The sequence below is a fragment of the Phragmites australis genome, chromosome 17 (assembly GCF_958298935.1).
Source record: "Phragmites australis chromosome 17, lpPhrAust1.1, whole genome shotgun sequence".
NCBI lineage: Eukaryota > Viridiplantae > Streptophyta > Magnoliopsida > Poales > Poaceae > Phragmites > Phragmites australis.
Window position 1 is genome coordinate 27,850,217 of NC_084937.1, and position 70,782 is coordinate 27,920,998.

Below are 70,782 nucleotides of genomic sequence, written 5' to 3' on the forward strand. Positions count from 1 at the left end.
ATTACAAGGTGAAGAGAATGCCTTCAAAAATCCTTTGTGAAGAAAATCCTAAAGAAAACTAAGCACCGAAGAGCGCCACGTCCACACGCGGGCCCGCGCCCCTCGCCCGCCACTGACGCCCGGGCCCCACGATCACCATCCCCCCTAGACTACTACTTCCACCGGGAGTGTCCCTTACCCACCTATTGGGCCCACCACTCGCACCCGCAACTCCGCAAGCTACCCTTAACTCGCCTCTGCCGTAGTTGATGACACGCGGGCCCATTGAAAATTGGTCCACGTGTCAGCTGCGATGTAGAGCTCGGAATGGGGTGGGGGTCCCTTAAATATCCTCGTCGTCTCCCACCACTCGCCTTCTTGCCCTCCAATTTCTATTCCGTACTATTTCATTCTGCTCTGCCGCCGTACGCCGGTGCGCCTCTCCTACCCCTCGGCCTCCACGCGATTCGCGTGGCCACCATGGAGGACTCGCCGGTGGAGCTGCCGGGCCGGCTCGCCATACTGCCGTTCCGCAACAAGGTGCTCCTCCCCGGCGCCATCGTGCGGATCCGCTGCACCAACCCCAGCAGGTGAGCTAGCGTGCGTAGCCCGCACCTGCACCAACCGTAGAGAGGTTGTAGCGACGCCCGATCAGCCGCGTGGGTTTCCAGTTTGGTTTCAGGGTGTAATTCGGTGTGCTGGCGTATTGGGCGCGGAGTTTTCAGTTGTTTAGTGGATTTGTTTTCGTTAGGTTTTCGTCCCCTTGGAGTTGCTTACTATGGGCCTGATTTTGTGTTAGGTGTTGTCTCTAGTTACCTCCGCTTGCTCCGAATTTGCGACGCGTTTTGCTTCAATTTTGGTTCATGTGCTGACACTGTAGCGGCAATCGTTTTTTCTCTGTGGTTATCTCGTTTCGTATGGGAATTTTTTGAAATTTCTTGTTGCAATTTGATGTTGTCCTTGAATTCAAGGTGGGGTTTTGAGTGGATTGATGCTTTTTAAGGCTGCCCGATTCTGCTTCCAGTTATCCACCTTTCGTTTAGTGCTCGACTTTGCTAGGTGCGGTTGAGTCACTTGTGGTTTAGCTTACCTTGGAAGTAGCGGAAAGGGCGGCTTACTTGTTGAGGGAAAAATTGCGGCTTTGTTTTGGATTTTGACTTGGGTAGTGACTTCATCGGTGTGATTGTTTCGGTCTGCAGTGTGAAGCTGGTGGAGCAGGAGCTCTGGCAGAGGGAAGAGAAGGGTCTGATCGGTGTGCTTCCTGTGCGGGACTCAGAGGCTGCAGCTGTTGGTTCATTGCTGTCTCCTGGTGAGATAAAGACTGCCGCTTCTAATTTTGCTATATGAGCAAATTGTTTGGCATTAAGGGCTTCTAGTTTCTTACTGTAGTTGTTGTTGCTCGTGTAGGCGTGGGCAGTGATTCTGGTGAGCGAGGCAGCAAGGCTGGTAGTTCTGGGGGAGAGTTGTCAAAGCAGGACACAAAGAACGGGAAGGAGCCCATTCACTGGCACAGCCGGTGCGTGACATCATTATCTTTGCCTATCTAATTCCAGTATTTTATACATGAAAAAGGCTATATAGATAAACACGTTCAGGTGAGGGGGTTGACTATTGGCAGATAATAGATATAACCATGTGCTATTATACTGCATTGTACCAACATGTGAATAATAGATGGAAGCAAATGGTTGCTTCTTTATTTATTTAACTCTGCATATGCCGTCTGTGCACACAAGTGCAACAATTCATTACCCTGCATTGGGCTTGGATAAAGTAAGTGGGTTGAGATAGGTTGATAGTGAGCAAATATTCTTCACACAGTAATCTGTCCCAGGAACTTTTTGCGCAGTTTCTATTAACAAGCTTCGCTAGAGGAGGGTCCATTGTACGTATGCCGAACTGCTCACAGGTTAACATCACGTTTGTTCGTACTCGACCTACTTCCTCCTACAAACAATTAGCTGAAGTATGAACTTTTATTATTTCCTATGACTACACAAATTGATGATGGATAATAGACAGCTTACATTATCCATTTTTTATCCATTCTGATATCGCAGGCTTAGCCTTTCCCTACGTTACGCATTTTTTATTCAACTTTGCCTTCACTTTTGTTTTCCCTCCATGTGTAGGGGAGTTGCTGCTAGAGCTTTACACCTTTCTAGAGGGGTGGAGAAGCCAAGTGGAAGGGTTACATACATTGTTGTTCTTGAAGGTCTATGTCGGTTCAGTGTTCAGGAACTCAGTGCAAGAGGATCATACCATGTTGCCCGTGTTTCACGCCTTGACATGACAAAGACTGGTAAAGTTTTTTTAGATAAGAAAAACTTGTTTTTTATTCTTGCTGTTTTCCTTCACAGTCATCATCATAAGTTTGTGGTTGCTATCACTTAGTACAACCATATCATAAGTGCAGTTTCTTCTCATGCTATACCTTTTTAGCTGCTAATGTATCTCAAAAACATTCTTTCCTTAAGAACTATGCAATTATTTATCTCCTTATCTTTTGAAAGTCACTTTTATAAAACTCTTTACATCACTAATATGTCTGCAATTTTTCTAGAATTGGAGCAAGCAGAGCAAGATCCTTATCTCATTGCTCTCTCTAGGCAATTTAAAGCTACTGCCATGGAACTAATTTCCGTTCTAGAACAGGTAAATAATTTGAGCAGAACCTTACATCTTTTGTTTACTGTAAGATTTCAAGTTTTGGTTGGCCCTTGTTTTTACTGAGCAATTAAAAAATCAATGAATAATTGATGACAAATAAAAAATCAATGAATATTTGATGACGAATAAACTTTTGTGCATCTGACATCCATATGATAAACTTCCTAAAGAAGTATTTCTCTAGTGCCTATAGCTGCAAACTGTGCTTTGTGATCCATGGTGCCTGCCTCCTATGCTAGTGAAATACTTGGAACTTACCACGTTGCTGTTGTTTCTAACTGCAGAAGCAGAAAACAGTTGGCAGGACAAAGGTGCTTCTTGAGACAGTTCCTGTTTATAGGCTAGCTGATATTTTTGTTGCTAGCTTTGAAATAAGCTTTGAGGAGCAGCTTTCCATGCTGGACTCAATTGACTTGAAAGTTAGACTTTCAAAGGCAACTGAACTTGTAGACAGACACCTACAGGTGACGATATCTTGTAGTTTGTTGTTTAATGATTAATGAGTTAATGTTTTTTTTTGCCTTCATAAGTTCATTGTTAATTTGATTTTTTTCTTTTTCTTGACAGTCTATTCTTGTAGCTGAGAAAATAACGCAAAAGGTTGAGGGACAGCTGTCAAAGTCTCAAAAGGAATTTCTACTGCGCCAGCAGGTTTGTTTGCTAATTTACATGCCTGAGGGTCTAGATTTTTTGGGCTGTCTATATGTTTCCGCACTCTTGTATCTTCTGAACAATTTATAAGATGGAAATACCCTTTTGCCTTGCAGAGGATGTTGATTAACTTTGGTTTCCATGACCTTTTATTTGCAGCATATACTTCTATTTCTGATATGATGACCCTGCTAATTTGCAGATGAGGGCTATCAAAGAGGAACTTGGCGATAATGATGAAGATGAAGATGATGTGGCTTCATTGGAAAGGAAGATGCAGAACGCAGGAATGCCTGCTAATATTTGGAAGCATGCTCAAAGGGAGTTGAGGTAACCTATCCTGTCATATCCTTCTCTGTGTGCTCACACATGTGGTACTGGAGCTTTTGTATATCTAGCTAGTCTTCCTTTACAGGCGCTTACGAAAGATGCAACCTCAGCAACCTGGATATAGTAGCTCTCGAGCCTACTTGGAACTTCTTGCTGACCTTCCTTGGCAAAAGGTCAGTGAAGAAAGGGAGCTTGACCTTAGAGCTGCAAAAGAGAGTCTTGACCAGGATCATTATGGGCTAACAAAAGTTAAGCAGCGGATTATCGAGTATCTGGCTGTTCGTAAGGTTGGTAATTTGACATGTGCATCTTATTCTTATGTGCAAATGTGCTTATCCTGGTAAATGTAGTTTAAATCTTATGGAGATCTATTAATTTCCTTGCAGCTTAAACCTGATGCTAGAGGTCCAGTGCTGTGTTTTGTGGGACCACCTGGTGTTGGAAAGACATCTTTGGCTTCATCCATAGCAAAGGCTCTAAACAGGAAGTTCATAAGAATCTCTCTTGGTGGTGTAAAGGATGAAGCTGATATTAGGGGCCACCGAAGAACGTACATTGGAAGCATGCCGGGGCGACTCATTGATGGACTAAAGGTTCAATCCTGTCCTTTTCCCCATTTCTGAAGGAGCTTATTTTTACAGACAGTACAACTGGGAGAACCAATTATATGCTGTAATCATAGTTATTAGGGCGTCGAGAAATCGCCGCCATATCGATGCTATATTGCTGTGGCGGAGAATCGTGGCTCACCAAGGGGGCGTCACGACTCGGTGTGGTGAGCTGGCTGCCCCCAATCTCGCGGCGCTGTATCTTGGCCACATATTAAGGCGAGCTGTATCTCGCGGCGTTGTATCTTGGCCACATATTAAGGCTAGCTGTATCTGCGCCACCCTCTCCTGCGCCGTCGCCGGCGTGCCGTCATGTGGAGCCGCAGCTGCAACTGCTTGGGTCCATCCACCCCCCTTCCCTCCGCCTCCGCTCAATGGATCTAGGGGGTCTCATGAGGAGGCGGTGGTGGGAGGAGTTTTTTTTTTTTTTTGGGGGGGGGGGGGGGGCAAGTGTTCTCTGGAATGACTCCATGCGAGAGAGAGAGAGAGAGAGACCAGGCTGCTGTGGGACTGTGTGTGTGTGAATAGCGCACTGGGATCCTCTGCGCTTAGCGGTTAAGTACATGTGTCTGTCTACTACCTGTGTACGAATATTTCTCATCTACGAACCCTCGAGCAAGACAGCCCTCAAACCAAGGACGAAAAAACCGGTTCCCTTATATTCCTAATATCCTAGACTATGATTTGTGTATGGCCGTCGCCGCACCACGTGCCATACGCGATATAAAGGTGTGAAGGTGGTGGGTTACCACGCCTCGCCGCACTGTTGTAATAACTATGGCTTAATACCTATTCTCTCTAAACTATCTGTTCTTATACTGTTTTTGAGAGATGTTCTTTTAACCTACTTAGTATTGGATTAATAGTTCAACAGCCATTACAAAAAGATCTTGCTGTTAGGTCCCGCTTGCTTTTTATTATACGATTTTAGGTATCACGATTTGTAAAATATAAACTAGAAGCTCTAGATATGAACCTGAATGTCTCAAGAAACTATTTGAGTGAAACATTTTCTAGACTATCCCATGCCCACATGCTATCGATTTAAATGCAGAGGGTATCTGTCAGCAACCCAGTGATGCTTCTCGACGAAATTGACAAGACTGGTTCTGATGTACGCGGGGATCCAGCATCAGCACTACTAGAAGTTCTTGACCCTGAACAAAACAAAACATTCAATGATCAGTATCCTTTCATTTATCTTAAGTGCTGCTATGATTTGTGTGTGTGTTTGTGAATGAAGTACGCATAGGTGATCTTCTCTAAATAACGTTTATTACAATTAGGCACATGTCAGCTATCAAGGTCATCACTTCTCCATGTCTCGTAGTGTGAGGGTTGCTGATTTACCTGAATAATTGTAGTTTGCAGCCTCATATTGTCTGTGAGAGACTAAGTTCCGAGCTTATCTATGACTTAGTTACTTACTATCAGATTCTTTGAGAAAGGATTTTGCTGCTTGATCTGTGATCTATATAGTAAGAATTCCTTAACACGTGTTCACCAGCTATTTGAATGTCCCATTTGACCTGTCAAAGGTCATATTTGTTGCAACTGCCAATAGGATGCAACCTATCCCCCCTCCTTTGTTAGATAGGATGGAAGTCATTGAGCTACCAGGCTACACGCCCGAAGAGAAGCTAAAAATAGCCATGAAACATCTCATACCAAGGGTATTGGAACAGCATGGCTTGAGTTCGACATATCTTCAGATTCCTGAGGTATGACAAAACTGCAGTTCTGATCAGCATGTACTATTTTATCCCGTTGATTGTGGAATATTTTACCCTTGTTGCCTTGTTCCCTTCATTTGTGCAGGCTATGGTCAAACTGATCATCGAGAGATACACACGAGAAGCTGGTGTACGTAATCTTGAGCGGAACCTAGCTGCATTGTCCCGTGCAGCTGCTGTCAAGGTTGCAGAGCAAGTTAACACTCTTAGACTTGGCAAGGAAATACAACCAATTACTACAACTCTACTGGATTCGAGGCTTGCCGATGGTGGTGAAGTTGAAATGGAAGTTATTCCTATGGGCCATGATATATCAAATACTTACGAAAATCCATCTCCTATGATTGTTGATGAGGCTATGCTAGAAAAAGTGCTCGGGGTATGCTATTATCTTTAACCATCAGAGTTTTAGTCTAACTTCATGGACAACTTCAGACTCCTATGATCCTATCATTCTTTTTGTTGTATCTGAATTGGTACTTGATATTTGTGCTACAGCCTCCTAGGTTTGATGATGGAGAAGCAGCAGATCGTGTAGCAAGCCCAGGAGTTTCAGTTGGGCTTGTTTGGACTTCCTTCGGTGGGGAAGTTCAATTTGTGGAGGCTACAGCCATGGTGGGTAAGGGTGACTTGCACTTGACAGGACAGCTTGGTGATGTTATTAAGGAGTCAGCGCAACTAGCTTTGACATGGGTATGGATCTGCCTTGATGAAACCATACTGCTATGATTGTTTGAATTCTGTGGCTGAAGCGGACATTGCCATTTGAAGTTGTTCTAAGTTACCAGTGGAGCTTCTACAGTATGGTCCTTTGCGAAATACTATTTATATTGAACATGACAAAACTTCACCATTTTGTGATTAGTTTTACGTATTAGGGCATCTCAAATCGAATAATTTCATTGTTATTTTGCAACTCGAATAATTTCATTGTTATTTTGCAACTAAGTAAACAACATTGATTTTTTACAGGTGAGAGCAAGAGCTGCTGACCTCAATTTGTCACCTACTTCTGATATTAACTTATTGGAGTGCCGTGATATTCACATACATTTTCCTGCTGGTGCTGTGCCAAAGGATGGCCCTTCTGCAGGAGTGACATTGGTAACATCACTGGTGTCACTTTTTAGTAACATAAAAGTCAGAGCAGATACTGCAATGACCGGAGAGATGACTCTTAGGGGCCTTGTATTGCCAGTTGGTGGTGTTAAGGACAAGGTACACTCCTTACCTTACACTCCTTTGTTTCTTGTTCATTTTGAAAATGTGGAAGGTTTCATCATTTTTGTGTGGTAATCTTCTGCTCTATTTAACTTCAAATTTTCCGTGGAACTCAGGTACTTGCGGCACATCGTTATGGAATCACCAGAGTAATTTTACCTGAAAGGAATTTGAAGGACTTGTCTGAGGTTCCATCACCCATTCTCTCTGGCATGGAGGTATGTGGTTGCGCTGTTGTTTTTCTTGAGATCGCTGGGGACTGCTGTTCGGTGTAGTTTGACCTTTGACGATATGCTCTGAGGCTTGGAGCTACTAACACTAACTTGAGCCAAACTGCACTTTATATCATTAACTCATGCGTATGATGTATGAAGTACTCTTAACATAAAAAACTCATGAACAAGGTAGTTGAGGAAGAAGTTTATCATAATCTGGGTTGAATCTGGCCTTTCAAATGTTTGGTGTTGACTTATTTTTATTTTGCTGCTGGCAGATTCTGCTTGTGAAGCGCATCGAGGAAGTACTCGACCATGCTTTGGAAGGTGGATGTCCACTGAGATCACGCTCCAAGTTATAGCATTAACTCGCGTTTGACATGGGTATCTTTCTTTGGAGAATCATCGTCATCACAGTACAGATATCCACGGATGAGCAATGTTGTGCGACAGTGAGAGCTGATCTCTCTTGCCTCTGGAATGTGTATATTGCAGGAGAAAAGTACGGAAGAGTAGAGACTGTATAAAAAAAACTCATAAAGAAAAGTATGGAAGAGGAGAAAAGTATGAAACTGTATAAAAAAAACTCATAAAGAAAAAGAACGTAATATAATATAAACAGGTTATTTTTTTAGGATAAAAAAAACTCGCAGTTGTCGCATACCAATTCTGTGAACATATTTTTGGAATGTAGAAGTTGATAAGGAGTTAGTGAATAAATCAGCAAGATTATCACATGACTTAGTTTGCAAGATTTTTATCTTTTCATTATGAGAATATAATAATTTAGGAGCAGTATGTTTGGTTATACTGCTCTTTATGTAACCTGTTTGTATTTGAGCAAATACGTGTAGAATTATCTTTATAGATAACTATTGATGATTCAATGGAATCAATATCACATGATAATTGTATGTGGTTTATCATTCTGCAAGGTTATACATATGTATGTGATGTTTCAGAATGATAGGTGGAAGTAGCCTCTGGAATCTATTTTGATGACTTTAATAAGAAGATTATATCACCATAAAATTAGTCTATGATCTGGCGTTATGGGGATCTGTTATATAGCCAGTGTTTGGATATCCACTATAGTCATATATTGATTTTCTGATAGAAAAATCTAGATCTTTGGTGCCATAAAGATATCTTTGAATATCATCTTTGACTTATAAGGTATGGGTTGAAAACCATTCTGATGTATATCTCTATAACTTATAAGGTATGGGTTGAATCGAGATACTATAGAGCATCAACGATTATAACTTGTGTACTCATAGGGAGAGTAATTATGGCATGACTAGAGCTAATAATCACTACATCGCGTTCAGTGATTGTCAAAATATTTTCTTATCTCTTAGTAAGAGTTTGAAAATATTTTTATTTCTCTAAGTATAGAATTTGTGGTGTAACTATCCACAAGGCACATTTCCTTCCTCGGATTAACTCCCGTAGAATTCTATACATAGAATTGAAGAATTTAATATGAAATTCTTATCAGATATATAAAATACATATATATTTTATTGTAGTATCATAGTGCTGATACAATATCGTATTACAATATTTAATGGGATATAGATAACATGGTATCTAAGAAATTGGGAGACTAGATAGGGTTTCTAAACATGTTGTGCGAAGCAAATTCGACAAACATGTTTTTCATGCTCGTGGGATCTTCTGGTTGCAGAAGAGTCTGGTTGTTACTTGATTCTCGTAGAACTTGTTGTAAACAACTAGCCTCCTTGGTGGAGTCAGTTTGAAGATTGAAGTGTGCTTTAAATCTTTTCCCTTGAGCATGTCAGTTTTGTTCCACAGATTTTAAATACAAATCAATTAAATATCTTGAGGTGTGACATTTCTTAGTGGAATGCTTGTAGGAGGAGCGCTGATTTGACGCTAATGATGATTCCTTACAAGGAGTTCATCATGTTTTTCGGCCTGAAATAATACATGTTTAAATCATAACAAACATGGTATTATCGCTGTAAGATCCTATCAGCGGAAAACATAATGGCTCTATCTTTTCCGCATATGAAGGTTCTTTTTCGCAAAAATATAATTTTGAGCAGATTTTATGAACAACATGATTGTAATTTCCGACTGACTTAAAGTCTTAGAGTCGGACATGTATTCATTCATGACTTGTATCGGGAAAAATGACTGTCTTTTTGCTGTTTATATCTGCTTTTAAGAGCTAGCCACAAAGTGCTCGGATTTTTCATCAGATACTCAAACTTGAGATCCAGATGGATATGATGCTGTCGGTGACATGAGAACCAGGGATCCCTGAGTTCCAAGGCCAGGACAGCAGAATGCCACGTGGCATCATCCCTTGGGGACCATCCCCCCGAGGGCTGAGAAGAGCCAGTTCCGGGAGGGGTGCTCGGGGCCATGAACAGTGGTCCCTGAGCACCCGTAGTTCCCCGACGACCCGAGAAGAGGCAGTTCCGGAAGGGGTGCTCGGGGTCATGAATAGTGGTCCCCGAGTACCCGTAGTTCCTTGACGACCCGAGAAGAGGCAGTTCCGGGAGGGGTGCTCGGGGCCATGAACAGTGGTCCCCGAGTAACCGTAGTTCCCCGAGGACCCGAGAAGAGCCAGTTTTGAAGGGGTGCTCGGGGCCATGAACAGTGGTTCCCGAGTACCTAGAGTTCCCCGAGGATCCGAGAAGAGATTTATCCGGGAGAGGACGCTCGGGGCCATGAACAGTGGTCCCTGAGAACCCAAGAGTTCCCCGAGGACCTGAGAAGCCCTTTGCCGGTGGACCCCACAAGGGCTCAACGGTGAGGTGTCAATTGGTGAGAGGCCCAATTCTGCATTTAAGAGGGAGCGTGGCCTGTCACTTCCAACCACTCCCCCTCACGCCTGTCGTACTGAGTACATCAGTCCCTGCCACCGCCTGACAGGAAGGCGTAGGGACATTTAATGCGACGGGTCCCATCACACGTCACCCTACGGGGCCCATAAGGGAAACGACTTGAAGATATCATCGCTGGGCTCGAGGCATATCGCCTGTCCCCCTGCTGTGTCAGATCTACTCTGACCGAGAGGGCATGTGGGGCAGTTCAGCGGCTGCCCGGTGGGCCCCCCTGCATCTGCTAAAGTTAGGCGTAATGGGCGACAGGACCGGCCGAAGGCGCATTTTCAACCCTATGTAATGTCAAACTGCAGCTCCATGACGGTTGCTTTCCATTTATGGCTCATGGGAACTCGTGCCCCCGTTCTGGGCACGCCGAGCCTCCCCGACAGGATAAAAGGGGGGTGCACTCCGGAGAAGAACAAGCTGAGCTGACTTTGAAGAGAAAGACGATTGATAGAGGTCAGACAGGGCAGCTCAAAGCAAGACCGAAGCTCTAGACTTAGACAAAAACCCTTGAAACACAGAGACCCAGAGAAAGGCAATCCAAGAGCATTAATAGCATATCATACACACAGGAGTAGGGTATTACGCTCTGTGCGGTCTAAACCTGTCTAAAATTCCTTGAGCATTTACTCTCACTAGCCGACGATCATCCGTCCCGCCTAGATATCATACATTCGTATTAAATCCACGTACGAGGTAGATCCAGAATCAGCTCCCAGGCCGAATCTCAAAGGGGGTCCCTCAAGATCCCCGCTCGCGGTGTTCACCCACCAGCGGATGCCTTATGTATAATGCACCGTATATAACATGATCTTGTAGCGATGGTTCTTCCTCTTGGGGAGGTAGTAGTGCCGCTATTATTCCACGGGATACCAGAGTAATCTTGACGTCCATTGTCCATATTGGATAATTGTGACCGTCGAGTGTGAGTTCATTGAACTCTTTGCCGGTCTTTGTATTGTACATGAATTTTGACCATAGATTTGATTAATTTACAGTAGGTAAATTAAAAATTATTATGATAATATTGTAATAATAATGTAAAATTTGTAAAGTCAAGTTAAGACTTGAATTACATAGTGTAGATCTCAAATTATGTAGCTAACACATTGAAGATAATCATCAGATGTGGTGTATATCTCACAGTAGTATGAGGCATAATTTGATATTTGTCAGTAGATGTCTAGATTCCTATTGCCTCGTGTAACACTTTAAAGGTAATCACCCAAATGATGTAGACTTTTATTAATTCATATTCAAATTGGTACGCACGTTGAGGATAGTCACTATGTGCTAAATATAGTGTAGATCCCACAGTATTACTTATGTACTACCTTGTGTATGGCTAATATGAGATATGAATTAAGGTAAGCACCTGAAAAGTGTAGACCTTTGTTTCAAATTTGACATTGGGTATGCACTTTAAGAATAATCACTATGTGTTAGACATAGTGTAGATTCCATAATAGTATTAGAGTACTACCTAGTGTATGACCAATATGCAAAGGTTTGAAACATTGTGTTATATCAAGTGGAAGAGGTAATCACTTAATTTGCATTAATAATTTTGCAAGAAAATGAATATTAATTGCATAATTATAAAATTAATTGCATGTTATAGGGATTGCATGAAGCAAACACATTAAACAGGAAACAAATTCCAGAAAAACAGGTCTGGAATGCATATTTACATGATGTAAATATAATACAGTGCGATATATTTAAAACCAGAGGGTTTAAATGTCAAAATATAATGCACAGTATATTTTATGACGCAATTTCACAGAAATGCGGGGCCTTTTATGTAAAATGGCCATTGGCCTCTTGATTGTCGGCCAAATGGGCCAAAGCAATCTGGGCTGAGGCCCATCAGGCCTTTTGACGCATTCAGCCCATTCGGGCTCCCCCTTCCCCGCACACGTATAAGAGAGGAGGAAGCCGCCGGCGGTTAGGGTTAACCCTAACCACCTTGGTGCCGCCACCTCAGCCAGAGCTGGGCCGGAGCTGAGTCGACCGGGATGAAAGCAGGGCCGTCGAGAGCCGATGCTGTCATCGGGCAGGCTGGTGCGTCGAGCATCAGTGGCCTTTGCTCGTCGTCGATTGGCGGCCGCTGTTGGGAGGGCGCCCTCTTGGTAACAGTGTGGGGCCACCGCCACCAGAGAGCCGGTGAGCCGAAAGAGATGCAAGACTGGGCGCCGCATGAGGCTGTCGATGGAGCGACCTGTCTCCACTGCGGAGTAGGCGCCATCGTCACCGCTAGGGGGGGTCCTCGTCGCCGTTTGACTTGTCAGAGCCATGCGGGAGCACCGCCGTCCCTCTCTTGGTGGAGATGGAGCAGTTGCTGAAGACCGTCGTGAAGCCGACCCAGATCCGATGCTCTGAGCACCCGAATTCAACGTAGTTGCTGGTGGCGAAGGCGAATGGGGACAACCCGAGGTGGAGGTCTCGTCGGAGGAGCGCTCGTGGTGGCTGCGGAAGTGTCCTCGGAGGTCCCTGTTTTGCCGGTGGGGTCGCCGGTCTTAGGGGGTGCTCTAGCCCCACCCTCTCTCTCGTGAGCACGAAGAAGCTCGAAGGACCTCTGCCCCATTCATGCGCGTGCACGGGCGCTCTTAGGTGCCAACTGAGGGGATGCCTTTAGCCGCCGCTGGATCTAGGAGGAGACGGGGCGGGGCGGCCCATCTGAGGAATGCACGATGACATTCGTGGTGAAGGCGTTGGTGTGGTCATGAAGTACCATGTCTTGGTCGGTGAGGACCAGATAGAGGAAGAATGAGACGCCATTCTTCTCTAACACCATTATCAAGGTATGCACATCTTGGATCAGAAGATGCCTTGGTGCTTACCATGTGTTGATGCCTGTGATCGGAGGTCTTCGTGCCTCTTGAATTCTGTGCAGAGGCCGTCGAGTCACTGGAGATCTTCGTAGTGTGTCCGTGTGTCAAGGCCATAGAGCCTCTGTTCATGATTGCTTATGGCCGATCTGTGGTCGTCCTCGCGCGCGTCCGTCTGTGCTGAGGCCTTAGTGCTTCTGTATTGATGTTTGTTTTGGTGATGGAGAACAATGTGCATCGTGTGCTTCCATGGCCGTGAAGATGAAGGTGTGTGTCGATGAGTCTCCCATGGTGTACATCCTTCTGGGAGAGGTCTTTGTGCCACTCTGTTAGCTAAATTGTTAGGCCGATTAGCGTAGTCGTGATGTTGGGTACTGTTTATCCCTCCATGCTTCTTGCTGTGCTCTTCGGAGGTGAGAATGATTAGCGATTTTGGAGAGCAACGTGACTGATAACGTATTGTAGTAGAAAAATATCGAACAGTAGACAAAGATATTAAGATAGTAGGAAGAATAGAACTCTTGTATTCATTGATCATTGTGTTTATATATTTATATATAGTAAAAGAACATAATGAGAGGACATGTCTATTTAGAAGATATCTCTTCTCAATAGACACAACTCTTGTTAATTGATCACTGATTATATTTAAAAATATCTATTCATAACAGTGTATACTGATCAGAATTTAGCGAGCAGTAGGAGGATCTGCTCATACCTCCGCTGTGATCCCCTGCATATTTTATAGAGCGATACCAGCTATTGATCTATATGGACAAATCAGTATACTAGCTGGGAGTTCCACATGTTGGTTCCTCTGTTGTTAATTTGGGTGTACATGTAATCTACTCCAGGGGAAATATAGCCAATACGAGGTTGTGAAAAGGACTCCGTCGAAGTATGTTATAGAGATACGAATCATGTAGGATTTTTAAAAGGCTCGTTACTTTGTCTAGGGCTTCACGGGAAACTAACAGTACCATGCTTTTATATTTGCCATAAAAAGTTCCATCCCTTCGTAAATAGATGTATGTTTAAAAATGTATACCATCAAATTTTTACCACTAATATATGTAATAGTAATAAGAACTGTCATAAGAATGACACCATTAGATTTTTATAGAAAATATTTTCAAATCATTTTGTATAAATTTAAGTGATAAATATATAAAAAATAATTAAGATATGTATCGGAGACTACATCAATATTAAAATGATATTAGTTGAGTGTCAGTGACAGTAATAAAAATATAAATATTAGATATGATAATATTAATTATAAATTTAAATATGAAGATATGTATATATCATACGAGCGAATATGTTAGGAGCAATAATGTAGTTTGATTTTAGATGAAATCTGAAAAAAGATAAAAAAAAATTATCCATTAATTTTCTTTCTAATCTATTAGTAAAACAAATTATATAGATGAGAGGCTGAATGGCCAAAGTTGATAAATTGTTTAAATTTTAGTGCTTTTATTAAAGGAGATGAGATTAAAAAAAATTGTTACGCGAGAACCAACTAACGTTTTATATAGTTAAAAAAAATAAAAAAGTTGATAGAGTACATCGTTTGCGGATGTGTTCGTTGAAACGAGCGGTCAAAAGACGCTGCCCGTTCTGCTGATTTCCTCGCACCTGATTGGCCGGACTATCCCTCCCGCGGATCGCCCTTAAGAAACCCCATCCCAGCCGTCCATATCTCACACGATCCGACCGTTCACTGGCCTCGCCCGCGGATCGACGGGCCCACCACCGCTCCCCGTCCGCGCCATTTAAAAACCCCACCACACCTGGCATTTGGCATCAGACCACGCAACCTCTCGTCCACAGCCGCAGTCTTCTCCCTCCAAGCTCTCTCGAAGCGCAGAAGCAGCAGCCATGGACGTCGCCGGCGCCGGAGCGGGTGGGAAGGTGAAGAAGGGGGCGGCCGGGCGCAAGGCGGGCGGCCCCAGGAAGAAGTCGGTGTCGCGGTCCGTGAAGGCCGGGCTCCAGTTCCCCGTCGGCCGCATCGGGCGCTACCTCAAGAAGGGCCGCTACGCCCAGCGCGTCGGCACCGGCGCCCCCGTGTACCTCGCCGCCGTCCTCGAGTACCTCGCCGCCGAGGTGCTGGAGCTGGCCGGGAACGCGGCGAGGGACAACAAGAAGACGCGGATCATCCCGCGCCACGTGCTCCTAGCGATCCGCAACGACGAGGAGCTCGGGAAGCTGCTGGCCGGCGTCACCATCGCGCACGGCGGCGTCCTGCCCAACATCAACCCGGTGCTGCTGCCCAAGAAGGTGGCGGAGAAGGCGGCCAGCGGCGCCAAGGAGGCCAAGTCGCCCAAGAAGGGCGCCAAGTCCCCCAAGAAGGCCTAGAGACACCATTAGCGCTGTGCTGTGCTACATGTTCATGTTTAGATCTGTAGGTGGGATATGTGCTGATCTAGTGTCGTCGTTCTAGCTTGTGTGTCTATGCAATTTCAATGCAATAGTATTGCCAGTAATCGGAGTTGCTTATGAAGTGCTTGATATTTCGATTCATCTCCAGATTTCTAATCTGGGTGCAGAAATTTGATGCGCCTTTTTAGTGTATAATTGAATGTGCAATCTTTCTCCTGATTAAGATAGTGGAGGCCACACGAGACATTGCAGGGCAAATTTCTTGTTTGAATTTAGTGAAATTTCTATCTCAGAAATGATTTCGGTGTGGATCTGCATCTGCATTTGGAAGGGAAGAAGCTCCAGATTTGAGGAATTGCTTTTCGGCTGAGATTGGTGTTGCCCTCTGCTTGGATGCCCCGCATTGATGTGGGCATTTACGGTTCGGAGCCAAAATTTCCACCTTTTGAATTTGGTTCCTGGCGCTTCTTTGCGAATTGATTAGTTTCTTGTGACTCAGTGCTTTAGGTGAGGGAACGGATCCTCTGACTTCACATGAGTTGAAGTCACGGTGACCTCCGACTTTTCGTGATCCGTTGGACCTCGGTGGATGATCCGATGGTACAGTATATTCGTGAACAGTGTTTGTTACGGTTCCTCGTGAGCAGAAGCGCATGTGCATCAGAAATCACTGTAGCGCATATAAAAAATATTATCCTCGATTCACATCACCTTTTGAAGTGAGAGAATTTGGATCCGTAAGGAAAGAGACACTAAATTGAACTATATTTTATCTTACTTACAATGATTGATAGTACTGAATTGATAGATACTGAATTATAATTACTCTATAATTTGTTGTTTTCTAAACAGAAAAAAATAGAACCGCAAAAACTTGCTTATACATGTAGACAAACCCTTTCTTTGTGTTCGTGAATTGGTTTGGTGTATATAATCTTCTTTTTTCCCATCTACACACTTATGGATGTTGCAACTCTACGGTAAATTGGTCATTTAACAATGCACACTGATGCACAGAGATCCCATACGTCTCACCATTTGCTGTTCACGTCATGACTCCTGACTCCTGAGTTAACTACCACCAGCATTCTTCTAGCGTCTCCCTGTCAATTGGGAATTCCTAGATTAGTCGTAGATTCGAAAAGATAGGTTTGTGCCAACAAAAAATAAATTATACATCAAACATCATATCTTAAAATATGTTTTGTCTTGTGTCTTTGTAGCTACTCTGAAGAATAGAAGTGAGGGGATATAAATATCCAATCCTCAAAAAACTGTTATAATACTTTTTTTTTTACTGACTCAAAGTCTCCAGATAAACTAAAAAGATCCAAACCGACACCTAATTTTGGAACCTCACCCGAAGTATCTGGAATCCGGAGTATTCAGGTAAACCTGTAGTATCCGAGTAAACCAAAAAGGCCATAACAGAAACCTCGGCTCGAAACCTCACCTGAACCGGAGTATCTGACATTAGCACACTTGGCCCTCTAAAAACGGCGATAATTTTTGACCCTAAAGTTCAATTTCGACGATTTTGGACTCTATAGAAAGCTTATTCAGAGGGCTACACATCCCAACTTAATTCATGACCTCAAACATATTTGATCAAATTAGAAACACTCCGAAACCAAATTCATGCACTTCCACACTTTCCGCAACGGGATTTCTAAAAAGAAATTTGAGTATTGAGACATGATAATTAGCTCTACGTTGCATCACTCTTAATAATGCGGCATACCTATACTCAAATTCAAATGAAAAAGTCGTTTGAACTAATTTAAGCCTTTGAATACCTTAAAGTACCGTTTCTTTCTTTCAAACATTGAGAGTTGTCAACTTCCATATAATCTTTATTCTATATCTTATTGGTTCTTAATATAATTGATGCAAATCCTTCATAGCTTCCCATGTCCTCACACGGTCTATTGGCGCAAAGTCTTCACTCGCTCTTCACCACCGTCTTGGTCCTTCGACGCTAAGTCATTTGCTTGCACTTCACCATGGATGATTCATCACAGCTGAGTCTTGCTTGCCCTTCACCATCTTGCCATAGTAAACCATTTTGTATCTGACATCTTCAAAGAATTCGCTTTATCAAATATGGAGTACACTCTTGGCATATAGAATATCTCAATTCAACTTATGCCTTCTTATGTAATCTAACCTTAACTCACTCTAAAGTACAAAGCACATGTGTTAGTCTATAAAAACTCAATTGATAATATCATACCTTTAGTTACTTGATCTCTACAAGTAACTTAGTATTTACACTTATCTTCAATCTTCTTACGCTTCTACTTCTCCTCATGAGCATCACTACGCATCCCCGAGCATCATCTACAGCTCATTCATCTTGATGCGCTTTCAATTTCTCCATTCACCTAGAGCTCTTACATATCTTTCCTACATGTATCACCTATAGAACAACCTACTAATAATTCTCAATAACGTTGTTAGTCCATAGGTATTATAATTAATTACCAAACCACATATAAGGGCTAGATGTACTTTCAGCGGGCGACAGCGATCGGGCAGCATGCACAAGCTCGAGGTGGACCACAACACCAGTGAGCTACGACGACCTCCCTCTCCAGTAACTCTCTCTCCCATAGATTCGACTAACTCGAGCACCTACGACCTCAAATCGACCCGACAAGAGGAAGATGAAATGCACCTGCAGTGGTGGGAAGGTCCGACTTTCTAGCGGTCGTTGGTCGATGGCAAGAGGGAGACCTTCGCAAGATGTGGCACAAGGCAGAGGCGAGATGGCGAGCCGGCAGAAGTGGCAATACAAGTAGCGAATCGGTTGAAAGCGATTTTTATATCTCTTCGCTAAATAATAGGGTATGGAGGCAAATAGCAACTCAATTAGAGTTGCTCATAGATCTTGTCCATCCCACCCTATGCACGGTAGGAGTACGGCGGTCAATATAGAGCAGATGAATGGAACATAAGTCGTGACCATTAAGTTTAAGCAATTTAAATTTTGTAAAGTTTGTTGAGAAAAAAAATAATTTGTTATATATATTCACAATAATTATAGGTAGTAAATTATACTTAACGACATATAATACTAAAATGTGTAAGAAAAAGAATACAATACTTAAAACATGCATAATAGATAAAATAAATTTGTTTGACGTTGAGTTCTTAAGTTGTTTAACTTTTAAGATATAGATAATGTGGTGTGAGGAGGAATCTGAGGACAAACTGAGGGCGGTCGTTCGTTAGTTCCTTGGTTTATAGCCTAATATCTTTATAGCGGCTTTGGCGGGCAGATGATTCGGTTTCTTTAAGGAAACGAGGTCCACGTTAGTCCACCCTATGCGTGGTAGGAGTATGGCCGTGTTTGGGGGGAGGTCCAGCTCCCCAGCTCTACGTTACTTAGGATTCTAGCTCTATATCACTAAAATAAGATGATTTAAATTTTTATTTTTAAATTAAAATAGAAATACAATAATTTATTCAAACACGGATGGTGTATTCATATATTTAGCTTCATAAATTTCTAAAGTGTGAATACCTAGCTTCAAGGATTCTCGGATCCGAGGCCCTATAATACATGAATATGAGATACCGAAATACGACTTGGTAGGTGGAGTGATCGCTGATCAGTACAGAATACTAGAAAAATATTACTAGCGTAGCATTACGCCAGCCACCAAGAAAGAATACCTGTGGGCCGTGGCATACTGGGCTGTCCCGTCGTCTCGATTCGTTTCTCTCGGACGCTTCCGCAGTCAAATCACTACCGGATGTGCCCGCCGCCTCAGCCGGTCAGCCCCTTGGGCCGCACTGCACTGCCTGCGCTTGACCGTGAAGTTCCAGCAGGCGCCGACGAAACGCGCGCAGAGCGGCCGGCGGTCACAGCAGCCGGCGTCGTCCTGCCCGACCCGGCCTTGGCATCGACCTCGTGGTGGGCGTGCCCAACGAGAACCTGACCTTCCTCTCCGCATCCGGGCCCGAGGGCGCGCTCCAGTGGCTGCGGTCCTCGCGCGCGCCCCCGCCGAGCGCGTCCGGTACCTCGCCGTCGGCAACGAGGTGCTGTACAACAACCAGTTCTACGCGCCCCACCTCGTGCCCGCCATGCAGAACCTGCACGCGGCGCTCGTCGCGCTCGGCCTTGACGGCGAGGTGAAGATCTCCTCCGCGCACGCATCGTCGGTGCTCGCCTCGTCGTACCCGCCCACCGCCGGCGCGTTCGACGCGGCCTCCCTTCCGGTCCTCCGCCCCATGTTGCGGTTCCTAGCAGACACCGGCGCACCCTGTGACGTGGACGTTGGGCTTGGGCCAGAAGATGGGCTGGGCTTGTGGACCGAAGGCCCATTCGGCTGCACATAAGAAGGGCTTCGGCCAGGAGGACGATTCATCGAAGAATACGAAGACAGAATTCCCCTTCTTCCTCTTCAGGTCATCTTCCTCCCAAGCTCCTCTGCTCTCTGATTCCCAATCCCTGCTGCTCTCTCTTCCCATTCTCCCTTCTCCCTCTTGCACCCAGTCTAGTTGCTAATCCCCATTCTATGCTTCTATTTCCTCCCAAAACATGTATCCCCTTCTGTGCTGATTCAGATTGACAGTAAGGAATCCTTGAAACTTGAGGTGAATTGTGTTCTTGTGTTGATTTGTGTGTGTGATCGAGAGAGGAACGTGACACCCTTCATGGTGAACACCTATCCCTTCATCAGCTACGTCAACGACCCGGCCAACGTGCAGCTCGGCTACGCGCTGTTCGGCGCGGGCGGTGCAGGGCGGCGCGCTGTTGTATACGAACCTGTTCGCCGCCACGGTGGACGAGCTGGTGGCCGCGCTGGAGAAGGAGGGGCGCAATGCCGGTCGCGGTGACCGAGACCGGCTGGCCGACCGCGGGGCACCCGGTCGCGACGCCGCAGAACCCCGAGGCGTACGACGCCAAGATGGTGGAGAGGGCGGCGCGCGGCGTGCCCGTGGAGACGTTCCTGTTGGACCTTTACGACGAGGACGTCAAGCCCGGGGCCGAGTTCGAGCGGCACTGTGGGATCTTCAGGTCGGACGGGAGCAAGGCGTATGACATCACCTTCGCCTAGAGTTGAACAACTGATGTGGACGAGTTGTTGATTCCTGAATCAACTGCTGTGTTGATAACATCTTATGGCTGATTTGCTAACCTCTGCATGTAAGGCATTGTTCACCTTACTGATTGGTAGTTGTGACTCTATTGCTCTACAGTGTCTACTCTGTTTTTTTAGATGTGCCTACTCTGTTTTACTAACCTTGTGATATGTTGTAATGCCTATCTTGTCAAGCTCTCTGATAACACTATAATGATCTTTAAAAAGTTAACATTTACTCTCTGACACCAGGATCTTGATCTTAGAAAATGTGTTCAAGATAACCCTATAGTCCCAAATAACAGCACTTCTTTTAGACTCTTTAAGCATTTAATCATTCTGCGATATGTTTGGGCTTTTTATCTAGATCATGCGCCGACGCCGACGCCGATGCGGTCGCTCACTGAGTACTACCCCGCCAGACGAACGTCACCATTAATACCAAGCTTTATCAATGTCACATATGATACAGTGAAACAGTGACCTTACCATGCTGCCATGCTATATAGTATACCAAATCCTCCGCAGTCATTCCCACGTTGTTAAGAAACAGGTTCGAATTTACAGATGCAGTCGTATATATTTCCATTGAAAAGCTTTTCTGCTAACCTCTGATTCTTCACCATAGCAAGCTGCACATACAACTCAATTTGGTAAGTTTGTAAAACACATACATGATTAGGTGCAAATATGTCATAGGACACAGATAGGTAAGAACGTTTCAGCCAAGCCGAAGCCACAGATGCAAGAACCCCACTACTTGCAACCATGCTCTAATGTTTGATCAATTCAATAATTATAATGGAGTCAAGTTACACAGGCATCTAGTCAAACATATGGAATTGCCTGGACAATGGTGGGTAGATACGAAAATGCAGCTGTATTTGCCATACCACTCTAATGCCCATGATTATGATTGTATTTGTCATCTAATGCCTATGGTTGAAAATATAGTTGTATTTGTTATGCGACGTGATCTGATTATGGTACACCGTCTTAATCTAATCCCATCAAACTGATGCCGATCCTTCTCTTTTTCTCTTGAATAAGAATCTCTACGGTTTCTCCTTTTACAGATGGCAGCAGAAAATTCTAGCCTCGGAAGGTAGTAATTTGCAGCGACAAATGAGGTAGGTATGTAGAAACAAATACCTTTAGAGTATCACATTTAAAACAGGCATTGAGGTTGGTATGCAGTGCTCGTCCCATGCCCTCTAAGATTAACTGCATGACATTAAGAACCAAAACCAATATAACAACTCAGAGAACATTCCATATGATTATGCATGAGGAAACGCATTCAGTTCAAAATGCTACAGCCATCTTACCAAATCTGCATCCTTTGCAGCAGCAGCAAGCTCTGAGCTAACCTGACGGAAATCAATACATGGGCTGCCGCATCCATTCTCAACAACCATTAGTGGCACTGACATTGGTTCATCCTTGATATCATCTTGGATGCCAGCCATTGCATCAACTATCAATCCACCAGCTTCTGCAGCTTTCCGAAGGATACCACAATGCTGTGATACATAATAAGTTACATGAACTTAGAGATAATGACAGATGTATTAGTAGATAATACAGCTAAGACTGCCAAGGTGCACAGATTTTCTATTTACTTTGTACCTTTGAGGCTTCAGCAATAATTCCTGGAAGTTCATTAGCGGTAACATCATTCAAAGCTGGCAATGAATTTGCAACCAGAACAACCTGTAGAATCAATATTTCATTACCAGCTCACTTTTAAGTACCCAAAATTCAGTAATAATTAAATGAGATACAATTAAAGGTCTGCTTCTGTTATGTGCAGGGTTACTCTATCTCTAATCTTATCTCTAACTGAATCTGATTCAAACTAACAAACCAACTAGATAAATCCTAATTTAAAGTCCGGCTGCTGCTGCTGCGGTCACTGTTCACGCGCGCGAACAGTAATCCTAAGCGTGAACAGTAGCCCTGCGCATAACAGCTTCGTTGCAATGTTATTTCAAAAGGTTAGTCAGACTGCTCAAGACATCCTGTCTGCTCTTTTTATTTAATATATGATGCGGGGCAGACATAACAAAAAGGCAACTTGTTTGAGCATTTTAGCCTTTCAATTTATACCTCAGTTCCTTGGCGTAAAAGTTGCCGTGCTAATGGAAGCATTCCAAGGACAACATCCGCGCCAGAGTTGTCAACAAAAAGCAGTGCTCTTTTGTATGGTTGGTCCTTCTTATCGGTAAGCATTCTCTTTTTGAACACATCAAAGTCATCGATCTGAAAGAAAAATAAATACAATAATTGATCATCTAGTCATGTGCTAGCACAGCTCATAAAAAAATAGTTTGAATAGCTCTTGCAAGTCATAATGCAACTGTAACATTTAAAGTTCAGATTTGGAATACTTGCCCGCCAAGGACGTTGCATCTTCTTGCGGCTCATGCGATAGATTTCTATTATAGTTCCCTTGTGATAAAGGTCCACACAAGCTCGAGATCCCCAGTCAAATATGTTTGCAGCAAGGACACCTTCAATTAGTACAAGTAGCCTAGCTTCCTGGACATCAGGCACGGAATCTTAACTCAGATGAATTCAGATTCTAGAGTTGAACCTTGGTTACATCAAGAAAAGAGGAACAAAAACAACAATAATGACAAAATACCATTTACTATGGCAGTCAGATGGGGTCACACATTTGCCAGTAACACAATTAGTGGTATTTTGTGAAATATGAACTTTGGGCTGCAGTATGAACCAAAATTTCCCATGTTGTCTCTATCTACATAGGAATTAAGCCTAGCTCAGTTGGTTGAAGGTGTAGATGTACGCCTAGACCACCCAGGTTCGAGTCCTCTTCGACACGAATTTGGGTGCCTATTTCTTATTATTTATAATGCCACCTAGTTCCTCCTAGGTCGGACGAGTTTTTTTTTTTTTTTTTTTTTTTGTCTCTAATCTACATGCCAATACAAAAAAAAGTGCACTGCTGCAAGTATTAAACCACACATAAAACCAAATGTTCAGAAGAGTTCTGTTAAGTGCAGAATTAAGCAGGAATAAGCCCTGCTGTCACTTACCTCATTCATACTATCAAGTTCCATGAGAAGATCCGGCAAAACAGCTAGTGATGCTTCATTTTCCCTTCATGCAGAAAATACCAAAATATTAGTCAGATAGGCGCTTGTGCGACAGAGAGGGAAGGAGCGGGAGAGAGTAACCTTTGCTTGATGCTAATATATGCATCAACAAACTGGAATTCTCTTAGACATTCTTCTCTCAACTCCAACAGGTTAGCTAAACCAAACTTCCCGTAAGCGGCAGGCTCCTCCATCAACCTAAACTTAGACAGAAGTTAGGCAACAAAGAGATTGTGAGCAATGCAGGTGATAGCTGTATAATATTAGCTGATTAAGATATTAGCATTCTAGCCATGCCCAGTAGACAAGGAAACCAAAAAAACTATGAACTAATGCCATGCAATAGCAATTCTGTACCTTGCCAAATGAGCAGAAAAGGCATGTGCAAACGCATCTCCCCGCCTTTTTGCATCATCAGTCCCACCTTCACTAGCAACCGCCTACAAATGATACTATGCATAAATTAGTCAAAAATATAAGATTCAAGTTTTCATTTTCTCCTAAAAGGACAGGAAATGGATATTCTAGAAAAGTAATTTGTTTTAAATTAATATATTGTTACTATAAAATGCAAAGTCCTCCAAATTGCCTCCAGATTTTTGCCGATGTCTTTTGCAAGAAGTAGATCATACCTTGTCCACAAGGTCCGGCAAATGGTCTGACAAAACCATGAACCAGTACCTAGCATGGCAATCTCAGATATCATCACAGTACTCAATTCCTATAAATATCTATAAATAAGAGAAATAGAAGAGTACTTGAACTCATCCTGGTTGAGATCAATTGTGTTTGGTTCATACCTGCAATACAGATCATTTATCACAATTTAGAAGGTTTGGATGTATGCTGAAACTTCTCTATTACTTTTGGCCTCATAGTTACAAGGAAATGCAACGAAGTGGTCATTTAGATGTGGGAAAATCAACCAACCCTAACTTCTGGGGCTATTAGGGGAATGGAAGTTGAGCTCCAATTTCTATACTGAATTTACTGCAACAACTCAACATTATTTGGTCTTTTTGGGTTCAAAAATTGGATTCCACTATCTAGGAGGAGTACCCTTTTATATACAAAATTTCATCAACTTGTATACACATAATAGAGACAAGAGCTAAATATATATGTCTTACATCTTTGGGTCTTCTAACAATGGAAACACATCCAATGTGGGCACAAGATGGAGAACACCAACATTTAGAGCTGCACTTGCATCTGACCGCAAAATGTCACCCTTGGAAGTGGGCCTTTCAAAGCCTCCCATGCCTGTTGTAGCAGGAGCTCCCATTGGTACAGGGGCTGTAATCTGAGTACCCTTCTGCACAAACTTCTCCATCCATGATATCTGTAAAATTTTAAAACGAAAATAACTTTAAATGATCTTGCAATTCAAAGAGAACAAAAATTCAAAACCGAATGTTGAATAGGATAAGATACAAAGGCTGCTGCTGTTGTTGTTGAATAGGTTAAGATGAGGATGTTAACTTGTTCCAGCAGAAAATGGTGGAAAAAAAAAATTCAACTCATTCCAGCAGTCTTTTCAATAGTGAAAAAAAAATTGTGTGTGATCCTTTGGTGCTTGTGCATGCATGTCTTTTAGTTGTATTGGAGTAATTTCCGTTTCAAGTTTTCAACGGTGTAAATTTATCAAGCAACAAATTTGTCTCAATAGAGGATGTCATACTCTGCAAAATAATGATCAAAAGAATATGGCCTTGCCTTCTCATTGAGATCTCCAAGAGGAGGCCCGTGAATCTTTCCACCAACACATGGAGCACCCATTGGGAAGCGTTCAACCAAATGATGTATCCTTAAGTCATCAAGACCATGCTTCTCATAACTCATAAATGCACCAAGTGCTCCTAGAAAGCCCTCGTGACGCAAAAACATAGCTTGAGTCTCGCCTTTTGACCTTTCCAAACACAAAGCATATATTGATTTCAAGAACATGGGGAGAAAAATATTTTCAAATTAATGTAACTAATGTATCACATATAGATGTTTTTGGATCTTTTACCAAAAATTTACTGCAAAAGAAATTGTGTCCATGGTGTAGGCATGACCACGAATAAAGAATCCGCCAAAGAATATCCTCTTGAGTCCATAACGAAGTGCATTAAGATAGGAAATCTACATAGAGAGCGCATAGCTTCAATAAAGAAACAGAGTTCATAACTTCAATAAAGATAGAGAGTTGAAAATGGGTCACAATCAAACTAGATAACTTAGGTATGTTTCAAAAAAGGTGCAATGTGCTTGTACTAGTATAAATCATAAATTCAAAATCCAGAACATGGAAGATGAACTAGCACTACCATTTGTGTGTTAACATAATAACAGCTAGCACAAAAAGTGAAAAACTACCCGAGTTTGTTATGACTTATGATATAAGCACCGTGAAAAGTGATACTAGAGTATCAGACCTTTGACCACAAAAGAACTAATACACGGTTTAAAACTGACAACTAATATCATCTTTGGCAGTGTTAGTTATTGGTATCATTATTTTTCAAATCCTCTCACACCTATAGTTTCTGAGAAAGACCACTGGAAAACAGAAAACAAGTTTGAAAATTCGCTCATTTAATATCTCTTCTTCAGAAAAGAATGTGGTCGTTCAATTTTGGGATAATTTCCTGGGTCAATCAAGCAGAAAAGCTCTACTGGTTCACTTGTTTAAACTTTCAAAGTCTTATAAAAGCATTGTCAAGTGCACATATCTTTAGAAAAATTCTGATGAAGAACAATAATCCATTTGTTTTGAACAGTTATCTCATTATTTACTCACCATTTCTCTTAACCACAGAAATATTGACAAGATTGTCATACCTGGCCAATGTTATATGAAATCATCCGTAACAGAGAGAGTGAAATATCCTCAGGCCTATAATCTGATAGCTCCTTATTTTCTGAAATTGTCTTGCCAAAACTAGAGGCAATTGTTGATGCTGAAAGGCCAATCTGCCATAGAGCAGAAGCACAAAATTAATACAAAAGAAATAAGAATTAGGCCCTTTAAGAACCTTTGGTCTAAAATGCTACACGCAGTGAACGTTATCCAAATTACATGCCAGACTAGAAGCTTTAAGCAGTGCATACAGAGGTCAACATCAACAATAACATAAGGGAAACATCAAAATGATAATAAAGATTATTTTCACATTCTAAATTGATAGTAACCTTGGAGTAGTCCAGACCACCGTATATGTCTCCTACAAGCATGTCAATGGTGCTGTTGTCGCCACGCTGACTCAACTCTAGCAACTCATCAAAACTGAAACAAAATTACGATTATAGGAGTAAAAAAAAATTGTATACAGAAATTTTTTATGCCCATGAGCAGAAAAAGAGCACCTCTTGCACTTTGTCATTAACCTCCCCAATCCCCAGTATGTACCACCACCAACGTTTGTCCCACTTACTCGCTGAAACTTCCCATGCCCATCAACCTTTGAAAAAGAGAAATCGACAAGATCCAGTGAATTTCAAAAGAATCTTTTTAAACAAAAAAAACTAACCCCAAAGTTACCTTGATTATGCTGACACCAGATCCAACATTCACAAGAAGGAAGGGGAACAAATCATTCTGATCAATTTGCACATATTCCTTTTGTCCATCCATGTGTGTAAAGGCTTCGTGACGTATAGCCTGCCACGTGTTGAAACAAAATGTAATTAGCTGCCTGTAATGTGTAGTTTAGATTTATGAATGTTACCGCTTTTTTAATGATGCTTAACAACATTTAGTGGCTTAATACATCTCCAAGGATCTATTATAAACATCACATACAAGATAAAACTGTACAGCAGTATATCTTCTAAATAGTGATAATGCAACTCTGAATTGGAACCTTAAGCAAAAAGTTTGCTCCAGCAACAAGACAGTCCATTTCGTCTTCCTTTTCAAGGCTGACTCCCAATCTTTCCTTGAAAAGATCAGCATACTTGTATGCTCCACCACCTGTTGCCTTTCCATAAATATTACAATCAGTAAAAAATAATTATAATGCTACAAACCAAAATAAGGATGACTAATTTGTTCGTGCAAAATCAAGTACACAGTACGATCCTGACAAGTTAGAATTATTCATGCAGAAATAATCAGATAATTGTCACAAAAAGATTTTCCTTCTGTCAAGTACATCTGCTTGGTTGTATTTTTATTTGGGGGGTAATGTTGTGTGCAGAAGCAAATTATCATGGTTTACTACAGATCCTTTTGTAGCATAATGCACTAGAACAAATATGAGTGTTGACCAAAACCATACTAGCAGCTATTTCCATTAACAAGGCAGCATTAGGAAGAATGGATTGCAGGCCAAGATGTTCGAGCATTCTGATAACAAATAATAGAAAACTTTTCCAGGTATGTTTAACAAACTAGCCAAAATGCCCGCACAATTGAGCAGTCGCATTTGAAAAACACACTTGTATTCACTATTCAACTCTAATGCCTATGAACGAATATACATAGTTGCGTTTGTTATACAATTGTAACAGCTCTAATTTTCACCATTATAGTCTGGCTGGCCCCACCAAAAATCAGGGGTGCAGATCTTTCTCTTTTTCTCTTGATCAATGAGAGAATTCCTAGGTCTTTCCCCTTTTTTCTCTGTTGTCTTTTTCTGATTTAAGGGCTATTGAGGTTCCTTGAATCACAGCAGTTGTTTATATTTATACAGATTCTCATAAATAGTAGTGATGTTGTCTCTTTAGTTGTTACCTTGATTACAATATCATCAGGCTGAGCTCCTGAACACCAAGAAGGTGAATCAACTCCTGCAGCATAAAATTCTACTCAATGCTAAGAAAATACATGTCAACCATGATTAATAGGTGCACATAAGCATGCAAAGAAAAATTAGAAATTATGTGGACAACAAGGTGCTGGAAAACAACTAGGATGCTGATACAGGATTCCAATTGTTTAGGATTCAAATTAGTGTTTGCATACCACCGCGATGTAGCTGTTTGGAAGAAATGAAGTCCAAACATTCATTTAGCTTCACAGTCTCGAACTTGACAAAGTGAAGCCTCCCTCCAAGAATCGGGTAACTTCTCCTACCACCATTGAACATCTCAAGTCTTCTTTTTGTGGATATCTTACGCTTATCCTCGGCGGAGTGCTCAGCATGTCGTGAGAAGTATACCAGCTTTATAAGAGAACCTGGAAGAAAACATGCAGTTCAATGTACAAGATGTTAGCAGACTTGACAGTGAAGAAAACAATGCAGCTCCAATTACAGACTGGTGACCAAAACGAAACTTCCGAACCAAAGAAACAACAACATCGTATTTTAACTCGTCAATTACATACATTAAAACTACCAGTTCAGAAACCACAAAAATAATTTAACAACAAACAAAAAGAACTGCAAGATACATCCATAGTCCCACCTACAACAGCTTGCTGCTACATATAACAGGTCATCACTATGAACAATTTGCAGGAACACACATAAGGTGGTTTACAATGGTGATCAGCACTGACTGACTGATATCCCGAGATGCAGTAGCAATTCACAACCATCAGCATTGAGTGACTCAGTAATCCCGAGATGCAGTAACGACCTAGAAAGGCTGACTGAGGGACTAGTAAGCAAAAGTGCTAGCTTCTGAGCATTCATCCACCGATCAGGTTTCCTCGTTCAGTACTAACTGTCTCGCATCTCTCATCTACTTCACTAACTCACTCGACACAGAATCTCACACAGCTACCAAACGACAAACACTTTGCGGATGACGTTAGGTGGTGAATTCAACAGGGAGGTGGAGTCTGTCGAGATAGGCAAGCTGCGCACGTACCGCCGATGTCGAGCGCGAGGTGTGAAATGTCGTCGGACTGGTTGGGCAGCAGAATGGTGGGGTTGCGGTCCTCCAGTGTCCCGTGGATGGCCGCGCCGCTGAGGTCCAGCTGCGGTCGCGAGCTCGACCGGGGCAGCATCGTCGTCGCGGTTGCCTGCGCCGCGGAGGAGGACGCCCCCTCCCCCTCTTCCTCCGCCTCGTGCTTCACGCCCGCTCCTCCTCCCTCCCCCAGCTCCTCCTGGTGCTGGATCGGGTCGCTGCTATTATTGGCCGCCATTTAGATTGGACCAGTGCAGTAGAGGGAGTGGAGCCGCCACCAACTATCCAACAACCAACCTCCACCGGCGCGCTCGGCGCTGCTGGCTGCCACCTTGGGGAGATCGAAAGCACCAAACAGGAGGGCCGGAAACGGAATCCTCTCCGCCCCCGCAGAACGGAGAATCGGCGATGGGCTCGGGTCGTTGGCCTCCTCGCGCACTGGGTGGAGAGGGAGGGAGGGAGCTGGATGGGTGGCTTGTGGCTTCGGGAGTTTGGGAGACTGGGGAGATGCTGCGGAAAAGTCAAAATCTGACGTTTGGACTTTGGATTCACGGGGCCCACACTGCAGTCTCTGGTGTGGGGTCCCTCTGACTTTGAAACACACAAACTGCTAGTGAATCTGGTTGCAATTTGAGCATAATTCATTGTATTGCTTCTTACCGCTAGGCAACTTGTTTTAAAAAAACGTTTTTTGGAATGAGTTTTACAATGTACACAAGATAAGCTGCTTTTGAGAGCTAAGCTACGGGATCAAATCACATGTTTGCTACGTATGTATCTTATCAAGATGAAATTTTCTTTCAATTGTTATCGATTTGTCGATAGCGAGATGTATGTTTTGTCAATCTACAAGCTTCGTATCTCCAATCTTCAATGTATTGTGCGAGTGCGTGTGTGATGGTGCGAGTATACGTGTTTTATTATATTTTTTTTAAAAGAATAAGTTCAAATCACTCCCATAAATTATACACGTTGTCTGAATAACCCCTGAACTTTTAAACCGTTTATTTAACCCCTCACGATTTTTATTTTGGATCAATATTGACCTCAGGTCGTTTTGAGCAATGGTTTTGCTAACGTGGAAAGTGGTTTTCGCCCTACTGTCCAAATCAGCGCACCGACGTGGTCAACGAGTTGTGGGGCCCGCTTATCGGCCGCATAGAGCACGAGCACAGCCCTCACCTTCTTCCTCTGATCCAGCTGAAAGCGTCGCTGCCACGCGTGCTCGCCCTAATAGCTTGGTGAGCAACTCGGTGCCTCCTTTCGCCATGAGCTCCTCCTCTACCTTCCTCATGTTTTGCCTCACTCAATCACAAGGGCAACACCCCTTCTTCCTCTGCACCGACGCGCTGCTTCCACCATTGGCCCTCACTGGTGCCCAGTTGACCTGAGGCATCACTGGTCAATCTGTCATGCATGCACGATCTCCAGCACCGCATGAAGCTTCCAGAAGTCCCGATGGTGATCGCAAGTCACTAAGGTGAGCCCTCGCCATGTACCTGCTTCGGTCACCAAAGGGGAAGAGGAGGTCAGGGATCCTCAGGCCGATTGGCTTCGATTGGGGCATCTACGCGCTATTGCGGGGCTATCCCGGAGGTTCGATGAGCGCAAGTTGTCTCCTACAAGTCCGGCAACAACGAGCAAAGGCATGGCAAGGGACGGCTCGGTGCGGACGAGAAGGGAGGGGCTAGAAGATAAATATGGGCTTTTGGCTAGCTATCCTAGCTGCTCCAGAAGGTAGAGGAAGAAGGAATTTGAGGGAGAGAGTATCGACGGCGAGGAATTGGCAGTGGCCGCTGCGATGGCCCAATTTGGGTGTTTTCGCCTTGGTCAGAATCGAGCTTGGGGAAAGGCAAAAATGGAACCACAGGGATGCAGGGAGCGTGTTGGTGTTCTCGCCTTACAAAATGGTGAAGGGAGTCGGGTAGGCGGCGTTGGCTAGAGGGGAAGAAGAAGGCGGCGGCTATTCTGTTTTGGGGCTGAAGATTCGCTGTTGCCAATGATGGCCAGGCTTGCTTGCAGCTGCAGTAGTTGTCGCTGACGATGATGACCAGAGAGCCATGTTGCTCCAAGTCCTGCAGTCACTGCCCACAGAGCTACTTAGCCGTGTGCGCCCCTAGAGCTGATGGCCACCGCTCATGGAAGATCAGCTAGGTGCAGATGCCACCTGTCATCCCTAATGTCAATCACCGGTTTGCCGCCGACGAGCGCGGCCAGAGCCACTGTGGCTGTGCTTCTGCTCTATGCGACCAATAAGCGTGCCCCACGACTCATTGACCACGTCGGTGTGTTGATCTAAACGGTAGGGCAAAAACCACCTTCCACGTTAGTAAACCAGAGTTCAAAACTATCTAGGGTTAAAAGTGATCCAAAATAAAAATCACGAGGGTTAAATAAACGGTTTTGAAGTTCAGTGGGTTATCCGGACAACATGTATAGTTCAGGAGAGTAATTTGAACTTATTTCTTTGTTTTAAAAAAAAGCTTTTTTTAATCCTAGCTGTAGCACTGATGAAGTCAATATCGAACCTAAATTTCAACAACGTATAAATTTTGGGGAAATTGTTTCTACCAACACACTATCGAGACCGTCGAGTTTTGTCGACCAGACGATTTAAAATGTCGCAATACTATCCTAGATTCCTAGTGCCACTGGCCACGAGCCTACGAGTACCCTATACCCATGCCCGCACTCGCCACAGCATCGGCGCCACCCATCTCCCTGCTCACTGTCCTCTCATCTACGCCGTTTTCTGGTGACGAGCCTTGGTCTCACACTCGCCGTTTTCTGGTGCGTGTCTAACCGCGTGGCTAAGGCAATGCCATGTGTGCTCCTTTCTCCACCAGATCCAATGCACCAACGCGCCGCCTAACCTCCATGTCGCGCAGCGTGCCTAAGCGGCATCGACATGAGAGAGCCACAAGGGCGGATGATTAGCGTTGTCTCCATGGTTGGTCTCCCTCCTCCCCATTCTCCTCCCCGCGCTCCACGGCTGGTGACTGCAGCGGCAGAAAAGTGAAGACTCCAGGAGACAACGCACCAGGAGCAGCAGGTTACTCGCAAAACCCTCTCCCCCACTTGCAGTGCCGCCTTCTCCCTTGCAATCCAGCAAGCTAAAAATATGATGCTCTTCATTTGGCATTTTCATTGGAAATAGGAGGGGACCAAGCCCCAATGTGACGCAATTTGCACATCATTATTCCCAATTCGCGATCGCCATGAAATGCGGGCGACATTGAGTTTGTTGTTGCGTCTGTTTCCATATCACTCCTTTTAGGGGCAACCGCGGTTGAAGGTGGCCACGTAATCCGTGGTTGCGAGGTCTTCTTCGTGGCCATCTCCGCTGGTCCTCCTGACCCAGCTATGGCATGCTCTCGGTTCTTGCTCCTTAACGATAATCATCTTCCCTAGTGGGTCTCTCATGTAATATCAATGTCTTGCTCTCTTCACTGGAATTTGGCTAACGCGTAGCTGTCTCACAATAAAATTTGAATTTCTCCCCACAAAGATGGTCAACTGGGCCTGGTGGGCCGGGCTATCACGGGCACAAAAACAGCTTGGCCCACCGGGCACGATCCTGTTAGGGGGTATGTCATGTTGGCCCATAAGCCTAAGCGGTGGCCCATGACACAGGCACCCATCCTCGTGGGCTAGGCACGATTGGTACGGTGAAAAATCAGAAGAAAAAAAAAATCAAAAAATATGGAAAAATAAAAAAAATAACGGAATAAAAATGGAAATGCCTTATTCACCTAATTAATGTACTTTATTGTTATGTTGGCTGCCTCATTAAAAACCTTCATAGGAAGGAAAAACGAGTACAACGTAGCTCCGAAATTCACAACATTCTAGAAAAATAGATAAAATCAAATTGGAATTAAATATTGAGCTTTATTGATATTTTGGTTGTCTCATTAAAAACCTTTCTAGGCAAAAAAAACTCAATATGAGAAAACCCTAAAAATGAAAAAAAGAGTATAACCTAGCTCCGAAAGTTATATGTTTTTATCAACATCTAGAACCGTCGGGGTTGTACTGCAACATCGTCTGCCTCATGCTCACTCTATGCTTTGTTTGAAAGTTTCACCATGACTATTCAAGTGTCGTGTTACACCTGTAGACTTTGCAGATAATTCATGTTTGAATATATTACATTTAGCATATCTTACTTTGACACCATCTTCTTCTCTATATGCCTTTTCAAAATCTTGCCACACTAAGGACATAATATGTCTTGATCTTTTTGCACTGGTACTTGATGACACGTGTGCACTTGTAGAGCCAGATGTATCATGTTCCATGAATGAAACTATGATTATTATTTTTGAAATATTAAGACTACTAGAGCAATAAAGAAATATTAAGACTAGACAAATTAGAAAGATTAAGACTAGAGAAATAAAAATATTTAAGATAACAAACTTAGATGCAAAATATGTACCTTGATTTCTTCAAACAAGCTAGAAGTCAGGTATTAAATTTTCATATTTTTGGCAATAATTACAATGAATATTGCCAAATTATTGCAAATTCGCAAGAACATGAGAGAAGAATGAGAGGATCACACAAGAGAGCTAGGAAGATTTTCTGGTGTGGAATGAGGTTTGTTGCCTTATTTGGTGATGTTTTTTGAATTTTTTCATATTTTTCAAAATAAACGGGCTATATTTTCAAAAAAAGGGCTAATGGGCCATACCAACCAGTTAGGCACAATCTTAGCCGAGCCGATCGTGCTGCTTATTGACCAATGGCCCAATCATGCCTCATGAGCCGATCGTGCCTACTGGGCAAATCATATCTGGCTCATCGTTTCATTCCGGATCGTACCATGCCGGCCCACCATTCCCTAGTGGCTGCTCTGGCACAGCACAAATCTTCGTGCCCGGCTGGGCCAGCTTGTTCCTAGACATGTCTACAGTGACAGGCCACGGCCGGCCTAATTGGCCTTCTTTACACCAAAACTTCAAGCAGCAATTGATTAGGGCATTGTTATAATGTAATCCTCCCACAAGCTTGATGCGAACATTTGATTCTTCTTCTAATAAACTACTCCCGGCAGTTCTCCTGCTGAGTTTTTTTATATATAAAAGATATACCTCAAATCCTATTTGAACTAGGTGGAGGGTACAACACAAGCTTGCTCTTGCCAGCCATACTAATAATTTCTTCATATATAATTTAGCTTGCGTAGTGTTGAGACCGAGAACTATAGTGTGATCCTTCTGCAGTCTCACATTCTCTGTGATCTATGTTGTGCCACTCATGTCAACTTCCAGAACAAAGCCAATGAAGGTGTGTGAGGAACGCAGCACCTTGAGTTTTGTTTTTGGTGTTGTTGTTATTATAGATTCGTCATGAACAATTTAATCGAGACAGCTAGATTGAATTATTGAACTGTTCTGCCTGTCTATCTGTCTGTCAATATATTGAACGATCAACATTTTCTATCAGTCTAGTCAAGTATTGTGATTAAGTTTGTGGGGATGTCTTACTGACGAAGATGCAAATAAGCTAAGGGAATCAAGACTAAATACTTTTACTTTTACTGTGTAGTCAAATATTCTCTCATCATCAAATCGACATTGGGCTACACGGTTTCTAGCTGGAAGGTTGGTAATCCAGGCTGTTCTTCTTTGAATTTAGCTGACCGGATTTGATGACGAATAAACTGGACAATTACTTCCGTCCAAAATTTCTAATCTGGCAGTATTTTCGAAAGGTAGTCATTTCCACGGGATGGGCTAGATACTAGGTCTGATGTTAACTTGAAACTTTAGAAAATTTCTGCATAGCTGTAAGACATCTCACTGTCTGTAATCTTGTTGCACTTGTCGGTAAGAGGCTAAGAGCAGAAACAATACATAGTAATTGGTGTTATGAGATGTTTCTATATCATTGTCTGGCCCAACCATTTACAGATCAAGTCCCTGAAACTTGCTAGTAGGTAGCTAATATGACTTGAAAGGTAATATAGTGTAGCATTGGTTACATGACGACACATGTGATGTAGTACAGTTCTTCTTATCAAATGACCATTGAAATAAGATAATATTATTGGTTGCTTATTGTCTTTCTTATGTACAATCAACTTAGATGTGGGGTTGCAGGGAATCAAACAGTGAACACGCATTTCTTGTCATTGTCTTCGATCTTGTATTACAAGTCTTGAAAGACAGGATGGAATCGACTTGCCACCTAGAGAAATCTCGTTGTTATAGTGCCATCATTTCAAAAAAATAAAGTTTCCTTTTTGGTCATCTTTTTCAAGGAAAAATTGAAACACTTCGTAAGTTTGATGAGTTCTGTCAACCAAAAACATCTCAAGATGGCAGTCTATGCAAATAGAATTCAAGGCTTTTCATGAACGAAATTCAGGTCTTTCAAGATTCAATCTGACCCTCCTGTTATATAGCTGTCTTCTACAATGATCTTGAAGATGGTTACTCCATTTTGTACAGAAGGGCAATGGCCATCGAGCTTATTCATCGAGTGTTCTGGAAGTCGTCATGTTTTGTACAAATTCCTCTGATTTATTTTTTGAGATAATGGAAATAAACGTGAATTAGCAACATAAACTTGGTTAGGCTTTGACTCCTAATTTATCTATTGGCAGATCTGTCTTCACTCCAAAAGCATCTCAATTGCATTAGTTAATAAGAGCGTTGGTAAGGATGGGAAGGAGCCACAATACAATGTATAATACTCGTTCAATCAATTACTCTGGTTTTATTTATAAATTTTGGTGCAAAACTATTTAGCTATTTCCAGGAATTTTGATTTGATCTGTTTATTCTTTTCAGCAGTGGATAGGCACATAACAGAGAAGGTTGCTGCCATTCCTTTAGCTGTGATGCTCCGAGATAAACCTTTAGGCTTTCGCTGCAGATCGGTCGAGAACTTGAATCACATCAATCGACATGTTTCGTGCCAAGGATGTCTTGAGGGTGCCTTCTCGTCTAAATTTTCCAAAGCACATAACACTGAACTGACATTATTATTTTTCGTTACAGAGCACGGTCGTTTCATCCCCCTCGTCAGCAGAATATATTGTTTGCTGACCATGTTTCTGATCAGAAGTGAGTTTTTCCCCGCCTTCCCTCCGAAAAAGTTGTTAAATTATTGAGTTAGGAGTTCGTCGCGGTGGGGAAAATTGTTGTATAACTGCGTTTGTTCTAGTTCATGTAGCTGCATACTGCACCTTGTATGCGAACAAATTGTGAATTGTGTTATAATGAATTAGCATGATGGCTCATATTAATAGTATAGTTAGTCTTATTGCAATATTTTGTTATAATAGTCTTTGATAAAAATTAGTCGCTTTTGTTTTTTTTAGTTAGTTTCATTTAGTTACAAAACATATAAAATTAGAAGAAGAAGAAAAATTATATTAGTGAAAAAGAAAATTATTTGTGCTCCAAACTTGTAGCCGAATTGTATACACATATTGATTCAATTCGTATACATTTTGATCAACTGTCAAAATCGTATGTCAGTTGTAGCTAATCTAACTAAAATTAAAATAGGTTTATCTTATCTGCATGTTGTGCATTTTCTATTGCCTGCTTGATGTGGGTCTTAGTTATACGGTGCTTCTTAATATATTAATTTGATAAGAATTTTGAATTTTTTATTATAAATTTTAGCTATTGATTAATTATATTTTACATTGCATATTTATTTAGGTATTTGATTTTTATAATAATTTTCAATAACACTATATTTGATATGGATCCTTATTTTTCTATTCTAACCTTAATTTAAATATATTTATTTTATTTTATTTGAAATCTTTATTTAGATATCTTGTTTCTCAAACTCTATATTTTTTAATTCCGAATGTATGTATTTATTATTCGGATTGATATAGACTTTTGATCTATTATTTAAGTTTGGTTGCCTTTCGTTGGCTCTTCCATTATGGGTGCCAATTACTAACTACAGGTCCGAGAAAGGTAATCGACAGTGTGGCTACTGTGTGACCCTGTTCCTTCATGGTTCCCAGCCGCCATCGTGTGTATATATATAGAAGCTTCTAAAAGATAGACACAAAGTAGAATTGCTGACCTACCACTATTTTAGCAACATCACACCCATCTCAGCCCATGCTGAGAAGACATGGACGCTGAAAGTACACTGAATCTGTCCAGGACCAGGAGTGAGTTCTAGCCTCCTCTCTGTTTCCATGTCCTTGCTGGGGATTTGCCTGCGTCCTACATTGAGACAAGGAGTCTATTTGGATCTGTACCCAAACGTACAAAGCCAGTGTTTAGCTCGGTCCGGTTGATTTGGCATCCGTTTGCATTAGAAGAGCCCAACGTACGTTGGCCGGCTAAAATGAATTTGGCCTTCCCTAGTTGCCCTGCAAGCTAAATTGTTGGCCGAGCTTTGACGTGCGGTTTGCTCGCCCACGAATTGGCGGGTCAAAATGCACAGCAGCTAGGATGACGTATCAGCGCGTGAGTGGTGGCATTAAATGAATTTATTTGGAATTAGCAAGTTTAAAATTGTATTATTTGTTAAACCGTGTATCTAATTTTTAATCCATTTGAACTATTGGGTTCTTTGCAATTAAATATATAAATCAAGACTCATATTAACTATATTTTGATGTTAAAAAATTAGTTTTTTTAAGATAAAGGAACGAATTCCAGCTTTTTCATCTTACGATGCATACAACCTACAATCCTTATTATATCAATGATTAAGCATAACGTAAACATGGTTTCTAAACAAATAATATCAACCATATAGTCTATGATTATGTGACCACCTATTCTTGATAAAGACTTGTATGGTCACCACCTTCAAACAATAGCATGCCTTCAAAATATCTTTTCTTTGAGTTTCCTTCTGTAGTAACCTCCAGAAACATCTAAATGTCATACTCACAGCTTTCAAATTTAATTATATGTAGATCTCACATGTCATACTTATAGCTTTCAAATTTTTCGACATGACTGCAATCCAAACACCCTCTTCTAGTCTTAATTTTGCTACTATCTTAACTTTAGTTTAATCACGAACCAAATAATATTTTTTCTACCAAATTTTAGCACTACCTCGATTTTAACCATGGCCAAAATTTGGCTTAGCGTGTTGGGGGCCGAAAGCCAAACAGGCCCAAGGAGATCCACTCCTCATTGAGCATGAATACAAATTACAGGCTGGATTATCCTTGTACATTAGCAACTGAATAGCAGTAGCTGGTGGCCTTGTTAATTAGTTTTCACAGTCTCAGACGAGTTCTGGACTTCTGGTGCAGTGAGCCATCTTGTTCGTCTCTCGATAGAACAGCATAGCTGACAATGAAAACTACAGTTTCCCATATCAGATCATCTAAGTTCTAACCACTGTTATGCCGACTCTTACGTCGTTTCTGGACATATACTACACAGAGCAAGGAGCTGTCCAAGTTTGGTTGGCTGGCTTGCCAGGTCGTCCAGGAGTCAGGAGGTCAATCGGTAACTACAGATCCGAGGAAGGCGACGGACGGTATGGCTGACATGAGACCCTGTCCGACTCATGTTTCGTCCCCTCTTCCTTGGTCACCGTCGCGCAAAGGCACGCCCAGTGGATGATGAAGAAGCCAGATGGCGGAGCTCGTGCCGACGTCGGGCCACAGATTCACCTGTGGTCGGCAGCGGAAGGTGAGCCGGCCGGCCCCCGCCGTGCACTGACGGGGTCGCTGCCGTGCTCTAGTTCCTCCCTACGGTTGAAGGTGGATGGTAAGTGAGGCCAGGTGGGGGCGGGGTGAAACGACTTGTGCGCGAAGGCACGGCGGTGCCTGGGGCCGCGGTTGCCGGTTGTGCACACCTGCGCGCACCACGTCGCGACCGCAGCGCGAGCTGGTTTTGCGGACGGCTGACGGAATGGTTGATGGAATCTTTGCGTAAGGATGCAACTGAGGCGGACATGGCATGCCCCGCCGCCTTCAGCTTCAGACACACCGAACTGTAGCTTCTGATCGTGCATGGTGGGCCGCGCATGGTGATGCTGCGACACCCCTGCACAATCTTGTGTCACAACTTTAGTTTAGTTGCCCTGCAAAACAGGTCGAAAAAGTTGAAGGGCCTGTTTGTAACGTGTGACGTTAGCTTTCATATAGAAATAGTCCATTCTTATTCCTGCGTTCCAAACAAGTCATAAGAGTAGTTCCACTCAGAGATTCAAATCTGAGGCCCTAAAATTAACGGGGTTTTTTTCCTTATCAATTCCTGCTGCGAATTGGACTGTTTCCTGTGAATTTATTGGGTTCGAAAAGACCCTATAAACGGTGTGCTTAGGGATTGCCCATATATAGACATAAGGATTTAAAAGTGTCAAAACAATTCATGACGTGTTTGGAAAATGTTAGTAGCGTCTTTCAGTGCTTGATCTAAAGGCTACGTTATTATCCGACGGCTAAGTTTGTTAGTTGTCTAGTGCAAGGGTAGGGCAGGTAGGAGCTAGTAGAGGCCAAGTACTAACCCACCCTGGGGCCGGGTCCCTGTGGGGCACAGCCTGTTCCCCCTCTCCTTGTGGCTTGTGCGCCATCGCCTTCGCCACAGAGAAAAAAAGCTTCAGGAACTATATAAACGCCCGCGCGCGCACGCTCTGATCTCTCCCGCTGCGGTTGCCAGGCACTTGTCACGGCCTTTAGCTAGCCCGTCTACCTGCGTGCTGCCCCGGCCAAGCCGCGCGCGACCGCGAGGTTGGTAGCCGGCCTCGCTTTGCTCGCCCGTCCGCGCGCCGCGTCCTTTTAACTGGAGCTCGCTCGCCGTGGGCACGCGGGCTAGCTGCTGCTCGCTGCAGGCTCGTGGCCTCTCTCGTACGGGTAGCCGGCCGGCCGACACACGGCCATCAACCGGGCTCCGGATGGGGCGGCAGCCGTGCTGCGACAAACTGGGGGTGAAGCGGGGGCCGTGGACGGCGGAGGAGGACAGGAAGCTCATCAACTTCATCCTGACCAACGGCCATTGCTGCTGGCGCGCCGTGCCCAAGCTGGCCGGGCTTCTGCGGTGCGGCAAGAGCTGCCGCCTGCGCTGGACAAACTACCTCCGCCCCGACCTCAAGCGCGGGCTCCTCACCGACGCCGAGGAGCAGGTCGTCATTGACCTCCATGCCAAGCTCGGCAACAGGTGATTCATCCATCCATCGCGCCATGCGGTATGCATTAATGCTAAAGTTTGGACATATTTGTGCGCTAGCATATATACATCGCTACGGCAGAACAACTAATTTCCGTACAAAAATTGGCAAGTGCACAGTATGATAGATAGGCTAGGTACAAGAAACGACACGTACAATATCTGTTTAGGTAGTATTTCATTTCAGTTCATATATATATCGATACGTTCGTACGTAGTAGCTTGTTGTTGTCTTTGTTAATGTGATCGGTTGCAAAGCACGGCAAATAATAACTTGACAACGAACTGATAACTAATGTTGGCACAATGAGCAATTACATGTGCATGACATGATCATATGTAAGGCATACGTAGGTAGGTAAAGATCAGCTTGATGATCACTACAACTGCTGCTGTCGTACGCAAGCAAGCTTAAACTTGTCGTCGTTCGTCGATCAACAAAGTAAACTAGATCGATTGACCAGAGTGACGAGCACAGTATACATGTCACCTAACATTGCAAAGAATTAACTAAACTCTCGTGGACTCTTGCACGTAGGTTGCTTGTCAGCACACACGATTAGCAGACGAACTACTGTCCACACTGATTGCTGATTGGTAAAACCATGAATGCCAGAATTTTTCCCAAACGTATCCATCACAAGGCGACCAAATTCAGAGGAGTAGATAGCCCATGCATGCATGCGGGTGATATCGTTGTGAAAGCGTGAGACACCGATCTGTTTGATTGCTCTTGAAGGGGACAAAACTAACATAGCTAGGAATAATCCGTTAAGAGTTTTACTCCTATACACCCCCCTTCTTTTTCTTTACCTACCTAGCTTCTAGAGAATACTAGAAAAGTTATAATTACATGCATGACCATAATATTGTTACTGCTAGGGGCCTAGGGCCATGCATGCATACATTGAACTTTCTCTAGGAAACAGTATAACTCACGCGCGCGCGCACACACACGCGCGAGTTATTTTCTTGGTCTGCTGGAATTAGTGGTTCAACACATCATATTTTCATCTTTTTTCTAAAAAATTAGCCTCATTCTCTACATTTCGTTAAATTGGGATACAGAGTGCGCATAATTTATTTCCCCAAAATGTGATATATATGTATTTAACTATTCCCTTATTTTTTTCAATCAACACAATAGCCACTTCATAGAAATAATACATGCGAGTGTTTAATCTATGCATGCTCTCAACGATAAAATTATGGTCAAGTTCATTTTCTTCTAGCAGTTCATAAATAATTGATAGCTTGATCTCAGTACTACTTTTGGGCAATTATATATGGTACTCTAAAAGGTTCCATAACTTTATCCTGAAAATATAAAAACTGTTGTAAGAAGCGTGACATATTGGTGACCTATTGCCTTCGTACGAGGAAACATGAGACATCACATGTGATTAGTTCCTTACACTAGAGGATTAGCGAAGTATGGAAGTGTTTCTTTGTGGTCAGTGGTATGGTCATGTATGTTAGCTACTGCAAGTTTTACTTTTTGCACAAGATAGTCAATCACCATCGTACCAACTGATGTAGATATATCTTGAAAAGTTGTAGACGAAGAAATAGATGGGTGGTGGATGCATGTGGTACATTAATGCACTGAAAGAACTTCGTATTCAAAACCTAGACTAATGCCCCCATGAAGTTGGTTCTAGGCTAAGATATAAAAGTGAGTTGGACGTTCTAACTATAAAAATAAATTTTGACATCAATTTGTACCACGGAATTCTGAAAAATATAGTTTTATATATCTACAAACTGATGTAGATACCATCAGGGTCTAGGTCTCTACATGGCTGCAACATATAGGTTGGTAATTTTCAATTAGCTGCTTATCGCTCTAGGCCTACAATGTCATAGCCACAGAAAATTTCACCGATGACCATTATAAATTTCTTGTATCACTTTCTTGATGTGTAACCTAGTGCACTGGCCACTATCTTGACTTGTGTGGCTAAGAAACCTTAAACGTTAGATTCAGAAATGGAAAGCATCGCGCTTAGGTCCACTTGCCTCATTGGAAAATGGAAGGAGCAAAGTCACACTCTACCAACCACTTTGTATTTTTGTCACTCTTTAAAGGCTACACTCCTCACATAGCTTAAAGAAATATATGAGACCGAAAGATCGATTGTGATCTTTCTGTTTCACTTCAAATCAGCAAAGCATTTTTTGAAAATCTAATCATCAAAATAATCTGTTGATATAAGTGACAGCTGTAGTTTCCACATCAATGTAAAAACATCCATAAGCATTGTTGGGTAAAAAAAAGTATGGGAAGGCAGGTAAATCTCACTTTTACGTCTCCCTCAGTTCCCAGGATTCAGTAATTCTATGTTGCCCGTGAAAATGATTGCCAGATGGTTAATTGCTTCCATTTTAATTCTTCTTACAATATATAATCAAAATCGAAAGTATACTCAGCTAAAACCGTCGACACTAGCTCGATATTCTTTTGAGCCCGCATAATTTCCTTTTCATTTTAGCAACGCATAAAAGTACCCGGTCAATTTTCATTCTTACTTAGCTTACAGCCGTACACTCATGCGTGATGCACATGATCCAATCATACAATCTAACGATTTTTTGGTCCATGCAGATGGTCGAAGATTGCTGCCAAACTACCGGGCAGGACTGACAACGAGATCAAGAACCACTGGAACACGCACATCAAGAAGAAGCTGATCAAGATGGGCATCGACCCGGTCACGCACGAGCCTCTCGACAGGAAGACCAGCAGCCCGGCCACAACGTGGCAGTCCGACGTCACGGCCGAGTCCAAGACCGACGAGGCAACCAAGCAGCAGAGCCTGCAGAACGACGTCGTCAGGGACGTGTCTGCCGGCGGTTCCAGCCCGACGGAATCGAGCACGATCACTGTCAGCACCGGCAGAAGCAGTAGTAGCCATGACCAGGACCCATTGGTAAAGTGGCTGTTGGAAGAGGACCCGCCCACCGGCAACGAGCCGTGGCTCAGCTTCGCTGGCAGTGTCGACGTCGACGACTTCAGCAGCATCGCCGCCGGCCCGGCGCCGTTGCCGTGGGACGGCGCGACTGACTGGCTGCTAGACTACCAAGATTTTGGATTGGGGGACTCGAGTTTGGTCGATGGCTACATGGTCAATAGCTCAAATGGAGCAAAGTTCTAGCTAGCTATAGCAGCTGAAGATGTCAGAGCTTGTGTTGCTATAAATGTAGATGAGTAATAATAAAAAGCATGCATCGAGATTGTGAACGGTGAATGGCCCTGTCCCGGATCGATCCAACCAGTGGTTGGGATGCATTTGAGGGGGGAGAGAGGTGTAGAGATTTAGAGCCATGTTGTTGTTATTCCCTTTGAGGTTAAGGGGTTCGTGTGATCGTGTCGCTGGAAAGGTGTGTTTCTTCTCAAAGAACTAGAGAGGTGGTGTACATTTGGTTATACGTAGATGTATGTATTGTTAACTTCTTGCATCTTGTGGAATAACATTCTTATGTGCAAATTGCATACACACATGCGGTGCTTCACTTAATTCGTGATCAAAGACTTTCAAGATATTCCTATGTGCAATGTTGGCGGGGTTCATGGTAGTTATATAGTAATCACATATGTTAGTTATATCTATATATTTTCTTTGAGATAGTGTTAACGATTGAGTAGGTAGGTATTCACAAATTCAACGGGGCAGTTGAGCCATGCTTATATATATGGCACTAGTTGATGAAGACACCGTTTTTTACTCAAAAGTTTTGACAATTTAATGGACGCCAAAGAACGAAAAGGGTAAACGAAAAGGAATGAAAAGGAAGCAAAACACAGAAAGTGAAAATAGTTTTTGCTCAAAAATAAAGAGAAAGCAAAAAGATTCGGTTGGACGATAAATGTAAAAAGTCTCAGAGATGCAATGGATTTTTACTGGGAATGTAAAAGAACCGAAAAAATTGGATCCGAGACGCGCATGACAGTGAGATCGATGGACGTTTCTAGAGTCTAGAGAGAAGCTAGACAATAGCTCCTGATCATCTTGATTTCCAAGTTGTTCATGAACTACCTAACTATCTATACGTTGCAACAAAAATATAAATATTAGACACGATAACATTAAATACAAAATCTAGTTATGGAGATATGGATGTGTTATAGGAGCGTTATTAAACGAATACGTCAGAAGCAATATTGTAGTTTGATTTCAGATGAGATCTGAAAAAAAAGATGATGATATTATCTCATAATTTCTCTCCTAATTTATTTATTATTTTTATTTGTAAGACAGATCATATTTCTATAACTGGTAACGAGATAGTGAGATTGGAAGATGAGAGTGGATAGAAAAAATGGACAAAATATTCAAATGTTAGGGATTTTTATTAGATGGGATAAGAGTAGGGAAGAGAGGACATGAGAAACAACTCATGTTGCCAATACGTCCATATGCGGCAAATCGACGTGGTATCTGAAACTAAGTTAGCTGTCCAACTGAAGTTTTGGCAAGCCTTAGTTTGCATGCAAGAAAAATGCACGGTGCATGTTCAGTGGTTAGCTACACAGCTTTCTCTGATCTTGTCCTTCCTAGCTTTCATGGTTGCCGCTAGCTATTTTTTAAGATGATACGTGGATTTCCGTTCGTAGCAAGTACCAGACGTGTGCAGACGTCTGTAGCAAGCTAGGATGATACGTGGATTTCTGTTATCTGAAACTAAAGTTAGCTGTCCAACTGGAGTTTTGGCAAGCCTTTGCATGCGAGAAAAATGCACGGTGCATGTTCAGTGGTTAGCTAATTTTCTCTGATCTTGTTCCTCCTAGCTTTCATGGTTGCCGCTAGCTATGTTTTAAGATGATACGTGGATTTCCGTTCGTAGCAAGAAACAGACGTGTGTCATGCTACTCCTAATCCTAGCTTGGTCCAATGAAAAAGGATGGATTTTTTTTAAACACAACAGGCCATGTGGGGTACAGATTGATTTAAGTAAATAGTTTAAGTAATTACTTGTTCCATAGATGGTTGTAAGAGGGTTCTCGAGAAAGAAACGTATCATTGTTCCATAGATGATTAAGTAATTTATTCTAACAGAGAACTAGGCACTAAAGAAACTTGTGAGCTCTGCCATACCATTGCGATAGTTACAATGATATTGCAAATGAGCTATCTGGTGTAAAAATGCAAACATTAAACTCCCATCATCACATCCTAATTCGATGAGTAATATTCATCCTACCATCCCACTTAGGCGTAGATGTCTAGATTTTGCCACCACGTGAGGGGTTTTATATAAAAATGCTTCATTGGATCAGTGAATCTTGCTCACCTGAACACACGCCGCTAGTTCAGAATCCCACGGTTGTCATCTATTGTGCACATTTGCACATGATAGCCCATATGCACCCAATATTTCTCCAAAAACTTCACCATATCTAAGATTTTTTTAAAATTAAGCTTCAATTGCTAATGCGGGAAAGAGGAAGGCACATGCATACGCCCATACAGTAGTATCTTATATTTACTAATTGAAAGTTCTTTTTTGTCTCCACGTTAATCCTATGAAAATCTTAGAAATTTTCATAAAAAAACAAAACATCCGACCGTCGAATTAATTGATTGATTAACTATAATCATAAATCAACAACCAGACGAAACAACATAGAAAATTAAAAAATAAATCATAAAGTCCAACCTCAAGACTACTTCTTGTCTTGTCTTTCCTTCTTTTTTGTTGTAGGTATCATTTGTCCAACAAATTTACATTAGCAAACTCCAACTTAGTTACGTTAGCAATCAACACACTTTTCCAAATCAATTATAATCAAACATTACAAAATTAAAATAACAAAACGCAAACATATTACGAATTATCACACAAAAATAATATCAAAGAATTTATAATGCATTTCCAAAAAATAATATGAGATACGGTGACGACATTAAAAATAATAATAATTTCAAAAAATCAAGAAACAAATAAAAATCAATTTGCATAACACATAAAATGAAAATTATAAATTAGATTTATTCACAAATAATAAACATGATTCCAATATTATGAACAAAAATTGTATTTATATTTTACATTCAAATATTTAAATATAAATAATTGATATATCTTAACATACAACCATTATTAACACAAATATCTACAATTCAGCCGTAAGCTAAATCTCTAGCTTGTGCAGTCACACGGGTTAATGCGCTAGTAGAATAAATTAAGTGAATTAAAATTGATCTTTTCTGCATATTAATAGATGATAAGAGGAATAACAAGCACCTTGACACCCAGTTGTACACGTCAAGTTAATTTTCTAACCAAATGCCGATTTCAACTTCTGAACAGTCAGTGGTCATATGGTCTACTACGCTTTCGTGCATTTCCCTACCGTGACAAAGATATCAAAGGCAACAGTCGCTCGTGTACCAACTTCGCAAGCGACACTCTTTTTAACCTCTTCCAAGAAACACCAATTAAAACACAACATGCCTATAGAATCTTAATCTTCTTACCTACCCGCTTACCTGTATCTTGTGCACAGCAAGCCAACAAACATATGCGTAGTAGCGTACTCGTACCAAAACTCTAAACGCCCTATTTGGAACACAATAATTTTTCTCAGATTTCACATGCATGAAATAGTTCAATTCCTGTGAAATCTGAGAAAAAATATTGTATTCCAAATAGGGCGTTTAGAGTCCGGCAAAGTTCCTGCCTAAATGGAACATCAGCTTCCGTAAAAAATAGGAGAAACCAATAACCATGTCCTACTAAATTTGCTGGAAAACTCCAGAAGTTTCACCATCCGGCAGCACATTTGCTCGGATGCTGTCTTCGGATCCGCGCAACCACACGTCCAAACGCTAGACGCTAGCGTAAGAACTCTCCAAGAAATCCAACAAAAGGAGCACGAGGGTGCACTAGGAAGAAACAGACAAGGATGCAGAAAAAGCAGCAGAAGCTAGTGGCCCATGAGCAATAGCTTGTAACATCCTAAGTGATCGATTGGACCAACAGGACACGGGCGAAAGCAACTAAATCATTAACAATTCCGAAGGCTTGTAGAGAGAGGCAACAGTACTAGCTACAAGTAGTGGCCATGGACAAATGCCAGCCTTGGTGCAAATGATCCTTGGGCCTATCATTAGGGGGGAGGAAGAAGAGGTCAGTAGCTTGTCAAGATGAATTGGTCACCTGCACCTTGACATCTTTTGGAGGCCATGGACTGGCTGTGTCCCTATCAAATTTGAAGCCAGGACAAGGCCCTGGTGAAAGCTTGTGAATAGATAAGGTGGGTTGGTTGGGTGATCCTAATCAAAGCTTTGTTTTATGGCCTCACTGACGATGGGAACTCTGCTCAAAGATTTTTTTCAGATGACACCAACTAAAGTATACAAAATGAGGCAGGGTGCCGAGGGCTGATGACTGGTGGAAGTACTGCTGATATGTTATTGAAAGCACTGAAGACTGTGCATCAAATGATCAAAGCAAAAGGGGGGCAAAATAATGACAACATGTGTGATGGATGGCTGCCATGACGTGATATCACTCTGGAGAAGAGGGGACCGGTTCGTGTTCCGGGGCGCTAATGCTCAACTTCTTTTTTGAGGGACCAAAGTGACAAGGCCGTTTCATGACCATACAAAAGATGTAAGCACCGGTGATTGGTAGATTGCATTGAATGGAACTGAACTAAAAATGCAGAACTGATGTAATGCATAGTCAGGATGATGAAACCATGCTCCAGTGCCTAGAAAGATGCCTCTATACAAAACAAGTATTGTTCAGTGCGGAAGACTGAGACCAGGACAGAGTAAAACACCTTAAGCTCTTCGAGGCTTCAGTCATAAAAGAACCCCTGCGAAACATCATGGACCTAGATCCAAAAGGAAACACCAAAATAGAACACAAGTTGTTAGTCCCACAAGGTATAAAAATGAACCTATAATTCAAAAGTGCAACCTAAAATGGGTAGCGTCATCAAACTTCTGCATTGAACTTGGTTCTGTTCCATGCAATTTGAACCTTTTGATTAGCACAGTCAACTTGGATAGTGAGAACTGAATAGCTCAAAAATATTGCAAAGAATTCATAATATCTCAAATTTCATATGATTTATCGGGGTGGTCAATTTTGCATCAAACAGATGATATGTGCTGACGCACACACTCCGCTCTGAGTTTTGATGTCGATCCAGACCATGTTTGATCCAAGATTTGAACCCAGATCAAACACCATTTTTTTTGTGGGGGGGGGGGGGGGGGCAACCCAGAATATTTGTGACATCCAACTTATTCCTTACAATAACGAAAGTTTAATGAGGTGATTACAGTTGGTTTCACCGAGAACCTTGTACATAAAGGGCAAAATAATGCTGCCAATTGGAATGAGACATCATTTATTGCGTACTTCTATGTTGTGCTAAAAGAAAAACAAGTGAGTATAAACAAGTACAGATGTAGCATGATTAGACGCTACTTGCACAGTGGGGTCAACGGCAAACTCCATGATATTATTAGAGATCAATTGTACAGTAGGGTTCGAGGTTTATTTAGGGCCAGATCCATTCCACCCTATACACAAAAGTACAATCGATTAATACGCATAGCAAGTTCTATTCAAGTGCAAATGGAATCTAGCATCTGCCAACTTGCCCACAAACCAGTTCAAATGCTACTTTTTCTTTCAATATCATATATGCTTCATCTCAATCTCAGCTGCCAGAAAATGGTATGAACTTTAAAGGTTAAAATTGGTATGCATAGATAGTTTTTTACAGGGTTAACAACTCAGATCGCTTTCCGCATATACAATTTAAGCCATATGTTTAAAAAAAAATGGAAAGAATTGTTGGTGTGTACACTTGGATCAAGGTGTCACCATAATGCATCTGAAGATCATGTTATACAATCAGTCAATGGGCGCCCTAAATTCTACTAATTCTGATTGCAAATGTAGATCGTTTTACCCTCCTCAACTATTCTCTAAATATAAGTCATTCTCAAACTTCTATGCACTTTTTTCTCTTTTGTTCCCTTCTTGCCCTTGTAATAAATGTTATCACTCTCACAAATGAATGAGTTATCTTTTCCAATGCAGAATAAATAAGGGGCAACAAGGTCATTCAATCTACTTTCTTAATCCTTATGCATAAGCCTAAAACGATCTACATTTGCAATCGGAGGGAGTATATGTTACCTAAATTGCCTTTGACTTCTCCAAGGCCGGCTTAACTTCAATCTCTTTCATCCATTCACACAGTATGGAATTTACATCATCTGGAACTTCATCGTGTGGAGCATGACCTGATACAGTCATCACGAGAAGATAAAGCCAACCACAAACCACAAAATTCCTTGAAGGGCAAAAGGTATAAATATTAAGATCTATTGAAAGGGATAAAGCATCGCAGCAAGCAAACAAGAACAATGCGCCAGAGGGGCCGAGGGGGAGGGAGTTACCTGCATCTAACTCTCAAATACAGACCCCGCTGCAATGCTCTTGGAGCATGGTAACAGATGCTTTGGATTTTGTAAGGGGGTCTTTCATTCCCTTGTTTCGAAAAAAGAAGCAAATAAAGATTAAATTAGCCTCCCACACTCAACAGTCAATTAGGTAATAGCGAGATAGATATATCATTAGCAGAAGATTTTTTATGAGAATGAGGAGCTTAATCTTTATTTGCGGATGATATTAGGAACATACCTGGATAACCAAGATTCTTCCTCCAAAAGAATCAAATAAAAAATTAAGAGGAATCGAAAGATTGAATTTGAATATGCTCTCAATAACTGTTGCTGCCCCAGGATCATATGACTTTTTTTTTTGGGGTCAAGGACAATTTTTTTTTGTAGGCCATGATGCAAACTGAAAGGTAAGTGCATGCCAAATATACGGTGCAATGTGAGGATACAGCTCTTATAATCTGGTCCACAAGTGACTTATCAACCCGTTCGGTTCTCTGACAATAAAAAGATTGGTATTGCTTAGTAACATAAGGTACTAAAAAAATACAGAAGTAATTTAAAATACACATACTGTAGGATAGTATTCCTTAAGAAAGCCTTCTGCCCTTGACCTCAAGAAGAACAAAAGAAGCTGTGCCGACAACCTGGAAAGCCATGATGTTCATCTTTCCTGCACGTATTTGAATTTACCAGAATTAATTTAATATGCACCAGTAATATACTTCAGAGATTAAATTGAATGTCAAAGATTTTGAGTTTTTGACTACTTCCAGGCGATCGTTTTTGAGAATACAAGCACCAAGTATATGTATCTAGCAATTAAACATTATTCTCGCCTATACTTCACTTAACAGTTACAAATGCTTTTAAACTCCAATTTCCGACAAACTAGCAACTTACACAACACATTGCCCATGGAAGTTTTCACTGACTTTTACAATAAAGCTTTAACAGCTATCTAAGGTTCATATACTACATCAAGGCACATCAATACAGACCAAACAATATTACCAAGTTCATTTTGTAGTGCATGTTTTCTCAATCTTATTTTAATCAAGCAGAACGTGATAATATATGATACACCCACATATCCACAATCATTACCTCAGCAAATCAATATAATAAAATGTCACTTCTTGTTTTCTCTAATAAAAGCATGGTACCCAATGCCAATTTTACTCATGCAGCAGCACTTTAGCTGTGACCTATCAATATCAGACAGCAGAAAAGATATAAATCACCAAACATAATTATAATAATTCTACTGAATTCTGGTTGCCTTACTTCATTCAATGGGATGAACGGGTAATTTGGAACAATTGAACCAGCTGAGTTTAAAAGAACCAGAGACTTTGCAAGAGAAGGACATAAGCCAGCAGTAATAGCACCAATATAACCTGAGAATATTAGAGCAAGAGATCAAGAGAATGATTTCATTTAAATAATCTATATAAAGGATCTATGTCCTATCATCTTCATATCAATGTTAGTTACTATGTTAAATGTACCTCCAATAGAGTTGCCAACAAGATGAACAGGTTCCCTCATGACATCGCTAATGAAGTTCCTCAGTAATTCTGACCAGAAAAGTTCTGAATAATTGGCATTTGGTTTCCCTGATTCCCCAAAGCCAACAAGGGTGATTGCCCAAACTCGGTGGCCCGCATCAGCAATGTTGCATATATTGTCACGAAAGTGCTCCAGGAAAGCTCCAAAGCCATGCACAAGAAGGACATCAAGACCTTCATGACCAAATATATATATATATACACACACACACACACTGCGAAGAATGCTTGAAATGAGGAAATTGTAGTAGCTGATTTTAAGCACACAAAATTGAGCAGAAAACAGTATACCATATTAGTTGCATAAGCACAGAAAATTGTGCAAAGTGTGATCCAGAGGGTCTTTCATAAAATATTAGTGGATTCTAGTGGTTGATCTGAGTCATTTATATAAATTGCTAGTTCTCACTATCCTATTTTATAAGCTATTCTCGTTTGATATTTCCCACCTACATAGATAGGATAATATATCCCATGTTTTTTTAGAGCGGATATATCCTCTGATTTTAATTTAGTAATGGGTGCTGACGCATTGGAAACAAAACACATCATCTTATGCACTACAATAAAATACCGTACTTCAGATTAAACCACAACTGTACAAGATAACCCTTCCATCTCCAGATTCTTATCGGATAATTTCCCTCGATGCATACTTGGGATTTCAATGACAAAAGCCATACCACTTCAATGTAAATAAATAGATTGTTAGAGGCAAAATAAAATAATATCTGGTATTCCTAACAAGTCAGCTCAAAAGAGGAGGGAACGGTATGCCATTGAAAACAAGAAAGGAAAGAAATAAAATAAAAGCACCTCCATGGAACAGATTGCATCTACTGCTGCTGTAACTGTAGGCGTTGAGTACCCAAATGGTGATAAAAAACCGGCGTTTAGATCTTTCTCGTATTGAATAGCTTCATGGTAAAGTATCCTCCTGGATATGACTCCAAGCTGAATTGCACTACCAAACAAGGTGTAGAACGAGGCACCATCCCTGGTTTCAGCTAAGCGCATTTTATCATGCAACCTGGTACAGAAGTTAAATCAGACTTGCTATTAAAACTCACTAAGGATTTGTATAACATCAAAGACTGCATTACATGAATAACATAAAAAAAGTGATATCTATTCCATCAGGTGCTAGGAAGCACCACAGCATTGTCAATAGAAGCACACCAATGATGTGGATAGTGTACTCTTTGTAGTTTTGGATTTGACTGAACAAGATCCCACAAGAATTTAATTGAAGGACAGCATCAGTTGGTGACACATACACTTGCCAACTAGCTTTTCCTGTGCCTTCCAGGTATTTTAGGTAAGCAGCTAAAGCATACAAAGTAACTTCAGTTCCACCTCTAACTTCAAGTAAGCTTTCTGATGCAAACATTGAATTCATAATCTTCCTCCCTGATGTACCAGAATTCATGGTGGTATCCTCTATGCTTCCTCCATTGCTGATGCTTGATGAAGCACTACTTTTGATCTTTCCTTGATCAAAGGTCCTTTTTAGAATAGATTCCGCAGACATGCTTCTGAGAGGAACCCAATTATCCTCTGGTGTTCTACTGTCTTTCAGGAACCCTTTTAGTTCTTCCAGTGTGGGTAGAGAACCTGAACAGGAAATTGCTGTAGTAGCTAAACAAACACACCAAAATGTTCAAAGATATGGATAACATCAACGTATTCTCCAGAAATAATATAATTGAAATGCACCTGCATCTAAATCCACATTTAGAGCAGGCAAAGTTGGGGCAGGAAGAGGTGTGGTCATTAGTAATTTTTCCTTCAAAAATTGGTTGTGTGATATCGGTACTTATGTCAAACTCTGATATAATGATTACTTCAGCATGCCATACATATTTAAGTTATTAAAGGATAATAGGAGAGGTTGAAAGAACTTGAGAAAAACTACCTTAGGTCCTGTTTATTTCCTGCTCTTGGTTCTGCTTCTGCTGCTGCCAGAAGTCAGAAACCAGAACAAACAAGGTTCTGGAGAAGTGGCTTCTGGCTCTGAGGAAAATGAACTAAAACTGAGAAGCTCGCTGAGAGACACTTTTCTGAGAAGCTATGTGCTGAGAAACCAAAATTTTGTTGTAGAAGCCAATAACCTATTTCCAAAAATAGTTTTTCAGACAAGCCAAAAACACAGCTTTTCAAAAAAACCCCAAAAGCAAAAGCTCAAACAAACAGACCCTTATAGTCATACAACGGAGTACTACAAGACACTATCTCGGGAGGGTTTCCCCATGTGAATGATCCAGTGGACAAAGATGATTCAACATTGGCCAGAACACTGCAAACTCTGTATTCAACCTCCTCTTCTGTAAAAATAAGACCCGCTTGTACCTGTTGTTCCACCAATGCATGCAACCAGGAGATCTGGGTGTGTTAGTTGGCAAGAGGTGAACGCATATGTAAACTCTTAAGCTCAATTACCAGCATAAACCTTGCATAGTGACCTCATTCACAAGCTTCAGAACGACATCTTCAGCATTTCCCAAGCCTATGAGCAGATCAAACTCTTGAGACTTCAAAACCATCTTAAGATCTTTCAAAGCAAAAATCAGCAGTTCCAGCTTTTTGTCTGAATAGTCTGCATTCTGCAAGAGATGAACAAGAGCTTATATGAATGTAACTGTCATTATGATCTACTAATTTCCTATAAACAGTCTATAATTCTAGTATTGCAGAAACAGGATTGCCGTATTAACTTGACAGCACATAGCTTAGTAAGAGCAAGTTAGTAACAACCGCATCCTCATTCTTCCACCGGTCCAACCATACTGGCCTGACAAGCAACAAAAGGATGAGCTTCAGGGGCCCTATACAAGTTGAGCACAGCGCATAGTTACTTGCGTGTATCCGGATTTTGGTGGGGACAGATTTCTACATTTGTTAGCCTTTGATGCAAAGCAGCCGATGTTTTATGCTGGTAAACTTCACAATTAGGCAGCTACCAGTGTTGGCAAACAACCGAGGCTCAATATCCAATGTAACAACAGACACCGTGCCCAGTGTTCAACTTCAGTTTGCTCTGCATTTCTACGAAACCATGTGCGTCAATGTGGCAAAAGCACGACGATCAAGAGGCGGTACAGTGTTAGCACCAACGCGCAATCGTCCGATCAAACCACCGCACGAACACACCAGGCGCACTATCCCCATTCCTCTATCCGGCCACGCGCGTAATTCGAAGATGCAACACCTTAAAGCCAGCAACTTACCGGCGAGGCTGCGGCGATCGAAGACGTAGAGCGGCACGACGGGGCGGCGGCGGCGACGAGGCCCGGGCGGTCGTCGACGCGGAGGTCGTGCTTGAACCACACCACCGCGGCCGCGCCCCCGTCCCGCCCGACCGTCACAGGGGCGGCATTGGAGGCGATGACCCGGCTCCGCAACCGCCTCCAGCGGCGGCGCGGCGCGGGGCGGGGAAGAGGGGCCCGAGGCGGAGCGCGAGGAGCGCCATGGGAGGAGGAGTGCTGTGGCGCCAGCGGCAGCAGTCATAGGCGGGCCGGGGATAAAGAAGGGCGGGGCTAGGGCGCGCCCAGGGCAAAGTTGTGGCGGAGGGCGGCTGCTCGGAGTCGCGTGCGAAATTTCTGTTTCGACGGTGCGCGGTGGCCAGTGGGCAGTGACCAGTGACGCTCTCCGCAGCAGAGCGCAGGGGAAACGCGCAACAGAACAGCGTCGTCGTCCTGGAATGGCGACGCGGGGTAGGATCGCGGCAAAAAAGTGTTCATGTTACGGTCACTGAACTTGCTGATAAATTCATTTATTAAGGGCCTGTTTGGAACCCTTAATTTCAAAAGAGATTGACAAAGAAACAGTTGAATTCACGCATATTTCGGGGAAAACTCCAACGTTCCAAACATGAGCCAAAGTTTTAGCTCGTAAAGTGATTTGCTGTGTTTACAGCTTAGCTCAAAGTCATAAGTTACATATTTGCATTTCGCGCTCCACAAATTATCATTGTGCTCCCTACAAACATGGACTACATCCGTGGTGTTTCACCATCTAGTTTAGCATAGTTAAAATTTATGGATTTTTTCTGAAAACTGCTTATGCCTTTTAGCTTTTGGTTGCTGGCTTCTAAGAATAATTAGGTTCTCAATACATTAAAAATCAGAAAAATCATTCTCTACTTAGTTTATCAGTTTTTAGTTTATTTTATTATAAATCAGCTTTTTAACTTTTCAAAAATCAATAATAAATTAGACTATTTATTTCAACTTATTTATTACTGATTCCTTCTCATAAACCAAAAATTAAAACAAACAATGACCCACGTACATGCTTCAGTTCCAGTGAGAAGGGGTAAAAGAAAAGGAAGCATCCATAGTAGCTTGTCCTGACTCCTAGTCGTCTTGTCGAAGCAGCTTGCTAGAAGTTCCTCCGCGCTGAGCACATCCTGGTTCCCTCAAGCCTGAACTCCATGGTAGCTGATTTTTCAAAAAAAAAAAAAAGATAAGCATCCGGCTTTTGCATCACGAGAAACATACAACCAACATTTTATTATTATAAAGTTATGGCATATACAGTCAATATCGTATGAAGAGGAAAAACAAATTAAAAAGATAAAGAGCCATAAAGCTTACAATCTGTAACTATATGACTACTCATACTTAATGAAGAGTTTTATTGTCACTACTCCAATATATGATAAACTGTTAGAAATTCTTCCCTTTGATCTTCCCTATGTAGAAAACTTCATAACTTTAGCCAGTAAGTGCCTCTGCAAAACGTCTGCGTGAATGATATTTTTGTTTTTTTATAAAATATTATATCATTACGACAGAGCTAAATAGCCTAAAACATTGCCGATATCCTAACTAAGATTCTTCTCCTGTTCTTAGCTCCTATCTTCTGTAACCAATTACCGACCATATGTGACACGTTCCTCGATTTCTTAATCCCTAAGGTTATTATAATAATATTCCGTATATCTTCGCTAATGAACCATCAAAGAAAAGATATTAGATGGTTTCATTGTGATTTAAAAAAAGCACTTGAGGCTGCTCTTCTGGTTTCTTTTGACTAGGTTATTTTTATCAAAATCACCCCACATCCTATATACAATAAGAAAACTTTTATTTTTAACAAGAGCTTGAGTTGCCAAAACCACTTGTTTAGGATGCTGATGGGTTGATTTAGCATTAGTTTGTACATCGTCTGGACAGTAAATTGTCTTTTTCTCATTCAGATCTCATTCGTAAATATCTCTATCATTAGAGAGCTAGGATGAACAAGTTACAACATCAATGGTTGCCATTCAATTAGTTTATTCTCAATGATCGATCGGCGAAATGATAAATTAAGAGGTATGCTTCTTATTACCTCCGCTACTGTAGCTTGTTTTTATCTTATCACTAGCATAGCAAGGGATAAAGTTAACTTAGTAGGCATTTATTCAACCAAATATTATTCCAGAACTGAGTTTGCTTCCCATTCTATACTTGAAAAAAAACTATTTGAGGAATCCATTTTTAATTTTTATAAGACCAGTCTAGAAGTGTGAATCTACTGACTGTCCTTATACTTGTGTGAGCTTTTTAGTCAAGATAATTATTTCTGAGCAGCTGTTGCCAAACCTCGTACTCATTAAGCAGCTTAAAAAGCTATTTATTTAGAAGGTAGATATTTTTATCTGAAAAGTTAGTAATTCTCAAACCTCCTTAATCCTTGGAGAGGCCAAGAATGTCCCAAGGTGCCAGTCTGATAATAAGTGTAGGTTTTACTCCATTCCGGTAATAAGATGATATTTAACTTCAGCAAATTAGCAACAGTTGGAGTTCCACCAAAGATGTCTTATTGCATCAAAAGGAATATGGAATATATCCATGACGCGGCGTGATGTCCCTGCATGGCTGACCCTTCTCACTTATGAGTTCCCGATGCCAAAACTGTCTAGTTGCCATAAAGTCGTCGAGGATTAATACTAACAAGTTCAGATGTCTTGAACTCTGATGTACCAAATGCTTAAAGCTTTACCTAGGTGTAAAGTCTAAGAAGATTGGACACAGATATATTCGGCAACATATGAATGCTGCTGCTCTTGTTGCTAAAGAGCACAACTATTGTGGTACAATGAATAATTAAATGATAAGTTAGGTCAAAAAAATATTTTTGCAAATAACTGTCTGGATTGATCCAACCAAAAGTTTCTAACTACCACACAAATGACAGTGCCTAACTGAACAAGTTTGAGACATAGACCTTCCCTTATAATAGTGTAAGACTATGCTAGAACTCAAGGACACTATATAGTATAACTAAGTTTTATCTGTGCTATTATGATTCACATTAAGGTTCACTGGGAGATTACATACCTTATTTGAAGCTAAACAAGTATCCCCAAACCAGCAAGACAAAGCACACAATGATCTTAATCCTCCACTAAGCATGTTAGTAGGAAAAATAGTCATGTGCTCCTGTGTTTGCACTATCTCCTGCTGTTTTCTTGCAATAGTGTTTCCTCATATCCACATTCTTCACACCCGCCAGAAAATAAAGCTCAATTGTTTACTTTTTGCACCTCTGTCATGTGACATCATGCTAAGTACTGCTAGATATTATGTTAAAACCATGCCGCCTCCCTAATATCTTATGGCTGATTTTTTCAGAACTTGTCAGAACCTATGAATATGTTTGTGTAATATGTTCTCTATTTCACCAAAGACATGGTTTCGACCCAATATCCACCTTTTTTTTTAGAAAAGAGCATTTTAGTAAACCCTGACTTATGAAGAAGCCTCCCCTCCTGTTTCTCCTGCGGCCTCTCATCTTCAAACCTTCATAAGTTGGCACCGACCATCAAAAACCATTCCAACATATAGCAAGTCTAAAAAAAAAATACTATAATACACAAGAATTCCAGTCACCCATACTAAAATATGATTTCTAAACCTATAATTCTGCAACATCCAAACCACCAAAAATAGTTGATTTAAGTAATCATTACAAAAATTGTTCTTAGTATACCCAAAGTCATCACAATATTTGGAGCCAAAAGCCTAGCCACCTTACATATGACAACATATATTCACTCTTCATTAATTGATGTTAAAAACCGCTTGGCATAGAAGAACCAAAGCTTCATAACAGATATTAACTTCTTTCAATCTTGTTGTGTAGGTCATCTAGTTCCGAATTTCGACAGCCAGGTGGAATAACATTATGTTTATTGATACATCAGGCTTCAGAAAAGACTGCGTCTGCTAATTGGTGGGACTAGGTACCTGGTAGCATGCCGACAATGCAACAATGCTGTAAGAAATGAAGCAATGAAGAAGGGAGCAGAAAGAGGTGCAGGAGAGGAGCAAGATGTTTGATAGTTAATTGTTTGTCTTGTATATGAACTGGTGATCCAGTCGCTTCTCACATCCGCTTGGGTTCTCTCGTTACCGCCCTATAGTTCCCTGTCGTTGCCACCTTAGGTCCCCTCCCTCTTCACCTCTGGCATCCCTACCAGCGACGAGAGGGAGTGAGGAGGCCCTTCTCCTATAGATCTAGTAGTTTAGTAGTAGTTAGTTCCAATAAAGTACCGTTTGGGTTTGTCTAGAGGTGTTGATGGTATTTTGCTAGCTTTTGTTCTCCAAGTTGATCTCCGGTGAGGTCGTCAGCTTCTTTGATCTTCCCTGCGATGGGTTTGGGGGTACGTGGTAGTAGTTGCCTGGTTGAAGGTGGGCTGTCGAATCTTGGTTCGACGGTGTCGAAGAAGCTTATTGGGTCTTCGGCTTTGGCGAGTCAATAGTCGGTGATGCCAGTTTGAGTCTTCCCGTGGAGTTCCACGTCGAGGCTGCTGATTCCCGTTCAATGCTCTAGATGTGGCCGTGCAGAGCTTGGTCGTTGGCTCATGCGGCTTCAAAATGTGTCACATGTATTCCACCGAGGGAAACGAAAGCTTTCTCATCCTCCTATGCCCCTAATTTTGGGTTGGCGACGGTGAAAGGTCTTCCATAACCTGTTTTGTAATTTTCAGTTGTTTGTTAATACAAACATAATACAGAGATGTACTTCCTTAATATATGAATGAAATCTTCCTAAAAAAAATGGAAGCGATGACCACTGATTAAGTAACCATGTTTGGTTAGCCACGCTTAACCCAGATGCTGATGTACGTAGGGCAATCCTCTGTCGGATATCTAGGAAACTGGTCACATGCGAAGATATTTCTTCTTCTTCTATAGCTACTTGTCAACAGGAAGCACAGAGAAGACATTTTCTGCCTCGTTGCGTTGCGTACCTCCACATATAGATGTAACTAAGCATATGCGGACACGTAAAAAGCGTAGTGGCAAAGCAACACGATGCTACCGAATCTACCCGAGTTCGATCCCGGTGTCGCACACTTCGTATGGTCTTCATTGAAGACCCTGGGTAAAGTGATCCCGGCCCCTCCACGTTTCCACCCATGGGAAGATGGGTTGCGTGTGAGCTAGTGGCTTGTGGATATAGTTCTCTGATGTGAACTGTCCTATGACATGGGCTTACACTTACATGTCAGTGACCACATCGGAGGATAGCCTCGTCCGGCCGTCGCACCTCCACTCTCGTTCTGCTCTCCTTTTCGCCGATCTGCTCTGGGATCTCCGGCCTTTTCTCCCGCGGCCTGCGGCCTCCGCTCCACTGAGAACGTTCGATGTTCGCACGGCACGACACAGCAACCAAGCGCGCTGAAGAGTAAAGATGGCCGCAGCTTCTACTTGACAAGCTGTTGACCGAGGCGAGACGGCGACGCCCGGTGCGAGCCCGGCCACACAAACCGAGCCAGCTAAGCACTCCACCGATCCATCTAGAAGCGTAGGGCTGTGCCGCCTAACGCGTTGGTCGGGAAAAGATCTTGCATCCGCCGGACGAAAATATCTATGATGGTGTGCTCGTTGTCGTGGCAACTGGTCCGTTCTCATCCACAGTATTCCACGCACCGAAGCCACGCTGCAAGCTGTGCTGCATATTATAAGCTCGCAAAAGTTGGTCTTAGACTTGCTGCACAGGAGAATCTTCTGTTTGCCCGGACACGATGCCATCTGATTTCTGAAGGACGGTCTCAGGGCCCCAACGTACCGCAGGTAAAAGAAACGATGGCGCAAAGGGGTTGGAAATTATATAGGATCGAGTCTTATTCTTTTTTTAATATGATATGTCTTTTAATTTTTTATACCTATCAAATGTTTAATAAAGAGAATAGCAATATATATCAGAGTGTCGTATAGATCTTTCTCTTAAGAGTTCTATAGAATTTTCTAAATTTTCTTCGCACAAAGATGGCCATGTTCAGAGAATGCACGTGTAGCGCAGTAGTAGTGGTGCAGTTGTGCACGCTACTTGCCCAGGTTTAAGTTTTGATCGAACCTATCTGCGTGTTATCTGCGTGTTTTGTACACTAAGGTTTTAAGAAATCTATTTTTTTTTCTCAGCATGTGTATGGATGTATACATGTGACATACTACCTCTATTTTTATTTACTTATCACCATTTTTTTACTATAGTATTTTTGACCTTGTATTTTTTTTTAAGTTTATAGATATTTAAAACTTTCGTATCATTAGCGTCGTGAAATATAGTTCATAATTATTATATACTTTTAGGTATTTATAATTTTTTTTAAAACGTGAAGTTAAAATTGCTATAATAAAAAAACTGACATTTGCAATATTGAATAAAAACAAAAGTAGTACGTGGATACTGCAGGTCCTCTTTCACCCTCTTTAAAAAAAACGGCCATTGCAGATGAGAACGAACGACAGGTTCATGCCGAGTACGTGAAGGCATAGCGCCCCCCCCCCCCCCTCCTTTCTGACAAGTGACGATCAATCATCATACACGGAAGGATTATCATTCCTGCCACATGACAACATCCCAACTCGAGTTCTCGACCCGTTCGTTGGCCTTGATTTGCGGCAACTTGCAGCCCAAGAGAATGGAGGCGATGCTAGTGCGCCACGCAGGCCCCGTGATACCTTGGAGACCCAGAAACAGAGAGGGGGCGACGGTGACCAGAACCAAACGATCTCTAGTGGCTTGTCTCCTCGCAGCTTCTGAATAATTGCGCCTCTCTCGTCCACTGGCTGGCTGACTGGCCGTGGATGATCCACCGCCTCTTTGTTTCCACTCCTGCCATTTGTTTATCTCCAGTTGTAAGTGTGCATGCGAGCTGCAAGAGCAAAATATCTTTGCCTTTTGAGAGCAAAATATCTAGGGCCTGTTTGGTTCCTAACACCAGAAAGTTAGGCTAAATTTTGGTTACGTCACATGATTTAGCTGGCATTTGGTTCAAAGCTAAAATCTAATCGTGTCTAAAACTTTTTAACCGTGCTCGTTTATAATCAACTAGCAGCAGAGACGAGTTTTAGACGGCCGATTTAACTGCTCGTGTTTTGGCGGGCTGTAACCAAACAGCCCCCTAGCTTGTATGTCCTTCCCATGGAGATCAAGTGATCAGGAGTAAGTGGATTACAGCCATCGTGGTGCAGACTTCAGTCCATGCTTGAGATAGACGAGTTCTTTATGTAGATGCAGTGGTCTAGAAGAGTTTCAGTGTTTCTTTTCTTTTTTCCCGTGTCGATGCACCGGGAACAAGGAAAGTTGGTGTAGGGCATGACCGGGCAAATCTCCTCCATTCTTTTTATGCAGGCGTCTGTTCACTACTGGTCTGTTTTGTTTGCTACATACGAATCCCTCTCTCTCTATATATGTATATATATGTACGAGAAAATTATATCCACTCATGTATTTCTGTATATAAATATGTTTGATTGTCTACGTAACGGATACAGGCTGTATGAGTCATACTGTCTATACAATACGTTCAAATTAAACTTCACTTATATTTAGACGGGACAGATACAGGCTGTATCATCAGACTTATATAACAGGGTTACAAACAATCAAACACCTTCAACGATTCACTGTATCCACTATTACATCCGCTCATACAACTAATCAAACACTATTTTCAAAAATTATACTACCCCTTTAATCTACTTCAACATAGCCAAGCTATACAATACAACCACTCTTTTAAAAAACAAACTCACCCTACGTGAACTATACCTTTGCAGTTTGCTTGCTAGGCGTTGACATTTTATTGAGAAAAAAGTGTCGACATTTGGCGTATGTCATTTCGCTTGATCAAAGAATGGTGGTTGTTTCTTTATTTAACAAGGATTTACCGCATGCAAATCTCATGCTAAAGCACACCGTTCACCTTCAGTAAACTAAACCACGACAATACGGATAACGGATATATGTTTTCCTACCGAATGTAGACCCATAACACCATCACCCCAATGATAATAGATCATAGATGCCTTGGTGTACGCTAAGCCGGCAAATGTCAAGCTCACCTGGCTGCTGCTGGAGGGAAGATCACTTCCCTTGAGTAAACGTTCAGCGATCATATCCAACGGACGCAAGCAAAACAACACGAAATCTGTGAAAAAGGAACGGTCCCTCGCTACATCCGTCCCAAGCCACTCAAACGAGCCAAACAGTTATTCGCGGTCCACTATCTAAAGCCATTCTATTACTGACCTAAATCATAGTTAAGCGGGCAAATCAACACCAACCACAAGTTTCCAAGCTCCAAAGTGCAAGCACGTACGCGTTCTGAGGATTGCTCAGATGGCTAGGATAGTTAGGGTAGAAACTACCAGTACATGTATACGTGGTGCGTTCAGTGATTAAAATAGTGCTTGCGTAGTTGTTTCCGGTTCACTAACTAAAGCCATTCTATTACCGACCTAAACCATGGTTAAGCGAGCAAATCAACACCAGCCACAAGTATCCAAGCTCCAAAGTGCAAGCACGACACGCGATCTGAGGATTGCTCCGTTGGTTAGGGTAATTAGGGTGAAATCTGCTAGTACATGTATATATGGTGTGGTTAGTGGTTAAACTAGTGTCCGCGTCAAGTGAGGTTATAAAAAAGTATAAGCCCGTACAGGCGCAAGATATTATCGTAGCCGACCACTAGTGTACCTGGCGCTGCGAAATAAGAATTCCCACCAAGTCCCCGGGGCCCGCCCTCCCCGGCTCCACCACCACCACCACCACCACAACCGCACGATCCAATAGAGCGAGGGGCCCGCAGAGCCGCACCCCACCCCCACCCCACCCGCGGCCACACGATCCCGCTTCCCCGCCTCCCGACCACCACGGGTCGCTGTGGCAGCCGTAGATCTGATCTTTAGCTGCGGGCCGACCACGTGTCCCTCCCGCGCTGGAAAATATCTGCCTCGCCGCGCGCACTCGGGAAATATCACAACCACTGACCAGGCTCCCGCCACGTCACCGCGGGGCCCTCTAGCCTGGGGCTCTGGTCCTCCGCGCGCTGGATATCGCCTGACGTGGCGGCCGCGCCCACCGGTCGAGTGGCCGCAGATATTTCACGGCCCCGAGGCTGCTCACGTCGCCCACCCGCACCGCTTCCCGCATTCACTGGCCATCCAGGCCCGCGGGTTCATGCCCCACCTGTCTGCAGCAGGGGTTGGGGCTATGTATATAGGCCGCGACGCTTCGGCTTTGTCGTGCTTCTCTCTCACACTGGCATTTGATTTCCCAGCTCACCAATTCCGGTTTCTTCCAAGTCGCGAGCGCGAGAAGAGAGGGAGAGAAGTGGTTGGCGGACTACACTTCGGCGAGGAGGAGGAGAAATGGGCGGAGGGGTGCAAGAGGAGATGAAGGTGGTGGATCTGGAGGACGGGGAAGGGGAGGCGGCGGCGGCGGAGGGGTCGAGCAGGGAGACGCGGATGCTACCGATGATGCCCGTCCGGGTGCTGCTCGCCGAGGGCGACGACTCCACGCGCCACGTCATCTCCGCGCTGCTCCGCAACTGCGGGTACCGAGGTGCGCACCGCCGCCGCGCACGACAGTTTGCTGGATCGAATTGGTTAATTGCTTGTTCGGTTGTAGTTGTTTTAGTTTGCATAGGGTTAGGGGTTAAAAGCTGTCAATCAGTAACCAGACGAGTATAAGCGTGAGCTGAGTCGTCTGTGGAATGGAGTTGGTGGTGCTAGTTTGTTGGGGCGGAATGGTTGCGCTGTTTGGCCTGCTGCGGAAAACTTGCCAATTTTGGGAAGTGCCAATGTTTCTGAGCGGTAAAATTGGAAGGCGGCTGCTGATTTTACTGTGTTTAAGCAAGGCATGGTGGTACGGCAGAGTGCTTACTGCGGTGTCTGGTGTGATGACGCCTTGATCTGCTTTACAAGAAACAAGTTTTTTGTCAGAGATGCTAATTATGGTTTCTAGTCGACAGTAGCTCTGTGGATACTGGATAGTTACCTCCCTGCCTGAATCTATTAGTGTTCCAGTTGATGATTGTTAGAAGAGCATTGCTCTGTTGCCACCATGCTGATGGAATTTGGTGTAGTGCTGCCTGCTTTTAGGACTACCACCGATTAAGACTTGCATCAGCCAAGTATCAACTAGAACAATAATTTATCACTAACTCCATGACATTGAGAGGCATCTGCTGTTAAATATACTGAGTAACTAAGAGTACAGATGTTAAATTCTGCACTGTCACAATTTCTTGGCATAGTTAAGAATGTGGTTAAAGCGGTGTTCATTTATAGACATTAACTTTCCTTTTTTAGGTATTTTACCTTAATGTTTGGCCTCTTGAGTTTGTTCTGGTACCTTTTTTTAAATGACTATTTTCATCAGCTTTATGAATCATATTTTGTTTATGCAGTTTCTGTGGCCTCTGACGGTGTGAAGGCATGGGACATTCTAAAGGAAAAATCTTTCAACATAGACCTTGTCTTAACTGAAGTTGAACTTCCTTTGATGTCTGGGTTCCTCCTGCTCTCCACGATCATGGAACATGATGCGTCCAAGAACATCCCTGTTATAAGTATGTGTTAAATTTACGTCACTCTTCTTCTCATGTTTCTTTTTTATTTATTTCTATTGCCACTATTAAGCCTAATGCTGTTTTTTTTTTCTGGCATCCAGTGATGTCTTCACACGATTCAGTAAGCATGGTTTTCAAATGCATGCTAAAGGGTGCAGCAGATTTCCTTGTTAAGCCGATAAGAAAGAATGAGTTAAGGAACTTGTGGCAGCATGTTTGGAGAAAACAACTGGTATGATGACATATTCGCATCATTTTAGTATGACTACATTTCTTTTGCTTTTATTCATTTAAACTTAGATTTTGCGCTCTTCACAAGACATAAGTATCGCTAAATTTCTCTTACCCTATTGGCAGGCAAATGGTGGGCCTGATCTGCAGCATATACAACAAGAAGAAAATCTTACCGAAAGAATTGAGCAGAAGACCAGCATGACAAAAGCTGATCATTTGATGGAACATGTAGCACGCAAAAATAGGGAATGCAGTGAACAAGAAAGTGATGCTCAAGTAAGTTTTAGAATCAGTAAACATAATGTTGTTTAGCTGCTGTTTCGTCCTACTAATGTTGGCCCAGACTTTTACGATTTGACTTGTAAAATGCTATCATAGATGTGGCATTTGTGCTCTATCATTTTACTTTACCCAATCAGGATCGAACGGTAACACTTCCATCACCTGATGTTTGGTCATAAGGCAGTTTCATTACCCACACAATAAAGCTGATACTAGGTCATGTCAGAGGCGTTTTTTAACCATTTGGATCTTTATTAATTTTAGTCAACTAATTAATCAATTCTCCGAGCCAGGTGGGTAATGGAACTGTTTGTTGAATGAGAGTAATGTTTCTCGTTGGCGAAGTGTCACAGTTCGGTCCTCTTGGGCATGGTAAAATGAAGTGCATCTGCCAATAAATAAGGTAAGTAGGTTTTTGGGCTGCTTGCAGGATCAGAATGTGGTGCATATGAACAGTTGATGTAGCATATGAGTTAATTTGTTTTAAAGTACTGGATTGTTGATGCAACATGAAATCAGTTTTGTGATGTTTCCTTCACGACATCATACTGCATAGTTTTGAAATTGTCGGTACTTTCTAGTAGACTAGACTCATATGGCTCAGCGCTCTTGCTGTTTGCCGAATTTGGATATATTCACTCTGTTCTTCATGGATTGAATTTGATTCCCTCATGCAGAGTTCTTGTACAAGGTCAGAGCTGGAGGCTGATAGTAAGCACACTAGCAACCTTTTGGAGTATAAGCAGCCGACAGAAAGGCATTTCTCTATTCTTAACCACAAGAGCGCTGAGCCATATGGACAGGCGACAATTCAAAGTAATATTTTTTTTCATTTTTTTTTACTTGTAACGTATAATTTGTTTGCAGGCATTTTAATAATTTTACCTGCTTGTGATGTGGCAGCATCTAAAGATAATAACTTGATTCCAACAAGAGAAGATGATTTATCACCAAAGAGAAGGACATGTTCGAATGATCATAGTTCTGAGAAAGCTTCCAGAGATATCGAGCTAGTCCATATTACTGACAATCAACAGAAGCATAATATACAGAGGGGGGTAAATATTGTGAGAACATCTCAGGGAGATGATGAGAAATGCTCCATCCCGGCACACCTAGAACTATCTCTCAGAAGATCTGACTACAGTAAATTAGAAAACCAGGAGAAAAATGATAGAAGAACGCTGAACCATTCAACTTCATCCGCATTTTCCTTGTAAGTGTTCCTTTCCTTCACTTGTTATATTAATGATGCTTTTGTCATTCCAAAGACCACTGTATATAGTAGCTCGAGTCTAGTTGCAGTTCAGAACACAAGTCTAGATGTTAACTTTTTGTCATAAAGTTTTTGGTCCTAATGTAGGTACAGCCTAAACGAAAATTTCTGGTCATTTTAACTTTTCGTCTCTTATTTTCCAAGTATGGTAAAGGGACTTCTTTTTATCTTGACTTGCCATGATATGATCTTGCAAACATAAAAGATCAAACGATTCTTGCCACAACACAAACTTTGACATGAAATTTCTTTTAGTGCTTTTATTACTGTAATTTACTGCATAATTTGCTTGTTTTCATGGTTTCAATAGATTCAAAATATGAGGTCTTACAGTTGGAAGTATCTTGTTCACAGGTACAACTGCAGGACTGCGTCCACTTTAAGAAATGCTGGTGATGCTCAGATATGCAGCACCTCAGGAGCACAAGCGGATCTGGAAAACAAAAATGGAGATTTTGTTGCTCCCTCTCAAGACAAAACAGAAACAAATCGCCCTCCTATTAGAGCTGTACCATTTCCCGTCCCTGTTGGAGGTCTCACATTTGATGGGCAGCCATTCTGGAATGGTACACCGGTGGCATCCCTTTTCTACCCACAGTCAGCCCCACCCATTTGGAATAGCGAAACATCCATGTGGCACGAATCAACCCCACAAGCAGCTTCATTGCAACAGAATGAGCCAAATGAAATGGGCCCTAAGGAAGTTGAAAATGCAGAAGAACAAATTGTCACAAGTCCTCCTAATGCCAATGGAAAGCATCTGCGTATTGAAATTCCTAAAGATGAGCCACGTCATGTTTCCCCTATGACTGGTGAAAGCGGAATTAGTGCCGTGCTAGACAGTGCCAGAAATACTCTCAGTGGCAGTGGCTGTGACAGCACATCCAATCGGATTGCTGCCCCTACTGAATCATCCAACACATTTAATGGTGTTCCTGAAAACCCAAGCACCGAAGGTTCACGCCACCTGAGCCAGCGCGAGGCTGCATTGAACAAGTTCCGACTAAAGAGGAAGGATAGGTGCTTTGAGAAGAAGGTAAGCATTAGCAACTAATGTTACCTCTTGATTTCAATCCAATTCTTGGTGTCACCTACTAGGAGGTGTGGTTTTTTACACCATTGCATTCTTTTGCAGGTTCGGTACCAGAGTAGGAAATTACTCGCAGAGCAGCGTCCACGGGTTAAGGGCCAGTTTGTTCGTCAAGGTCATAGCATCCAAGGAAGTTAGGGGTGCCCATTACACGCTGCGGGTATCCTGATCGTCAGTGTCAAAGATTTTGTGGAAGAGTTGAAAGCAATCACACTGACTAGTATGCGCTATATATTTGCTAAAGCTTATACTATATATTTATGTATAGGCTAACTTGTTCTTTTGCTAGGTTAGGCACTGAACCATGTACGTTTTAGTGTTTGCGAGTAGGCATTAGAAAATACATTGGCATACTTTGTTTCAGGTCAAGATGAGATGTCCGTAGCGCGTGTGCTTACGCTTTGCAACTAGTCAGCTGGTTTGATGTTTTGGATAGACGTGCACTTTCTGTGGATGCAAGGTGTGATGGATGTCTAGAGACATTGCTCCTTTCCGTGCAGCTTGTTACAACAAAATTGTTGTTATAGTTTCTGTAAAACAATTTCGTGCCGCGAATACTATTGTTAATTTTCATTAAATAGAGTGCAAATGTAAAATTGAGGGATGGTTTTGTGATTAGATCCATGTCTCGATAGTTGTCTGGTTGTTATCTCTGTAAGGCTCTGTTTGGATGGAACTGTCTTAGGAGGTGACCATTCGGTTAATACGGTTAGGTTGGTTTGGTTTTTTAGTTTATAAAAATTTCGATTTTTGAAAACTGAAAACTGATTTATTCTGAGAATATAAAAAACTGAACCATTGTTTATTCCGGAATCTTCAAAATGAGTAGCGGAGGGTGCATCGCTCAGGTGAGGAGCAAGAGAACGGAGGCCGCGTGGGCGAGAGGCAGGGGCAAGGAATAGTGCGCTATGGGTTGTTGTGGTTGCAAAGTGGGAGGATACATGCTCATTGGGCGTGCACGGCACCATCCACCATTGAGCCCTCCTACCTCAGAAACTTAAAGAGTCACCTTAAGCTCCCTTACTATTTTTGAACACGAAAGAAGAAGCATGAAAGAGGAAGAGAGAAGAAGAGGAGGGAGAGAAAAAAAGAGGAGAGGAGTGAGAAAAAAAGAAGTTGAGCCCCTCTAAAATTTAGCTCTAGATCCGCTATTGCCATCTGCTGCTTGCTAACCTTGGGCCTGGGCCTGCGTTGCGCCCTCACCGAGGGGCCTCACATTTGTGCAGTCGTTATACTGTTAACTATCTAAGATATTCAAATATGTGTTGTTTAAAGACATTACGGTAATTTTGCAAATTGTATGTAACATTTAGGAGCTATATCGTCCACACAATTTGGGACGTTTTTTTTCTTCACGAAAAATTAACCAGGAGAGCTACTTATTCATTAATTAGTAGGCGCGAAAGTGGTACAAAGATGATCGAACCAAAATGCTAATTAACTATTCTAACTAATAAACTGTCTAAACTGTACAAGAGGGGGAGCGTAGCTCCCAAGACTGAGAGACATTTGCACCTATCAACGTCCAGACAGCAAAGTCGTCCTTAATGATGATGAGAATTGCGAATTTGGTGGCGGAGTTCCCTTAAAAAATATGCCGATTTCGTTCCTTCTCACATGTCATACTGTGAGAGGACACTATAAAGTTTCATGCGAAAATCTTGCAATGCCGATGCAACACATTTTTTCCACCAATGCGTGGAGAGCGCCGGGGGGGGGGGGGGGGGGACCGGGGGAGGTGGTTGTTTAGTCATGGGAGGTTGGACCAAGACGCCACCATGGCCCATATCCGAGAGGAAAATATATGAGTTTGGACATTTATATTGCAATAATCGATCATTCGTGTATAGTCTCCTTTGAACTAATAGCCAGGCAAATAATTTGATATGTGGTGTCACCCAAATAAAGAGGCACGAAGTTGACTGTGATACTACCTGCGAACTGCGCAATGTACATAGATCAAGAGAAGCATTCAGCCTGAGGTTGTCCATTTCTATGCGATGGTATTGGACTCGGAGGACAACACAACCCCCTGTGGAGCATGCCATAGTTTGACAAAGTCTTGTGGTAGGCCGTCTCGGACATTGTTGATCATGTGTTGTCGGTGAGAGCTACATGGATGGTGCGTCGGCGTGGTTGCAAGGCAACAAATAGCTGGGACGCAATATTGCAGCTTGTAGTGCCGTGTAGCCAACTGCTGCACCAGAAATCCGTGGTGCACCCATTGCCCACGGTCACTGCCGTGAGAGCGTTAAACAACTGCTGATCTATTTGGTCACGATCCTATGCAATTTTGCATTTTGCAGTGGTAGCCTCTTCGGTGCTGGTCCAGAGCTAGTTGCATATGATTACTCTAGTCGTTTGAGGATGTAAACTA

The 70,782-nt window shown here is 42.4% G+C and overlaps 5 protein-coding genes and 2 pseudogenes across 8 annotated transcripts; 5 read left to right on the forward strand and 2 right to left on the reverse strand.

The window, feature by feature from the left end:
• Window positions 1-339: 339 nt before the first annotated feature.
• Window positions 340-7,792, forward strand: LOC133897091 (lon protease homolog 2, peroxisomal-like). Its single transcript, XM_062337663.1, has 17 exons — window positions 340-569; window positions 1,179-1,288; window positions 1,387-1,495; window positions 2,112-2,281; window positions 2,543-2,634; window positions 2,934-3,113; window positions 3,217-3,300; window positions 3,503-3,630; window positions 3,716-3,917; window positions 4,017-4,223; window positions 5,293-5,423; window positions 5,746-5,959; window positions 6,057-6,350; window positions 6,470-6,664; window positions 6,944-7,189; window positions 7,309-7,410; window positions 7,686-7,792. The coding sequence occupies exons 1-17, from the start codon at window positions 460-462 to the stop codon at window positions 7,767-7,769; spliced, it is 2,658 nt and encodes an 885-aa protein (XP_062193647.1). The 5' UTR covers window positions 340-459; the 3' UTR covers window positions 7,770-7,792.
• A 7,105-nt stretch (window positions 7,793-14,897) lies between these two features.
• Window positions 14,898-15,626, forward strand: LOC133896622 (probable histone H2A.5). The gene has a single exon (XM_062337221.1). The coding sequence runs from the start codon at window positions 14,987-14,989 to the stop codon at window positions 15,461-15,463; it is 477 nt and encodes a 158-aa protein (XP_062193205.1). The 5' UTR covers window positions 14,898-14,986; the 3' UTR covers window positions 15,464-15,626.
• Window positions 15,627-16,224: 598 nt separating this feature from the next.
• On the reverse strand, window positions 16,225-30,036 carry LOC133896621 (pantothenate kinase 2-like). Of its 4 annotated transcripts, none has more exons than XR_009905803.1 (23): window positions 29,502-30,036; window positions 28,651-28,863; window positions 28,420-28,490; window positions 27,548-27,664; window positions 27,226-27,345; window positions 27,051-27,145; window positions 26,877-26,970; window positions 26,526-26,657; window positions 25,714-25,826; window positions 25,416-25,608; window positions 24,830-25,041; window positions 24,458-24,499; window positions 24,332-24,380; window positions 24,057-24,139; window positions 23,781-23,897; window positions 23,640-23,703; window positions 22,972-23,118; window positions 22,687-22,839; window positions 22,207-22,290; window positions 21,906-22,100; window positions 21,730-21,801; window positions 21,067-21,209; window positions 16,225-16,590 (listed from the first exon to the last, which is right to left on the reverse strand). XR_009905803.1 is itself a non-coding variant. In XM_062337220.1 (22 exons), the coding sequence occupies exons 1-22, from the start codon at window positions 29,776-29,778 to the stop codon at window positions 21,120-21,122; spliced, it is 2,718 nt and encodes a 905-aa protein (XP_062193204.1). In that variant the 5' UTR covers window positions 29,779-30,036; the 3' UTR covers window positions 21,007-21,119. The 4 variants fall into 4 exon arrangements, 2 of the variants coding, with proteins under 2 accessions (XP_062193204.1, XP_062193203.1); XR_009905802.1 differs by lacking the exon at window positions 16,225-16,590 and adding an exon at window positions 20,778-20,987; XM_062337220.1 differs by lacking the exon at window positions 16,225-16,590 and having other exon boundaries at window positions 21,007-21,209; window positions 28,420-28,475.
• Window positions 18,256-20,553, forward strand: LOC133897048 (glucan endo-1,3-beta-glucosidase, acidic isoform-like; annotated as a pseudogene).
• Window positions 30,037-40,134: 10,098 nt separating the features above from the next.
• LOC133897756 (MYB-like transcription factor ODO1) lies at window positions 40,135-44,158 on the forward strand. The gene is made up of 2 exons (XM_062338575.1): window positions 40,135-40,657; window positions 43,272-44,158. Exons 1-2 carry the CDS (start codon window positions 40,395-40,397, stop codon window positions 43,819-43,821), a joined length of 813 nt encoding a protein of 270 aa, XP_062194559.1. The 5' UTR covers window positions 40,135-40,394; the 3' UTR covers window positions 43,822-44,158.
• Window positions 44,159-48,186: 4,028 nt separating this feature from the next.
• On the reverse strand, window positions 48,187-55,398 carry LOC133897757 (uncharacterized; annotated as a pseudogene).
• An 8,775-nt stretch (window positions 55,399-64,173) lies between these two features.
• Window positions 64,174-69,023, forward strand: LOC133896603 (two-component response regulator-like PRR95). The gene is made up of 8 exons (XM_062337202.1): window positions 64,174-64,514; window positions 65,362-65,523; window positions 65,625-65,755; window positions 65,881-66,033; window positions 66,717-66,855; window positions 66,943-67,255; window positions 67,670-68,351; window positions 68,451-69,023. Exons 1-8 carry the CDS (start codon window positions 64,322-64,324, stop codon window positions 68,541-68,543), a joined length of 1,866 nt encoding a protein of 621 aa, XP_062193186.1. The 5' UTR covers window positions 64,174-64,321; the 3' UTR covers window positions 68,544-69,023.
• The last annotated feature ends 1,759 nt before the right edge of the window (window positions 69,024-70,782 follow it).

Bases quoted from the DNA above. Each gene is read 5' to 3' on its own strand.
- LOC133896621 (XM_062337219.1), bottom strand. From the start codon at position 29,778: ATGGCGGCCAATAATAGCAGCGACCCGATCCAGCACCAGGAGGAGCTG. The intron at 24,500-24,829 runs GTAAGACATATA...TCTGTATTGCAG, and splicing joins TTGTTAGAAGACCCAAAGAT to GTATGAACCAAACACAATTG. The intron at 24,140-24,331 runs GTATGATCTACT...TATCATTTGTAG, and splicing joins TGCCGGACCTTGTGGACAAG to GCGGTTGCTAGTGAAGGTGG.
- LOC133897756 (XM_062338575.1), top strand. From the start codon at position 40,395: ATGGGGCGGCAGCCGTGCTGCGACAAACTGGGGGTGAAGCGGGGGCCG. The intron at 40,658-43,271 runs GTGATTCATCCA...TGGTCCATGCAG, and splicing joins CATGCCAAGCTCGGCAACAG to ATGGTCGAAGATTGCTGCCA.
- LOC133897091 (XM_062337663.1), top strand. From the start codon at position 460: ATGGAGGACTCGCCGGTGGAGCTGCCGGGCCGGCTCGCCATACTGCCG. The intron at 3,114-3,216 runs GTGACGATATCT...TTTTCTTGACAG, and splicing joins TTGTAGACAGACACCTACAG to TCTATTCTTGTAGCTGAGAA. The intron at 6,665-6,943 runs GTATGGATCTGC...GATTTTTTACAG, and splicing joins CGCAACTAGCTTTGACATGG to GTGAGAGCAAGAGCTGCTGA.
- LOC133896603 (XM_062337202.1), top strand. From the start codon at position 64,322: ATGGGCGGAGGGGTGCAAGAGGAGATGAAGGTGGTGGATCTGGAGGAC. The intron at 64,515-65,361 runs GTGCGCACCGCC...TTGTTTATGCAG, and splicing joins CCGCAACTGCGGGTACCGAG to TTTCTGTGGCCTCTGACGGT. The intron at 66,034-66,716 runs GTAAGTTTTAGA...TCCCTCATGCAG, and splicing joins AACAAGAAAGTGATGCTCAA to AGTTCTTGTACAAGGTCAGA.
- LOC133896622 (XM_062337221.1), top strand. From the start codon at position 14,987: ATGGACGTCGCCGGCGCCGGAGCGGGTGGGAAGGTGAAGAAGGGGGCG.